The 72,089-nt window shown below is 39.0% G+C and overlaps 2 protein-coding genes across 2 annotated transcripts; one reads left to right on the top strand and one right to left on the bottom strand.

Annotated features, from left to right (window-relative positions):
- Positions 1-11,540: 11,540 nt before the first annotated feature.
- Positions 11,541-62,453, bottom strand: YES1 (YES proto-oncogene 1, Src family tyrosine kinase). Its single transcript, XM_085052653.1, has 12 exons — positions 62,321-62,453; positions 28,738-29,010; positions 24,375-24,474; positions 23,590-23,688; positions 20,538-20,641; positions 20,194-20,343; positions 19,822-19,977; positions 19,378-19,557; positions 17,057-17,133; positions 16,557-16,710; positions 15,913-16,044; positions 11,541-15,130 (listed from the first exon to the last, which is right to left on the bottom strand). The coding sequence occupies exons 2-12, from the start codon at positions 29,000-29,002 to the stop codon at positions 14,922-14,924; spliced, it is 1,626 nt and encodes a 541-aa protein (XP_084908779.1). The 5' UTR covers positions 29,003-29,010; positions 62,321-62,453; the 3' UTR covers positions 11,541-14,921.
- Positions 62,323-71,015, top strand: LOC146441885 (uncharacterized). The gene is made up of 2 exons (XM_085052654.1): positions 62,323-63,047; positions 70,789-71,015. Exons 1-2 carry the CDS (start codon positions 62,592-62,594, stop codon positions 70,888-70,890), a joined length of 558 nt encoding a protein of 185 aa, XP_084908780.1. The 5' UTR covers positions 62,323-62,591; the 3' UTR covers positions 70,891-71,015.
- The last annotated feature ends 1,074 nt before the right edge of the window (positions 71,016-72,089 follow it).

Below are 72,089 nucleotides of genomic sequence, written 5' to 3'. Positions count from 1 at the left end.
ATAAAATTCTTAGTAATACATATACTTTGGTCATATCCAATATTGCTCTTTGTTAAAATATATCAACATTTGTTGCCATCGTTATCCAGGTTTTGAAGAAGGAAGAAAACAGTATTTGTCAATAAATACATATGAGAGATATTTAATCTAATGGTTTTAAACAGAAAACAACATAGTATAAGAGAAAAAATTAGATTCACAGTTACTTTCTCTGGGCTAATAATTTCTTGTATAAATCTTGATCTGCAAATATCATCCTGTAGATAAGCACCCACTTTTACTTTGAACCTATATGCATACTTGGAACATAAAATAGATCACTTCCTGAATGATTAATGGGGCCATAAACTGGAATCCATAAACTAGAATTTACAATTTTAGCATCACTGTCTTACTGAAAGAACTTTCTTGTTACTTCTCCTCCCTTGTGAGTAAGCTCCATCCTACTCTGAAAATAAAACAGTGATGGTGTTTCATAAATCAACGGAAACACGTTTATCTTCACTTGTGATCAGCCCTCAGCTTTCCCACACCATTCCTGTTTTCCTGCAATGCAGCATTATGCAGTAGTGGAAGGGGGGAGTGTCTGGGAGAGATACAGAAGCAAAGTCATCACTGTCCGTATCACAGACCTACAAGAGTTAGACTGGGCCCAGTTTGTCCATTCAAACCATAAAACACAGAAGAGTAACACTCAATACATGTGTTTGTTACACATTATCCAGCCTTCTCTCAAGGCCTTGGTGTACAACTGCAAGCAAAGTTACATCAATTAATTATACATCTCCAAATAACTCCACCCGACTGCATCTACAATAATATTAATTTACACATAATTAGAATAAGCTTTTTATTTCTTCTCCACAAGTAGATAGAAAAAAAAAATCAGAAAATTAGATCAGCTGTATCAGTAACATGCAGCTGAACCAAACAAACAATAATTTTTTCTAATCCGTATATGAACATCCCATAACTCAGCAACATTCTTTCTAGGTATACCAAGGTGTATATTTTCTGAAAGATAAACCCCAGCTGTATTAAGTTTATCTGACACCAATGAACTGAGACAGAAAGTCAAGACCATTCAGCTCTCTCTAGCAATAGGGATGCTGCTTTATGAAGGAAGCCAAGGGCCTTCTGCCACTCACAGCTTCAGAGTATCCCTCAAAACGATGGCAACCACAAGTTCTAGAATAAACCAGCATTTATCAAATTTTGAGGTTCATGTTGACTCTGAAGAAGACATCCCCGTTTCTCATCCATGAAGTTACCACAGGCTATGGTTACTGTACTTCACTATGGGTCAAGGGTACTGTGCTTCTCAACATAGCTATCCAAGCACAGATTTTATGTATTTTCATTACCACCCTTAATGATCATACTTTTGGTTAATTCATATCACTCCCCTATGTGCATAAGCCCCTTGCTTGAACCAACACTGCTGTACCCATGCAAACTCACTGTTACAGACATAATGGCAACAAAGATGCTTCCACATCTACCTTATCTCCTTGGGTATATCCTCAATCATAAACAGGAGTGTAACACTCTGCCTTACTGGGAAAATCACTGAAATGATATTAGGCCCACTATTTTACCTCCACAAATGGACCTGCAATCATGCATTTTCAGTCAGTCCAGCAAAACTTATAAGTGTTTGGAAGCAAGCAGTGAGAACTGATCATCTGTTAGCATTTCCCACTTCACATCCCACTTAAAATTTACTGCTATAAAACTGAACATTCAAACCTCTTTTAACTGCTGGTCTGAGTAGCCCAGACAGGAATAGGATCCTGTAAAAGCCAGATATCCATACTTTAACATTTTCTGTTCTGAGGCAGATAAAAATGATTACAAGTCAGGCTGTGTTTTAGTCAACAGCATATCACTTTGCTAGATAGTGTAAGAAAGAATGTTGTTTGGGAAAACTGAAGCATTTGAGGTGTTTTGACTTTTTTATCCCCCCAAATCCATCATTGTTTTGATGTTTGATATTTTTAAATCTTTTTTGATATTTGGTATGAATCAAATAAGTCAATTTTGCCAAACAAACCTTTCCCTCTTCTCCCCATCTATTTCATTGCAAGGGAACTGCAAGGCAGATAAACTCCTGGAAGAAGTAGAGAACAGCACCATCTCCTTGCTAACCCAATGCAAAGAGCTACATGCCAAAAAGTCACCAATGTGTCACAAACCTAATGTCTGACACTGCACTTTTGGGACACACAAGAAGGTGCCAGCAAACAGGCTTCATTTCACACAGTCCCCTTCCTACTCTCTCGGAGATGCAAAGTAATGGTTTACATCCGGTACAGATGTATTTAAGCTCACATCTTCCTTTTTTCCCAAGCAGACCATTTTGGAATATTTCTGTAGGGGAACAAGAATAAGTATCAAATTACACTGAACTGGATCAAATTCTCCTCGCACTCCAGATTTCATCATTACAGTTTCCTCCAACCTGTCAGTCTCACAGGCTGGTGGTGTGTTCCTGACAGAGTTACTGCCATCAAAACTGGTGCAGCAACTCCAGGATTAGGAAAGTGGAGGGTACAAAAATCCCAGCTTTGAAGGAAAGAGGACTTACCATAAGCTTCCTCTTCTGCTAGCATACCAGTAATACATCTGTATTTCATGCAGACTAGCAAATACTTGGCAGCCTGCTTCAAGCACGACCTATAAAATAAAAAACAAACCAATGGCATAATAAAACAATATGATGAAAAAAAGAATAAGTAATGTTAATCAATTGAGGAATGGCTGTCAATCTTTTCCCTATTTTTTGAAGCAAGCAGGGAGTGGAAACAGCAGATATTCTAAACCTTCACATCCCCCTCCTTCATCAGCTTGTGTAGCATTGCCAAATGTAAGTTTGCCTAATTTCATGGCTGTGGGTAGTTGATAATAAGCCCTTTTCAGCTTCTTTTTTAAACTCTATCCAAGCAGGAGTAAAAGATTAAACAGGAAAGCCAAGTCACACTATTTTAGCTGTCAAATTAAAACAGAGAAGCACCCCTGTTCTCATACTTCCTGCACTCAGAAAAGGGAAAACCAAGCTATTTTAGAACAGGATCTTTTCAATTTTAATACTGAAAGGAGTTCCCCCCAGAATGACTGATCACTTCAGCAAACAGATCAACACATGAAGCCCAAGCATTTACTAGCAGACAATGTTGACAAAGGCAATTAAATTATCAAGTTTTTAGTTTTCAGTAAGGAGTTGTTTTTGTGAAAAAGCCCCCAGCCATTATAAAAAACTAGAACAAACTCCCAGTTATCCAGACCAAATGAAAAGCAGCTTCTTGTCCAAATCCTAAACAAAGACTTACAGATTAAAGCACGGTCTTTAGGTACACAGCTTCCTATAGCTGCAGACATCAGTTCTCACTGCCAGCTGTGATGCAAGAGCTGGACAAAAATAAGCTGTGCAGCTTCCCCAGAAGAGGCTCTAGTTTGCATCTCTGCTTGAGAGCAGACATGTGTAGAGGGTTTGTTGGGAGGGAAACAACACTGTCCGCCAGGGACACAGCTTCTGCCTGAAATCAGTTGTAAGACCATTTTAAGTTAGACATCAGCTAGAACATGTACTCTTCTAAGAGGGCCCAGTTGCCTTTAGCCTTTCTGACCATGTCAACCTGTAACTTTCACATAAACTAGAAAACAAAACAAATTAAATAACTAGAACCACAATGATGCTGTAGCACATAGATGCTTTCTTCTTTATGATGAAATGCCACAAAGTAAAAGTAACATTTACATTTGGCACACAAAAGTAATCACTGACACCAAAGAAAAGTGGTTCTTACGCCAAACAAGAACATTTGACACTTTCTCCTGAACATAATTAAGGATTGAGCATCCATTTTAGCCTGGTTTCATTATGGAAGCAGTATTGGTAGAGTGATTATTAAAAAAGATGTGGAGAGATAATGACTATGGGTTTGTGGGAGTCTATAATACAAAAGGACCTGAAAGCTTTGCCCTCTAAATTTCTCTCCTTTATTACAGATTACCACAAATACCACAAAAATTGCCACTAGAAAATATATCTACAGTTAATAAAATAAATATGAACAAATATATATCAAGTTATTACAAATTACTCTCTGCAATCAATAATATATATTATCAAACAACAGCATGGTTATCAATCAATAATAACATCAATCAGTACTTTGGTACAACCAATGACAGCAGGAGCCAAGTAGCTACATACTGTTTTAGATAACTACAATTTATCGTGAATTAAGCAAATTTTTCAATGATAAAACAGCAGATATTTTTATGATTATTTATGTTAATATTTATGCTATTGATATGAAGTGAATTAGACAGATTTCAAAAGCAACCAAACCACCTCATAAGGTGGGAACAACCTGGGGGACCAGCCCTTCCTAAAAGAGAGGAGGACAGACCTAGACAGTAAGACAGCTGGCAGAGCTCCATTTCCAAAATTATCCACATAACAACCTTTCTTTAGCCAGGTGTCCCTGGAGAGAGCCCAAATGCTCACAGAAAGGTTGTGTGGGATTTAACCAAGAAGTTCTAAGGCTAATTTTTGGATAAACATTAAGTCATTTTTATATCAAATACTCATAAGAGGGAGTAGAGCATTGAGCAGCCAATAGATCCTATTTAATTTCTATTTTCACAGCCAATTGGGGATGCTGTTTTCTGTTCCACCAGAGCTATTTTATTTTTTCAGACTGTTTTCCACCTTCACATGACAAATTGCTGCTACAGTCTCCTTGTTTGGTGTTTATCAGTAGTATCTGTGGATGTTTTTGGTTTCTAGGTATCTCGGGAGCACTTCAAAGAGGACAGCTGCACTTTTCAAGGATGTTTTTCACTAGTTCACAAAGCTGATCCCCAGGCTCACAGTTCCAGGCTGGCAGCCCTTTCTCTGTCAGTTTTTTTGAGCAGACAATAGATTTTGTTCACTAATTTTGTTTCTAACCAAGCCATCTTTATGTTTCCTCACATCACTGCCTAAAAAGGCTATTTTTAATAAATAATAACACGCTAAGTATGCAAGATTTGGCTCCCAGATCAACAGCATATTCAGTAGGGAAGTGGCTAAAAGGTCAAAATCTCAGATTAAAATATGTAAGAAAGATGAAATCAGGAGAAGGGTATATGAAGAAACAGCACCAGGCAAAAATATTTTCTTTCAGAAATGCCAGAGTTCCACAGAATTATTCTGTAATGTTCCGACCGATTCCACCACTAAGTCCTGTGCAGTGGCTACAATTTTCCATCCTGCAAAAATTAGGCATCAACAGAGTCTCCAAGAACTGAGCAATGCTTGAACTTTATTTGATATTTTAAAGCTAAACATATATACAAATTTCTTCAAAATCAAGACTACATGCAAATAAGCACAAACAGGAGCAGGGAATCTCTCTGAGTTAATGAGCATTCTTATATTGACATCCCATGGGTGTCACCCTTCCATCTTGCTTGGCCCACAGAGCTTTCAGGACACCAGCTATAGCCAAGTGGACAGTGCCTTTTTCTGGTCCAATCTGTTGAGCAAAAAATGTAGACCTCTCAGTGTCACCCACAGTGGTTTGATGCTCACTGATGTCTCAGTTTCTGTTAAATGGTATTTGGTTTTCCACAGCTTAAAAGACAGCACTGTTGATAACACAGCAAGGGGAAATGTCACTGATACTCGGGGGAAAAGAAAAAAGGAACAAGTCATATTGGTTAAAAATTACAAACAAAATTAAAAAAAAAGCTGACGTGTGACTTTCATCAAATACCACCCCCCTGGAATTCTGACTGGTCACTTTCACACTGGCTTGCCTGAGAACTGCATGTGCTCCCAATTTCCAAGAACGGAAATGGAACTGTTTTGTGAAAATTCATAACTTACATATTTGTTACTATCCTTTTCACAACAGCACCCTCAAATGTGTCTTACCCAGCAGAGCTGCCTGTTGCTGGTAAGCCCTCTGGAGAACCCTCCAAAGTTCTTGACAATTTCTCCCGTGTCTCTGTTGACCACATGAATAGAAGAAAGCCTTGACAGCCCATATGACTGCCAAGCATAGCCGAATTTACTGCCTCATTACATCCAAATGCCTATAACAGAAGTACTATGGGCCCTTTCCTCAGCTTTGAGAAAAGTACTTTGAGAATTAACCTTTTCAGACAGTCTGTGAATTTGAAGTACCAGCATAGAACCATTCATTTTGCACCCAGACCTGGGTGGCCACTGTCAGTTTAGTTGAGTGGACATGTTTAATCTTATACTTGCCTGTTTCCAGATGCTGATACCTTCCTCAAAAAAATTAATAATCACAAAGGGCTTTCAAGGTGAAAGTTATTCTGTATCATCTCCCACTCTGCAGAGGAAGAAAACAGCCACCCTAGACTGGCAGTCCAGAACACTGTTAAGGGGACAGGGGCAATCAAATCCCATTATCCTTTGAGGAAAACAGCATTTCTCCAAATTAGAGAGCCTTTACATACCATCCCTTTCAAGCAACTGCTGCATCTCCCTGACTTGTTTTGGTACTTGCAGTCACATTCAAGTTTTCATTTCCTCATAAGGCATTCTGTTTCAGGCAGTGAGATAATGGCAGTTGTGCTCCCGCTGTTTCAAGTCCCCGAGACTCAGGGCTGCAGCTGAATAATTTTTTCCCAGTCCCACATATCACTACTCAATGTCAACATATATTGCAAGCAAAGGCATTTGCCAGGGTAAACCACATGCCAATCTTCTTTTGCAAACTGCAGAATGTTGGAGGGACAGACAGAGCTTAAGCCTTGTGCCAACCATCATTTTCTTCAGCAGCGTGGAATAAAAAGTCTTGAGAGTTAAGAGATGGTGATTTCAGTTCTGTGAGTTCTGCCCTGCTCAGGGTGTTTGCTTGAGATATGAGTAACCAGTGGCTGAAACACAGTTTTGTAAGAACTCCTTTGCGTGACTCTGGCTAAGACGCTTTTCTTGCCTGTGTCTCAGTTCCTCTGCTATTCCCACCTGCACTGTGGGAACAACATCCCATTCCCTCTTTTTTTGGATGTGATGAATCATGTAGTACAGTGCCTGAGGTCATTTATGTATCTAGCAGGTTGTACTACGCACATTTCACCCACGACAACGGGGAAGGTTCTCAGCATCTTAAACCAGGTGATACACAGACTCCAGTCTTAGGCTGACTACAGATAATGGTTTACTCCTAATGAAGCTTAAAATAACTGAGTATGTACTTTGCCAGATTGCTAAGTGATTAAAAAAACCCAAACGAGACGTTTCTGTGAGAAACAGTTGCAAAGGTAGATTGAAGGAGGAAAAGACATATCATCAAGTCAGAGGTTTTGTGGGTGTTCAGCTGAGTGCTTAGAGGGTTTTGACATATTTGCAGTGTCAGTGAAACAGGCTGGAATGGCAAAGAAGGAACTCCTCATTCTATGGTCTAGGGCACAGCCTGGCTGAAAGGGCACTGCTGCAAACCAGTGATGTCTGGAAGTTACACCAAAGTCCAAGAAGGGAGCAATGAGAGCCATAGGGAAACTCATGAATGTGTTCACTGGGCAATGCTTGTAGAGCCATCACAGCTGTGTTCTGTCCAAACCATTTGCCTAGCAAAAGCCTCCTGTCCTCTTGGCCATGTGTCTGAGATGTGGCAGCTCAGTGACCTGGGAAGACAGATCCCACTGACAGTCACTGCCATTCTCAGGGGCCAAGGTCCAGCATTCACCCACACGTGGGCTGTCTGAAAGGTGGCTAGCTGCACCCCAGGCCCCCTGGGCAAGTGTCAGGCTAGAGATCAATGCTCCATGCTGTCTGCATGATGTAATTGGTACACTGGCTTTGTGGCAGACAAATTGCTGTGCAGGGCTCAGAGGCTTTACCCGAATTTTTCTCTCTGTTTTTTTTTCTTGAGTAGCTCAGGTGTCCATTGTAAGGAATAATGGGAAATTACTGCAGCTTTTATTCTCCAGGCTCAATGCTAGGGATCAAAATTGGTAGGTGGTGCTAAAAGCTGCTCATCTGAAAGGAAATGTTCAATAGACCAAATGCTAGATTCTGGCTGCTGCTTGGTCATGGTTTTCACCTTGACCCTGGATGACTCAAAACACCTCTTCTCCCCTTGACAGAGGATAATGACAGAGATTATGACACTGATCTCATATGTTTCAGTGTGTGAGAAATGCTACCTATTAGGCAAGAAAGGTTGCTGGGTAAGATGGTAAATGCCTTGGAAACCCCTAGGAGAGATGCTGCCTATCAGTAAATTTCTGCTTATTGCCTGGCATAACAGTGTCTGTCTTGGAACAATGAACAAATGAAGCCCAGGCTATTTTTTCAGTATCTCAAGAGCATTTCCACAAGGTAGGCTGGCCTGTCATAGTGGATGTGTATCCCACTATCCTCCTGGATGCTCTTTGTCATCCCCACGTTGCAGAAAGGGTCATTCTTCCCTACCTTAATGACCAATTGAATTCAGGGGCATATCTATTACCAAGTATATACACATTTGCTCCTCAGAACACTTAGTAGCAGACTGAAAAGGCTGGGGCCATTATAATGACAGTGGCGCCAGAGGTTATATTTAGCCTGCTTGTAATATACTCATTATAACCTTTAACTCATTGAAGCAATTGATTGAACTTCAGTTCCATGTGGAAAAAAAAATCTCCCCTTGAAAACAGCAGCTCTTTGACAAAAATGTCAAGAAAATGAAACGGACAGATTTTGACACAGTCACTTTAACAAGTAACGCTAGACTACAATGTAAAGATGGAAATTGTTTCTATTGTACTTCTTTTAGCACAATGGAAATAATATACATTTATGGTAGTCATAAGCCATTTTGAAAGACAAGTCATTCCAGAAGTGAAGAGGGTAATAATGAACAAAATCAGAACTCCAGTGGAAATGATACAGATCTGACCTTGCTCTAAAAAAGCTGCCTAATTTGCCAGGCACCTTCTACTTAAAAAGGAAAAAAACCCCCAACCTGTGAATTTTATGTGTTAATGTTATTATTGCACAGCCACATGATGGAGTAATAAAAGCTGATTGGTTGGAAGCACCTCTGCCAGAACTGAGAGGAGATGAAGGGGGGTAGAGGGATGTAAAGGACCCAAGTCATCTAGCCACCAGCTTTCACTCTTAGGAATGTGAGCCAACAGTCTTGCCTTTTCCTGGGAACTCTGCAGAAGGACAGAATGACTGACTTGGCCTCCTTAGCAGGACTGAACAGGGACTGCAGTCTGGCATGGTCATTCACTGTTTCACAGCACACCATGAGCATCTCCCTAAGTGGCATTTTCTACACTTGCTGAAGAAGCAGTGAGCATTCCTCACTGTTCTCATGATGAAGCAGTCAAATGATTAGATATTCTCTTCATGTGTGGCACTTTTATCATAGGAGTCATGCTGAACTGAGATTTACCATATTGTTTTTGAAAGAGCAGAAATGCTTTCTTACCCTTCCTTACTGCAGCAAATACACCCCTGGCACTTCCAAACTCTGAAGCCAAGAGAAGGATCAACAGCTATTTAGCCCCTGGAAGGCTGCCCCAAATGTGAATAAATGTGGGGGGTGGGTATTGAATGAATGATGAATCCAGCAGCTGGCACCTGTGGAGGTGCAGGAAAAAAAATGAATCGTTACCACGCCTGGGATGGATTTTCAGGGCCAAAGGTAAAATGCACAGATCTATCCATTTCCCAGTATGTACTTATCAGCAGTCTCAGCCAGAGATTCAATAACTTAGCAGCAGGGCACAAAGGAGAGGGGTGAAGTGCTCCTACTGGGAGCAGCTTTTTGATTAAAGAAAGGAATGCTTTCACAGCAGTCAGCTTTCCAGTTGGTACATGACTAATTCATCAAGACTCCTTGTATTCAGGTTTCCATTTAAACTTCGTCTGTTTCTCAGACCCTGCTGAGTTTAACTAGGTATCTGTCCTGTCTTCTTTATGAACAAAACAAAAACAGTATCATGGCCAACACATTTCTCCTTGCTTACAGTAAATTAAATACTAAGAGAAGATGTACAATGTTCTGTAAAAGTACACAGTGCTGTAAATACTTTGATCCTCCAACAATAGTGGTTGCTATAATTTGACAAAAACTATGCTTTTAAAGAGAACATGAAACAATATAATCAATGTGCTACCTACAAAAAGCACATGGTTGCATGCAGAACTAGCAAGGAAAATGAGCTCAAAGAGTAGGACCAGAGATAACATGGATCCCATGGGTAATGCCTGAACTCTGTGAAGTTCCTAGGCACACTGTACCCATACATGGCAAGCAGGGAAACCTGACGCAAAATCCTACATCCACACACGTTCACTAGGAAAGAAATGCTAAGCTACCTCCCAGGGTCTGATATGCTGCCTATTTGGAACGCAGGGGCCACTACTATCTCTCTGGTCAGGCTTTTTTTTTTTTTTTCCCACACATTTCGTAAGAGTTGATCAAGGTTCATTCTTAGAAATGAGAGCAAAACAATGTTTGGGACTCCCCAACTAATATGAAGGGGCTCTGCTAGAAACCAGTCAGGGTGAGCTGCCCAGAACCACCACAGAGAACAGAAGCAGCACTTGGCATTAGCCTTGCTCCATTTCCACTGTGCACAAGGGAACAGATGCTCCTCAGTTCCCCTGCATTTCTGCTTCTTTTTCAAAATATGACAGAGAGGAGAACATGACGTCTGCCATGCCACACCCCCAGCCTGCTTCCCTGTGCCCAGTGATGAAGTGTCGTACCTCAGCTGCTTGCCTCCATCCTTCCATCCTTCTCCCCCTTTTCCTCCCCTATGCTAAGGGAGAAGCAGGGAAGCTGTTGATATTTCTCCAGCTAACACTCTGTGTCAGCAGGAAAAAGTGCAGAGAAAATAATCTGGTCCTTGAGCACATGTTAAAGACTGCAGCTAAGGGTGAAGTGCAGCAGTGTGCTCTGCTTCCAACTCTCAACAGTCTTGTAACAGTCTCTCCCAGCTGACACCCAGCTAGCCAGGATTCTTGATCAGAACCCAGGTTTTACACTCAAGGCTGTTATATCAAAAATAGATACAACCACCTCATTTCCATCTCCTGAATCTTCCCACGCTGTCTTGGAAAGGTGTCTGTCAGAGATGTGTATCAGTGTGGGGGCTCGCAGCCCCACATTGACACTCATTCTCCTGCAGTGCTTGGAAGGTCAAAGGCAGTTTTGTTCCTGTACTAAAATGAAGCTGAAGTGGTAGCAAGATGCGTGGCTATGAAGGCACCTGCCCTTTGAGACATTTGTACAGAGCCCAAGTACCTACAGCACAGGAAAACAGTTATCAGGTGAACCACAGTTCTGGACTTTGGCAGTTATCCACCCAGACCTGCTTCTGGTGCCCAGATCAGTTGTTCCAATCCAGCCCTAAATTCCTTAGCCAGGTGTGGGAATTTGAGTCTCCTGCTTCCAATGTACTGCTTAGCTTATGCTAAGTGCTCCTGTGGTTTAAACCCAATGTGACTGCACAGTTCTAAGTGAAGTCTTGTGTGTCGGGAGAAAGTTGGCACAAACACAAACATCTACAGCATCTCCATGGAAAACTTAAAAACTGAGAAGTTTATTGAACAGATGAAAATAAATAACGAAAGTGGGGGCTCATTAAGTTTACTTCTTTATACTCATTTATAATCATTCCAGCTGTAGAGAATAGGTTTTAGAACAAACAGTATTGTAGATGACGGTGGGCAAGACAGAATTCTGCCTTGTTTCGGCCCATCAGCAAACTTTAGAAGCCTTTCTTTAAACAAAAAAACCAAAAAACCAAACCCAAGCAACCAAAATAACCAACCAAACCCAACAAAAACCCCTCCAAACCTTTCCAAGCTCTACTTGTAAGAGCTACTCACAAACCTGGTGAAATGACAATTCAGTGGTTGCAAGGATAAGAACACGTAAGGTTCTTTTCACAATGCTTTATGCTAAAGCAGGAATGTACTTTACCTAAATAGTAGGATCGTACACATGTTTATGTTTGGAAGTTACTCAAAAATACTATGAAAATATTTTTAAAATACTACAGCTTGAAACAATGCATGACAAACAGTCTGCAGGCCTAGCATGCAGAATGGGAATCACAAGGTTTGGATGGACAACAGGGAGGAGTACAGATTACCAGAAATTACATGACTGTTCTCATTAAAAATAGTAAAACATTAATTACATTACAGGAAATACTAAAAATACAGTAACCTTTGCAGTTTGTAAGTTCTGTAAGAAGAATGGTTTTAGTGCTGTATTAGTTATTATTGAAACTCAAACAGTACGAGCCTCCTTGATCTACAGTGGCACTGAATACACATGCCAGGATCTGCACTTTGAGTTGTACTGGTCATTGAGACAGGTAACATTCAATGAGGTTGAGATAAAACACTGACTATCAGACGAACAAATGTATAAAATTCCCTGAAAAACTGGACAGAAGTGAACAGTGGCTGCTAATCCCAGACAAAGCAAGAAGGAGGATATGTGCTTGCCTTACAGCAAGGCAGTGATCACCAGCTGAGAGTTTAAGTTGGACTTGCTCTCACAAGATTCCCAAGTCAGTCTGTCTGTCAACCATGGGGGTTTGTTTTAAGCCCAGGCAGAATTGTTCTAACCTGTTCCTGCCAAGGGCCTGTGAACCAGTCTAGAAAATGTCCCCCTTTAACACAATAATGCACTATGAACTCACAATCCGGTATGGAAGTACATTAAAACAATTTACAGAGGATAAAAAAACCTCATGAATGTTTTACTCCCGTCATTTTTCCCTCAATGTGAAGGCTAATCTGCTTTTGTCCCCCTCCCACCTTCTCCCCTCCCCCACCTCAAATAAGCAGATGCAATCAAGGTGAAATTTATTTTGAACCAATTCTGCAAAACAGTTCAACAATGCCATACTTTATAAAAATACTTAGTTACATAATTAAACTTATTACTATTTATATAAAAAGTGTGAATGTGAATTTTAAACTCTGTTAGGGTAAGAACCACATCAAGGTCTTCAGGTGAAACAAATAAATTTTCATAAACATACAAACTCTTTTGGAGAAGTTTTATAATACACAACCATTTACAATGAACACGTTCATTAAGTTAGTGTTTTATTCCTTTACTATACAAGTGTTATTACAATGAACTGTTCCATTCAGTAATTAAAAATCCATACGATGCCAGTGTAATTTTTGGCATTTTTTGTTATGACTGTATTAATACATAAACTCATGATTGTGTTATTAATTTTAAAATATTTAGAAAAATTAAAATTTCATTATATTTTTGGGGTTTTTGATTATTTTGTGTGTTTTTTTGTTTTGTTTTTGTTTTTCTTACAGAAAGCCCTTTTAAAATTTGATAACCACAGATGTATAGTTGATGAGCAATGATGAGGGAAAATGAAAAATGATGGCACTGTTCTTGCACAGATTTGTTTGGTAGTTGGATTCAATGTAGTGTAAACCCATAAATGTTAAGTTTAGTACCAGAACTATATTACCAGCTTTTCTGAATTCATTTGTTGGATAGGTTTACAATGATAATATGAATTCCAAGCTGGTAACTAAGTAAGAGTGTTTCAAAATTAAAGTACATAAACTTGATCAGAAATTCAAGAATCTCATGCAAATTGTTGAGTAAAAGACATGACATTATTGCTTGATATGTCAGTAGCCAAAGAAAATAAATCTAGATGTAGTGTCAGCTGGGCTGAATGCCAGCAAATTTCATTACTTGGACAATATTAAATATATTTCATCCCTTTAGTTTTTAAACTTTCACATTTTCTTTTGTTTATTTTTACTTAAATAATTCTGTAGGAAGGGCAGAAGTGGGAAGAGCAACTGTGTGTATGTGTGTCTTAATAGTCAAGAAAAGCAAAAGTGCAATCAAATCCCTGAACTAGTGACAGATAGCACTTGTGGCACCCACCCTCGTTAACACTAACAAGCCACATACAACAGTACCAGACCTGTCTCTGAAAAAGGGACGAAAAGGTGGCCATCTACCAGCTTCAGTCATGCTTTCCTGGTGAACTTTGTTCAGGCAGTCTTCCCATACAAAAGCTCACTGTTGCACTGGAGCTTAAAAGATTAAAGGCTTTCCCCCTGTGATTGTATTACATAGCTTCAAGTTCAAATATCATCATACCTTATCAACACATTTTTATAAAATATTACCTCATTTTCTAGTTACCTTCATTATTCTTAATTAGCTATGCAGAAAGAAAAAAGGAAAAATCTCTCATGCTACTTTCCAGTTATATTAATACAAGTATTAACACAGTGCATTATGCTCTCTAATCTCACTATTGAGGTCTACCATTTAGATCAAGTTTCTCATTCACTGTTCCAATTTCACTTTTTACCTGCCTACCCTAATTAACTCCATGAAAGCAGAAGCTTAAAGATCAAGTCTATAAATCAAATAGTTGTACCATCTTTTGTTTTGCGGGGGTGGGGGCACACACGGGTAGTTTTAAACACAGGGAGTTTTACAGAACTGGAATAGAATTGCTTGGTCCCACAAAGTTCTTCTGCCTTATAAATGCCTTACCCCAAGATCATTAATTCCACACAATTCCCTCATTAGTAGAACGATTAGCAAATATTGGGAGAAGAAAGGATTTGAAACATTGGTTTTTCTGCTATTGTTCACACCAACACTCATTTTTCTGCCCCGTATTTTCAGTAAGCTTCCTTTGGACCCTGAAAATAAGTTGGGAAAGAGGAAAAAAAAAAAAATCATGTCATTGGTAAATCAGAGTATAACACTTTAAAAGTGGTTTTGTGCAACTGCATTATGAAATTCCAGTTTGCCATTAAGAGCATGCAAAGTAGCAAAGATTTTCTTTCCTGTGATTCCTTAGAGACTTCAGGAATTCTTTGCAAGTCTTTTACATTTGGCAGATTTGTGCATGTTATATAGACTGTTGGCTTATAAATTGTCTCCAGGCTGGTACTGTGGTTCTGTAGCAGTAAAGTAGTCCTCCAAGAAAGACTGTATATACTCAAATGTTGGTCTCTCATCAGGGTCCTTCTTCCAACACAGTTTCATTAACTCGTGAAGAGACTCTGGGCAGCCTTGTGGACAAGGCATTCTATATCCACGTTCCACTTGTTCCAGAACTTCTCGATTCACCATTCCTAAAAGGAAAGCATTTTAGCTCTGAATGACATTATGCAAAGAACAGCTTCCCAAAGCTTTTCAAGAATCTCTCCAGCTGTGATGCACGTGGTTCTACCAGAACAGAACCTTTAATGAAAACGATTTATAGTGAATGAATTTTTTACATTTTGCATTGAATACATTTTCTGAAAATTATTTCAGTACATTGGTAAGTCCTCAATACCTGGTCTTTTTTCTGTCTGTATGCTTTCTCCCTTTCCAACTGCCTTGGACCTGTCCTTTTAGAAAGGAGACTCAAGCACAAATAGCTTCCCCCTGCCTTAGGTTCTACTCAAGGACCACTTAATTTGAAATCAGGCCAAGAAAAAGGCTTTATATATCTCTAAAAGAACTGCCTCACAAATTCCAGACCCAGCAAAATATCTGTTGAAATATGTTGAGCTTCAAAAATTAGTTTAGCAGGCTCAGTGTACTGATGCTCTCTGTAGCCTGGGAAAATGTCAAAAGTAGAGGTATCAGGAACAGACAGACAGGAAACATAAGGATACCCACTGATCTGAAATAAACTGTCAATCACATTTAGAAATGCTATTATCTTAAAACACTTTAAAATATGCAATATTTAATCTGACAATAAAATAAAGCAGCTTTGTGAACAGAAGAACCAGTGAGGTGTGATTAAGTTTTTGTCTCTGCTTGTCAACTATGGGCTCTGAATGAAGGCAAAAAGTACAAAAGGTAACTTCAGAGGCACAGAATACAACAAAGAAAAGAAAAATCTATTAAATTTTCCTGTTACCTGGATATGGCACTCTCCCCTTAGTTACCAGCTCTGTCAGTAAAATTCCAAATGACCACACATCCGACTTGATTGTAAACCGACCATACAACGCTGCCTCTGGAGCAGTCCATTTAATTGGAAATTTAGCTCCTACAAACATTGGAAAGACAGATTCTTAATTTTCCCTTGTTAATCCATAATTTGCTTACACTTCAAAATATTTTGAAAAGAGTACTGCACTAGAAAACATTTTAATACTTCACTTTGTTGATAAAATTCAAGGTGGTTTAGTATTTCAATATTTCTCAAACTACAGCGGAAACTACTGGCTACAATATCTGGAAGCACTAAAGACATCTGAGAGCCTTAATAAATATATTTCAAAAAGTGAACCTCATTCTGGAGCAACTTCTCCAGAATCTCAATCTGTGGGATATGTGTTTTTATGTGTTTCTGAGCACATAAACAAACTGCCAGATAATTTTGAATAAACGAAGTTTACTAGGATTGCACTTAGGAGAGGGGGTCACCTAAACATAGCTGTGAAAGCACACTTCCATGCAATGAATACAGAATACACAGACATGTTCTGCTAAATTTAACAGTTCCAAGAAATTAAAAGGTAACAGGTCTTATACATTCAGTAAATAAATTTGCCTTACCTTGTCTTGCAGTGTACTCATTGTCCTCTATTAACCTTGCTAAACCAAAGTCTGCTATTTTACACACAAGATTGTCTCCTACAAGGATGTTAGCTGCCCGGAGGTCCCTGTGGATGTAGTTCATTCTTTCAATGTAAGCCATGCCATCAGCAATCTTAAAAAGAAAGTGTTATGAAAGGTTATTTTTCATGACTATATGCATTTTATGACTACATACATTTCTACCAAGCATTGAGCTGCACCCCTTTATTTTAGCTCCATTCCCATTGTATAAGTATAGGAAGTATAGCATAGCAACCAAGAGCTTGGCACTGATTAGCGTGTCTGGCTACACAGTATCTGCTAATTCTGAACCAGACTCACTCTTTTCTGACAAATTACAAAACTACAACAGAAGGTGTAAGACAAAGTAGCACACAATAGCCAGAGCATTAGATATTTATGTTTAATTGATACCTGATATCTCTTCTCTAAGCACAAAATACAGTTTTTTTTGGTACCTGAGCAGCCATGTCGACCAGCTGTGGGAGTTTTAAGTATTTCCCTTCCCCTTCTTTAAGGAAGTCTAGCAAGCTGCCTGTAAAACATAACACATTTTGGGGGGAAAAAAAGGAAAAAAACAAAACATTAACTTGACCTGAAAACACAAATGAGATTTTTTTCCTAGACATTATGACTGACACATTTACCTCATGAAATCTGTATTTGAAAATCCATCATCTACCACAATATGTAACCCAATGACCATGCCCACAGCTACCTCTGTGCTGATAACTAATTAGCGCAATTCTATCAAAGTATTTTGGAATCCACTTCAATAAGATAGATAACTAAACACTAATAAAATAGACTGTTGCTTGATGATTATATGGCAATACATTAGAATTTTTCCAATGTTGCTGGTATCAGTGCTCCTCCTAGCTGGACTTCCACTGTGAGATTTATAGTAACAGAACAAAAAGACTATCTATCCCTTACTTACATTTTTCTACCAGCCCCAATCATATATTAGAGAAATTAGTCTAAAATTGTTGCTGTTATTTTGTTGCTTTTTCTTCCTTACAGGGAAAAACAAAACTGAGTTCCATTCCTTAGAACATCTTATTTTCTCCCATTTACATAATGCAATCATAACCAGATCATCAGTGTCTGAAATCAGTTCTAAGGACTTGTCCTTCTGTTAAGACATCAACCTTTATATGTGCAGTAGAGCTGTGTCTCTACGTAACAGCTTTCCCTACAGTTGGCATTATGTCGTACAATGTAAGAACATGACCTCTTTCCTAAGAAACTGGTGAAGACTGGCAACTAATCACTCTTGTCACAGTCAAAATTACAGCAACAAAATTACAAGTGTGGTGATGGTGGGGAAAGAAACCACTTGATTGCATATTCTGAAGTGGATTCAGAGCAGTAACTCTGGATTATATTCCTCCAATATGACTTTAGTGACTTGCTGTGTTTTTTCAGTGAAAGTAAAAATGCGGCAGGCCAGACTCCCACTGCTGCCGCTGTTTGCTGTGTGTGTTTGCACAGACTTTTTCTGACCGTGGTTCATGAGATCAAAGGACTGAAGAGGAGCAAAGATTTCATACTGATCTCTAGTAACCTGTCCACACTGGAAAAAAAAAGTTGGATGCTTTGCAGTTTTTACCTGCTTCTCTTCCTTGTAAAAGGGGAAATAAAAATAAAAATAAATTGTTCTACTAGCTAAGAAGAAAAAATTTCTATGAGTTTTTTGTAAAATGTGATTAGCTTGTCAAAGGAAAGAAATAAAAAGAAACTTCCAATGGCATTTTGAATCCATAATTTAGACAAAATACAATTTCTGCTTTTGCAAAGCAACCAGATCTGGTAGTAAACTTTGCTTTTCTTTAGACAGACAGGTATAAATACTGTTTTTCCTTACTGCCTTCCTGAAATCTGATTTATGAACAATGAAAACTGATTTTGCATGGCAGGTTTGATCTGAGAGACTGTCTAGTGTTATTTAGGAAGAACAATACAGAAGAACTTTTTAGATTTTCTGTTGCTCTTTACCTTTTTAAACTTACACAACCCTTTAAAAAACCGCCAAAAGCAAACCCACATATTTGTGGTGCAGTACTGAACACAACTAACCGCTCCCTTGGACTTTAACGTTGCTTCTGTATCTTAGGAGGATAGCAAAATTTCTCTGAATTGAACAGAAGTCAGCATTTTATAAAAAATGGAATAATTGACTTGAAAATCTGCTGCTTCTTAACACTAATATGCTTATGATGTTTGTTTCTACATTCTGCCTAAATCTCTAAATCTCTGTTTCAGAAGCAGGGGGAGGGGGAAATGATATAGAGCAAAGGAAGAATGATGAAAGACTGAAAACAAGGGGACAAAGGAGCAAGTCGGGCAAAAGAAAACCTTTTTAAAATTTCCTATCACACTGCTGGGAAAGAAACACTAAAAAACCCAAAGCCCAACAGGTTTTGCTGTTAGCATGACCTGTCAACAGGCAGGCCTAATCTCATAATGACATTCCAAGCTATACAGCTCCATTTAAACGTGATGAACAGCACACACTAAAAATGAGGAGAAAAAAACCCCAGTCTTGTACTTGGAAGATTAGCAAGGGTGACACAGATGTGCAAAAAAAATCATGCCTCCGCCCACGATCTAAATCAGAACGGCTCCAAGTAGGTCAAGCGTTGCTCATCTTATTTTAATCAAAATTAACACTTATACTCCAGTTCTCGTATACCTAACATTAATTAAACATTTGATTTATTGCTGAGGTCTTAAATAACCGTTTAAATGTAGTATTTCTAACTATTCTGTCACACACCTTTTGTCATGAATTCAGTGACGATGTAGATTGGTTCCTCAGACACGACTGCATACAGTGGAACAAGCTTGTCATGCCGTAATTTCTTCATGATCTGAGCCTCCTGCAGGAAAGCTTCTGGCATCATTGTACCAGGTTTTAGTGTCTTGATTGCTACTTTTGTGGTTCCATTCCATGTTCCTAGAGAAACAGATCAGGTTTTTATTCCCCACTGTTATTCTGAGGAGATTTTCTGCTGAAGCTTTTTTGCTTCTGTTTTCTGAGCTAACAGAATAATCATAGAGCTACACTGAATATTAATTTTACCTTTACATGCATGATTATAACTGGTATTTTTGCCCTTCATTTCTTTATATTATCTTTTCATACCCTGATACTGATTTAATTAAAATACTATTAAAACATTCACAGGAAAAACTGAAATGTGTCACATTAGGTTCTTACCCATCCATACTTCACCAAAACATCCTTGGCCCAACTTAACTTCCAGCCTCAAAGATTCTCTAGGAATCTCCCAGGCATCCTTTGCTAGTCCCTGTGTTTGTGGTTTCACAGTGGGACACACTGTTGTTAGCTTATGACAAAGCCCATCGGCATGTTCTGGAAAACAGAAAAAATAAGCTTCATAGTTAAGCAGGGGTTAAGACTGTAACAAAAGTAACATCCTAAAAAGATAAAAAGAACTAATACATTTACTTTTTGTTGAAGTCAAAAAGAAATTTTATAGTTGTGAATTTTAAAAATAAGCTGTGTACACAGTCCTTCTTCCTCACAGTAGGCACATGGTTACATTGGGACACTGGAACTTGGGCTTACCTCTGTAGTGTTTTACCAACTTCTGGAGAGATTCAAATTGTGCTCTGGTTGTGATATAGTATCCACCATTGTCAAGTTTTCTGATTTTGTAGTGTTTTACATTATCACCTCTGACCTCATCCCAGTCACGTATAGAAAGGGAATAAGCACCTAGGAAACAAGTCACATATTCACCAAGAATTTAAAATCTTATTTAATGTATCTCCCCAACTGTCATTATACACATACATGGTGTGCACACGTATCTGTATCAGGGGATAGCATAAAAATGTTCATTATGTCCACCTTGGTGTTGGGGAGAGGGGGGAATGGGAGAGAGAAGAGATATACAGACACATACATACCTTTAGTGGTTTCACTCTCTCTTACTAAGAAAATACCACGCTGGTTCCCAGGATTTAGAAGTAGCCTTTCTGCATCTTTCCTGCCCATCTTACCGAAATACCACCTAGAAAATTTTAAAGGAGATGTGTAAGTAAAAGCTTCCTATGCTTTGGTACTCATGTAAGCAAAAGATTTAGAAATGTCAAGCACTGACTGGGCTACTAATATCTCAAAACAGATACAGATCAACAAAAGCAATAACATCCATATAATCAAAAGATTAAGATGACCTACTTCTATATGACTCTCATTTCTATTATTTACAAAATGCATGTAAAGAGGCCTGTACCTGCAAATACTATGATTTTCTGCTGGTTTAACAATGGACATCACCTGTACTTAACATTGAAAGGAACACCCTCCTCAGGCTATGTTTACAGGCCAGGTTGAATCAGATGACACATTTTGGCAGCACATTTAACACTGCAGCAGCTGAAACTCCCTTCTTTAAGAAGTTTTGGCTTTATGTTAGAAAACAGTATTTAATGCAAAGTGGGTGTGCATAAATACCACCAGATGACAGGTTCATTCAAGTTGGAAGGGACCCTTGGAGTTCTCTGGTCCAGCCTCCTGCTGCAGGCAGGGTCAGAAGTGGGATTCGACCTAGCTGCTCAGGATATTGTCCACGTGAGGCTTGAAAACCTTGAAGGACAGACTGCCAGCCTGGACAACCTGTACCCCTTCCTGGCTGAGCTCAGGATAAAAAAGGTTTCTTATATTCAGCTGGAATCTCTCCTGTTTTGATTTCTGTTGCCTCCCATCTTTCTCTACCTCAGCAGAGTGAGCAACTTTAGGAACAACCCTATGGTAGGTGTCATTTACTTCTCTGTGAGTGACATTCCAAATTGTTGAATCATTTTGATACCAAAAAGAAAACAGAGGTTTTTAAAGACCTGCATTTTTTTCTTGCTTTAAGTTCCTTCACAAAAGGAGCTCTTTCTTCTATACTCCCAAAGGATGCACATCCTGATGAACAGCCTGTGCACAGCGCTGTTCTGAGCCAGTGATAATTTTAAGGTCCATCTTCATATGAATTCCCAGACTTTGGAATAACACTTATTTCTAACTGCATTTTGATTAGGTGCCTCAGAAGTTACAAAGTGATGTAAAGTGTAAGTTTCAAACATTTTTGTCTGTCACTGTCTTATCTTCAAGTGAATTTGGCTTCATGAGCAATGAGGAAAGAAGCACTGGAAACTGCTACAAATGGCTTTGTGGGTGAAATATTTTCTGGGGAAAATTGTCAGTAAGGAGGGATCACTTTGTTGGCCATAAACAGAATGGCCTGTGCAATCACATAGGAATTTGAAACTTATTCCTACATTTTGTTGAATTTGCAGTTTGACTGTTGAAGGAGATGTGCAATGCTAGAAATGGACATGAAAGTGTACACACTGGAGACAATTTGGATGTAACCCTGAAGCAAACTTGAATCCTAGCTCATAACTTCATATGAAAATGCCTCTTCCCCAGACTACAACAACAATTTACAATCTATATTGTAAAGAGCTGTTTTATTTCACTACCTATATAATAATAGCAGGATTTAATTGCCTTTATTTTTAGAGACAATTAAACATTTATATTATGATGTCATTAAAGGAGCACACAACTAATATGGATCCTGTCACAAGCAGTTTCTGCTATAAATGCCTTCAGGCTTGGAAAAGGCCACACACAAAATCCTAGCAACTTGGGGCTCCGTACTGCTTTTGCACTTGTAACTCTAACTGCAATCACAACACAAAATCCACAAACACCATCAAAGCACAGGGCTAAGAAACTCCAAAGCAAATGAACTATATTCCAAATGCTGTTTTATATAATAATTTATAATACTTAATAAAACTAGCATTGGCTCTTTAAAATAAACAATTTTTAAAAGCTCCCTCTTTCATCACCCTTCACTCTCACCTCTAGTTAATCACAAAAAATTATGAAAAATCCCATCACTCTGTTCTGCCAGTCTATAGGAGCCATCCTTTCTTTGCAAAGGGCTATCATTTCCATTTTACTACCACTGTAGTTGTAATGACATAAGTTTTTATTGCATAGTTTTTAAAAAAAGAAACCTTGAAACCTTTGATTTTTTTCCAAAAAATAAACAAAAGTTAATAGTTTTAAAACCAGACGAAACTCAAGGGTGTACAATAACAGAGCATCTTTGATGCAATAATTTTTAATAGCAAAGGATCAAGTGAGAGCAGACAAGTGAAAATCAAGTGAAAATCAGGCACTTTTCCCAGATGTGCAGTAGCTAACAGAGAAGTGCACAGATCACGTATCAGGGAACTGTCATTGGCAGTATCACCCCTGTATATTGAAGCAAGATCTGTGCAACTTTGTATTTCTAGCACAACAAATAAAATCCCTTGGGACAAGCATAACCTAAAACTGTACTCCAGCAACAGTCCCACGGTCATTTTATGCGATTGTCTAAATGCCCTGGGATGTTAGTATATAAATGTAGGAAGTATTGGTACACAAAGCAATATAACTTACCAAATTCATAACAGTCCTTATATCAAACAATTTTGTCACCAAACAGTTATTATAGATTAATAGATTAGCAAAAATTGTGCGCACAAATGCTTTTTTTAGAACGTAAGGTTAGGTCATACCAAGGATATAGCTGATCTTGACTTGGGGTTTGGCAGGCAAAAATAAAGATAAAAACCTAGAGTTGATGGTGTGCAAAGTCTTTAGCTAAAAACCATCCATTTTTCTTTTATATGATACACAAGGTGTGTCCTCCAATTTTTATCATTATTGAATTCTCCCATCCTTTCTCCTTTAGCCCCACATATAACAAGCAGGCATAAAACATCTGCATGAGTGCCCACCTCATGCTTACTAATAATTATACCTTTGACATAATCCAAGTAGCATGGCTATCCTTTAATTACTCCTACTTTACCCTTAAACATTAAACACAATGAATTAAAAAAATAGTACCACCACAGGGTACAAAGTATGGAACAACAGTAAGATTGACAGGATACAATGTCTTACTCTTCTGCTTGAATGGAGTCTGCAGGAGCTACATAATTGCTTGGGATGTAGCCTGTCTTTCCAGTAGCAATGGATCTTGCTTCCCACCAGTCTCCTTCCCTGCAAAGAAACATTGATTACCTCTTCCACATATAACCAACACATAATTCCCTAGCACCTGCCATGTACTCACATTTGAACGGCAGGTAAATTTAGGTAACGTGTTGTAATTAATAAGGCATCTACAACAGTTTGTGCTGCACCTACATAAATCTTGTGTTCTGAGCAACACAAATGCTACTCAGTGGAATTTCATATTTTAAAGATTTGGGTATTTGTTTTTTTTTTTTTTTTAATGTAAAACCAAAATGTTTTATGGCTGAGAAGTGTAAATAAACTTCTCAGTTGTCTAGTCCTCATCTGCCTCTCCAGTTCAGAGACCAACTCCAGGTGCAGAGTCTGGGATGGAGCAGTATGTGTCCCCACCTTTGCTGCCCCAAAGTGGGTAGCTGTGCCTTGCTGTGGCAGGGAGGGGAAGAAAGCCACCTAACTGAGAAGAGGCTTGGGGCTGCCACATCTACCTATATCTGCACCCAAACCCTGATCTCAGCCTGGAATGTTATTGTCTTAGCAGTGTTATATATTTTAACCTCATTCATACTTGTTGAATACTGCATGCATTTAAAAAAAAAAAAAAAAAAAAATCAATCTACTCTTCACTGAAATAGGATACACAGATTTCCAAAAGAACTGAGGATCTAATTATTCCCAACAACCCAGTGAAGTCTGTGAATGAGAACACTTACGTGTTATTTATTATCTGGAACCGTTCACCTTTCTTAAATGAAAGGTCATCTGTGGTTCTAGCTTCATAATCATATAAGGCCACAAATACAGTAACACCACCTTGGGAAAAAGGAAAAAAAATCCCATATGATATAGCAGTAATGTTGCAACAGTTAAGGACTTGTCTGTGAAACAATTAATCAATTTTAATTTGGAAGCAAGTAAACACTGAGTTGTATCTCATTTTGGAAGCCAGATCAATAATCTGCTCATTTCTTAAGACAGAGCAATGCCTATAAACAGACATTCTGGAAATGTGCTTCCACACCACAAAAGGCCATCAGACACATCACTAGAACTACATTAATAATTACAGAGCTTATGTACAGAAACCTGCATGACACATCATCAGTAAAAAAAACCCAAAAAACCATAGCTTCTTTATTAAGCTTGCTTCTTGTTAAGAAATGCAATTCTGGAAGAACCTACAACACCACAATGGTGAACCATCAGCCACTAATTTTTATAAAAGTAAAAGTTCCTATTGAACTTAGCTACAAATAACTGATGCATTCCCAACTCTCTGAGGTTAAGCATCAATATTTACTCAAGGAACTGAACCAGAAATAAAAGTATTCTCTTGGGGACAAGGACATTTCTGTGCTTTAGCACTAATGATTTTTTGATTCCACCAAGTCTCCCCACCAGTGAAGCAGACCCTTGCTGAGGATGATCCATCAGCACATTAGTCCAGAGAAGAAGGACCAAGACAGGTCACATGAGCTGCACTCCACCAACCCTAAGGAATCTGCTTTCCCACCCCACTTCTGGTATGGGGCACGCTGTTGAGCATGTCCCCCAAACAGGACAGATGTGAGAGGTGGCTGGTAGGAAGGCTTCTAAGCTTACCACCAGGAAACCTTTTGCTATACTTCGAAGAACTTATCTATAAAACTGAACTAAAAGAGGAAGAGGAAATGGAGAACAGGCTGAGATGTACAATCTACTAGCAAAAATAAAGAAATATGTACCATAACTAGGAGAACGTTAAAATAGAAAACCACAAATAGACAATTCAGAAAGACTTTTTAAGCCTTAGAAATGCTATTTCTCAGTGTAATGAACATTTAAGAAGCCTAATGCTCATCCAAGCAGTAACATATTTTTAACTGTATAATACTACATCTCTAATATGTACATATATGTACCAGAATATACATTAAAGTCCACCAAGAGAAACATGTTGCATCTAATCTACAATTAGCAATTGTAAATTAGTAAGTAGATAGTAAGTAAATGAGCAGATCTTACAATTAACATGACAGTGATTAGAAAGGAAGAATACATAATGCAACGAGTATAGTCTCTATGCAATACCCTTTTGCAATGCACACTTGATGACATAAGAGCTCCTAATCACCTAACTATTTTCACTTTATCTGGAGTCTTCCTCCAGATTACAGTCTGTGATTACAGTCTCTCAGCAGGCCTCAGCTGGAAATGAATTTACAGTTCCACTAGGAAAAACAGAACAAAATCCCCACAGGAGGTTACAGTAATTGAGGTGGTTTTTTTAAGTGTGATTTATGAACTGAAAATGAATTAAAATATTCCTTAGAAGTTAGCAGCTCCTAATTTAAGTTAAAAATCAAAACAGCTCTACCAGTTTTTCTCTTCATTACTACATTATTTTGATGACTCAAACAAATATGTGGAGCAAGAAAATCTTGAGGATACAACCATATTCACACAAACAGAAAGCAAGTGTTCTGGAAATAAACCAACCACAGAGAGTTCTTAAGCAGATGAAAACAATCCATACGCACAAGTCACAATATCACAAAAGTTTTTAACTGCACATAAAGAAACTAGGAGACTCCAGAAGCCTCGAAAAACTTCAGCTATCACAAAACCTCTTTTTATTCTCACAAGTGTTACTTTTTCACAGCAAAGAGTAATATAATACATAAGGAGAACAGTATTAGCATAGAATGATTTAAACAAAGACACTGTCAAATGATTTTTCAAGTCTTGCAGCTGTTTTCTTCGTGAAACACTGTGAGGTGATATAGTTTAGCTGCTCAAGCTATCTGTAGCCACAAAAAGATTTCCCTTAAAGATTCCCTTAAAGATTCCCTTAAAGATTTTCCTTTCCTTAGGTCGGTACTCCCATCCTCTAATCTATGACTGGTTTTGGAGAGAAGACTTCATCTTCTTGTCCAGTATGGCGATTGCAGAGCACTAGTACCTGCACAGCCTCATGGAAGGCAAGAAAACAGCAGTCCATTTTTCCGTTTTGATTTTCAGCAATATTTTATGAATTCAAAGTATCTGATGACCGACAATGTGTAATACAGGAGCAGTGTTACTAACTCAGATTTCTTATTTTCTACTCTAAAGGAATAAAAGATGGCTCAACTCTTTTCAGCCTCACTACAGGCCATGATGACAACCATATCATCCTCTTGTCACACATCACTGATCAACTGGGTAAGTACTATTGACACTTACATCCTGTCTGACAAACCCATCTATTCTCCTCTCTTGTGAAGCAAAGGGCTACAGAATGTGATCCAGTGTTTTATTGGTCACAAATACAAAAATCTTACAGACGAAGGTTGTCATCTCGTTCACTCACAAAAACACCCAATTTTGACTGATCTGAAAAGCAGTACTGAATGAACCAAATAATTGTCAGTACAATTTCATGTATGTATGTATTTATTTATTCATTTTAAATGTGTGGTTTTTTTGTGGATGGGCTGGTTTTACAGAACAAGGAGGAATAATTTCATATGCAGTATCATTTTACCTAATTGCAAATCAATGGGAGCATTCACACAAATCAGCCTGCCTGCTGATAACTGATTTCACACTGATGAGATATTAGACTCTCTTTTCATGAGAAATCGCTCTGGTTGACTATTGCTCAAGATATAATGTGCTTAACTACCAGCAGGAACAGAAACAGGCAAGAGAACATCTCCTCTGGTCTCTGCAGGAAAGGATTTGCGGTACCTGGCAGGGGGCTACATCGCTGATGTCTGGTTATGCCCAGGAATGCCTACAAGCACTGCTGGAGATTCCTACACAAATGAAGAACCAGATCTAGCAAGAAGAGGTTCTTGGAGGAGATGAAATACAATAAACTTTCCTCAGCAGAGCTAATGAATATAAAGAAGTGATGCTCTTTTTTCATTTTTGCACATCTTCATCCAAACGGGGATTCAGAGCTGATTCATAAATGAGACAGGCTAGATGTTAATTTTAATTATTTGGTTTTTTATGTATTCCCAAGAAAAGGACTACGAGGTGATCATTACCTGACAATTCATATTTGGTTTCCTGAATTGCTTAATGTCAAGGTCAGAATGGCTTTTCATGGATCTCAAATTTCTTGTGTTTAAAGGACTTTAAATGCTACTGTAACAACACAAACATATGGACCAAGTGCAAGCAATTATGCCAACATTAGAGGTTTGTGGGAAAACTAGAAACAGACTAGTAAGAAATTATTTACTCTGTTTTGTGAAGTGTCTGTGCAGAGCTTCTAGAATAAATGTCTTTCTTTCTTGAATCTTTCAAAAAAACCCAATAAATCACAGCTTCCTCTCAAAAATGTTTATCAAAACTATGATATTAGCTATGTAGACAAAATCAGTATTTTTGTAAGTTTTAAGATTTTCATATAAAGGTGGTTTTATAACATCAAATGTGCATGTTGTTTTAAAATGCTGTATCTTCTACAGCTCAGCCAAGAAGGTCTCTGTGTGTTGCAAATTCTATTTTTACATTTTCCACTTTGGTTTTAATATGACCACCAATATTGGGAATTCTACTCTTTCATTTCACATACATTGTTCCCATAGTAAAGTGCACAGAATATAATGCAAATCCTGTTAAACTTTATAAATTGATTCAATGTTGTATTAATATAACTTAAAAGTAACCAGACTTGAAACCAGTTTAAAGTACCAATTTCCTGAATCTGAAGTGTTTTTCATTTTGTACATCACTCCAAGTTTAAAGCCATTATCCCATATACATCCCTTCAACAGCTTAGAACTTAGAGTGTAATTTCATCAACTATTCCCGTTATTGTCTTTAGGAAGTCTTAAGTTTCTCTGTGCTGTGATCCTAATTGTCTCTACAGAAATAAAAGCCAAAACACCCAACCTCCATGCCCCAGTCAGTAGTGAATACAGGCTGAATTATTATTTGAGCAGTAAAGATATTGAAAACCAGGAATCTCTAAAAGGCAATTTATTTTAAATTTACAATTTATTTCTGTGCTGCAAGGTGTCATAGTATTTTTTTGACTGTGACTATCAAGCAGCTATATTAATAAATAATAATAATAGCATTATTTTATGTAACACTCACCTGTTAAAGTACTAGGATATGAACTTGGCACAGCTGAAAATGAAGATGATGCTCCTCCAAAGGGTGTCATTCCTGAAGGCCCTCCAAAAGGAGTCATGGAATGACTATTAAAATTAACTGCTGATCCCTTTATTGACGGTGACTGTGTTGCTTGGCTGGAGTCTGATCCATAATGACTGACATGGGAAATAACAGGTTCTGGAGCATTTTCAGTTCTGTATTTCATGGCTGGGCCTTTACCTTCTTTGCTTTTAATGCACCCCATGGTTGCTTCTGTGAGAATGAGGCAGGAAAAAAAAAAAAAAAAAGAGTTCACCTTCACGATGTGTCTTTTGATAGCAAACACATAATATTCCCAAAAAGTTAATCTAAATACTAATTTATCACCATTAAATCCCATGAAGAGTGTGAAGTCTGGTGAAATAGCGTTCTGGAATAAAATCTACACCATTACCAGACCAGGGAAGCCCTAATTATTTTCCCTTACAACTTCACATACTAACAGCACATTTGGATTATCCTCCATTCCAGTCACTCAATGGACTGTAAATGGCAGCAAAGAAAAAAAAAGGGGGAAAGACAAAAGAGGGAATCAGGCAACAGATGAGGAAAAGACACTGGAGTCTTCTACAGCAGGGTGGAGGGGGAAACAGATGTGACTTATCCAGAGTCAATTATAGGAAGCAAATCCAAAGCAATTATACAAAGGAAACTAATGGGGCATTTTTGCTTTCTTTTTAACATCTGTGCAATGAAGTCTTGACCAGATGGTGACATTGCAACTAACACCTGTAAAGATATAGAGAAGTTTTCATCCATTGCCAGCCTTGCAAATATATTTCACAAACAGACCTCAGATATTCACAGCCACAGGACAGGGTTAAACTCTTAGTTAACTAAAATTGCAAAAAATAAAAATAAAAAAGGAAGAAATTACATTAACCTTAGGGGTTTAGAAACAGAACTGTGCCCAGACAGGTGACAATTTATATCCCTGATGGCCCAGGATTGCCACCAGCTCCCACTACAGGCAGACAGTGCCAGAGCTGTTTACTGTGGGGACACCTATTACCTGAAGGGAATCAGACAGGAGACCTGTCACCAGCAATTAACACTGATGGAACCTTAAGAAGTCACCACCTGCCATTTATCAGGTGGTGACAAGTGGCAGCAGGCATTTTCTGGCTTACCTTAGCTGAGAAACAAATCAGGAAGAAAACAGTAGTGTCTAATAGATGCAGTGCTAGTCTGGCATTAGAATTCCTGCATTATTCACAGGAGGGGGTTTAAAAATGTACTCTAACTTCAAAAGTAAAACCTCTACAGAAATAGGAAATGAACTGCTCCACATTCTGTAATGAATCAATTAAAAAAAATAAACAGCAGGAGTCTGAAAGCATGAAAACCACATATTTTGATAAGTACAACAACAATTTCATGGACTCTAACTAACAATTAGGGAAACACAGTATTTCCCAATGTGTGTCTAATTATTCAAGTCCTTCTTTCCTTGTTAACTATTAGACACAGAAATATGGAACAAAGTGAATTTTACAAAACAAATACTGCCTTCATGTAGTCTCACTGAGAGAAACTAATACCCTCCATATAACTAACTGTTACAATAATAAAGATACTGTAATTTCCTTAAGAACCACGAATCAGAGTTCCTGGAGAGAACAAGGTCCACAGACAGTGAAAGACTACAAAACTTACTGCTCAAAAAGATTAAGTATATTCACCCTGTCATTTCAGCCCCTAATACTGCAATGTAATACAATTACTGATGCAGGAACAAGTAGCAACAAATAACTGCCCTTTTACAAATCACATTTAAGGTTTTCCCACAGAATAATGAATCATCACAAAGCACACCTCTTCAATTATTTTTACTCCTCATACTATTGCCAACTTATTAACTATGAAAAAATGCTAACAGAAAAGGCTCAAATATGTGCACAAGAATGCAATGTGCCTAAATATGTTACAAAAAACCTTACCATCTACAGTAGAAAAGCCAGTTATTAATTCCCAATAGAAGTCAAACATCCAGAATCACATCCTTTTCATTTCTATACTACTGAGAATAAAGACTGTAATCCAAAACACTTTCTTTTGGCCATGTGGCTGCCTAATGTGAATTCTTGTCTTCCTCTGAGGCCTACTTGATTCTTTTTAAAAACCTTAAATCAATGTTCTCTGCTAGCATTGAATAAAAATCCAATCACCATTACAAAAATTTCTTTTCTAATAGCACTGATTCCTTGCCTTTGGCTAGAAGTTAAACACACAATTCAAAAGTCCATCACCCTACTAATGTTAATCAAGTAGATTAAAAGGGAAGTATACAGACATCTGTCCAAGTGTACATCCCAAATATTTTTCCTTCCTTCTGGCATTTGCCTAACTTGTAACAGACTGATAAGACCTCAAGATTAAAAAGAAAAAAAAAAAAGAGTAAACAATTTACCGAGTCCAGTAAAACTGCTGGATTCTGCCCAAGGAATTGCTGATTTGATCAAATGGCTGGTAAGTACTATCACCCATCCGTGCTCACCCGCTTAGGCTGTGTTAGCAGCAAGAATTTACTATTGGTACATTTGAGTGTCACAAAGAAAAGCCCCTACTGAAGACCTGAATTCATTCTAGAAAAACAGAATCAACCTCTCCCTTGCTTCTCCCCTCCCCAGCCACTTCACTGTTAAGGTAATCTTCTTTCAGGGGTTAAAGAGATTAACAACAGAGATTCAATCAGCACTTCAAAGAGAAAGACATTCAGAAATAAGCAGACAAAAATGTAAACACTCTACTTTTATAACTGCATAGCCACAAAACAAAATTGAGCAGGCAAATTCTTAGTATTCGAAAGCAAAAAACACAGGTATGAACTGCAGTAAAATACTGTGTATGCATTTGTGAGGAGGAATTAGAGGCATGAGGGGAGGGAAGATGACATAAACCAAGAGCCAGCAGTTAAAAAACCCTGACTGCCCATCCTGTGGGGCAAAACCCCCAACGACTTAGTATTGTTTAGTCTTGTAATAAATTACTGGATAAAGAGCAAAAAATCCCTAAGCAGCTGGTGTGCAATGTTGGATTTGATTATTCTGGTACTGCATTTGTTATAAAAAAATGTATGTAACTGAAATAACTTCACAACTATTTTTATCAACCTTTGCCTGGCCAGCAACAAAATATCAAGGAATACCTTTTTGTCATAAAAAACTCACAGCTCTCCTACTGATGAGGAGACAACTCTTTAGAAATAGATTCAGATGGGAAATTCCTGTTTGTATTGCAGGCCCAAGGTATGTTATTCACCAGCTACTGATTTCCCATTAAGTTAGATCATTATTTTAGACCAGATCAGTGTCTGAGGCAATCTACTTGAGTAACTTCAGCATCTTGTTCTTTCTTTGAAACAAACATTCACCTATTGGTTCTGATCACTGTGCCCACATGTTTTCAGTGGGGGAGGGTGGCAGTCAGCTTGCTGGAGGTATATCACGAAACCATGTTCAGAAAGCATGGACTTATACAAGCCCAGCTGTCTTGTTCTGCCTTCTAGATGAAAACAAATCTATGTTAGAATGTTTTCAAGTAGAAAGAGAAGCTAAAATAATCACTGTTAAGGACTGTTGAAGGTTAACAGGATGGCCACAAAATTCAACAGAAGAATGACAGTACTCCAGGAAGTAGGAATCAAATGAGATTTTAGTAGCATCTCACTGGATTTGCATTTTTTGGAGAAGTCATATAAAGGGCAACAGTTAACTGTCATTCTATACTCTACAAACATCTCAGACAATGAAGACCCTTAATAAACACTCTGACAAGATGAGAGCTCCAAGAAAGTCAATGCTGCCCTCTTATCTTCCCAGCTCCTTTTTATAGTGGAGGTGGAGTGCCAGATCACGAGGAAAGCTTTGTTCAACAGCAACTGATAAGTGTGGCCAGTAAAAGTATTTGTGTTGGCTTTTTTTTTTTTTGCTTTCCTTAAAGGATGAGCCACCAGACCAAGAAAAACAAGTTTTTCTTCTAAAGCCAGTGTATCTTAGGATACTGACAAATTCCCTCAGGGTGTCTGCAGCATTGTCCATCCAGCCCAGAGAAGTGGATGTCACACTCATTTATCTAACGTGTCTTTGCTCCTTCCAGTTGGTAGTTCCAGAAGTTCCTCCTGGTTCCTTGAGATGTGAGATTTTCAGAAGCGCTTCAAGGAAGGTCTTCTACTGGCATGAAGGAAGATTAGATAGAGTTTTCTTTGAAAGAGGTGATTTCAACTTGGGTGGATAAACTGACAGTCTGTTCCAGCTAGGTGCCTTAGAGCGAAGCCATCAGCAAATGCCTCTAAACACTGAATTCCCTTTTCCCCATTCTCTACCCAACAGCACCAAGATTTTGAGGGCTAGGTATTAGCATCTGAAACGCTGAAGACCAGGGGCTGAGTGAGCCTCAAGTTTGTTTCACTTGCTGTAACGGATTTGATAACAAAACCCATTCACTATAGAAAAACCCCAACAAAACAACCAACCAACCAAAACAAAAAAAACCCAAAACCAAACAAACAAAAAAAAAAACCCCCAAAAGAAACACCCCCAAAAAATTGGGGAGTTTCCTTTTGGGGCCAACTGAATACTCTTCTGATCTTGCACTTTGTTACAATGCAGCATGTCCCAGATGCTTTCTGGAGACTTCATCATGAGGTAAGGCCAGGAGTGACAGTCACACCTAGCACTTTCAATGTGCCACAAAGAGAAGGATGCTCTAGGGACTTCCTCTCTTTTCAACCTCTCTCATAAACTGGGTACTGTACCATAACTAAGAGGTAGAGCAAAGAAAAATCACTAAGGGAATGGCAGTTTGCAACATTTTGATTGCATTCCTTTTGACTAATAAAATTGTTCATACAGTTAGAAAAGAGTACATAGTGATTTTTCACTACAAAGAATGAGTAGAGTTACAAGAACAAGCAAATCAAATCTCTTTCCAGAAGGATAAAGCAAGACTGCAAATACTTTCCCACTTAAACAAAAAATTATCCAACTAAAACATACCTACCCCTGTTACCTAGCACAGAAAAGTAAGTTAATTTGAGGCTCACAAATAGCTAATAAAAAGATTAGAAAAACATTGAAGATTTCCACTGCTACTCTACCTTCACTTCTCAGTGCTAGCATAAAAAAATAAATTGTTTCTGTCAGGACAAGACATGCCTTCACTTCTGTGAAACAAATGTCTTACAAAAAGGTCTTAACTTTCAACTAAAGTAATGATTTAAGTTATTAAAATTTCATGCAATGATAAAGACAGGATATTCTGTGGGAAGTTTGCTAATGGATCCATTAGCTGGCAGCTGTCTATTTCCTCAAACAAGTGTAGAGCTGATTCCACATGTCACTGGAGACTCAGATCCTATACTGCCTTTTTGTATACTGGGCAAACAACACAGAGCATCTGCCAAACAGCTGGTTTCAGCTGGTGGTATTGAAAAATCATTTATTAGATGTGACATAGACTGAAAAAAATGAAAACCACTAGTAAAGATGCTAACAAGCTCTTTGGCCAATACTATAACATCCAGCTAATTCAGTCCATCTTTAACAGGTCACTGCTTTGGTATGAAAACAGAAATGGGCTTTCTTGTCTACAAAAAAACCCTGCCTTGTTTGTAAAGGACAATAAACTAAAGAACTGCCCTGTGTTCTTTGCAGAGTATATGCAATTTTTAAAAATTATGCAGTTTTTATCACGGGATATAATTTATCTTTTATGAGCTGCCATAAATTGCAGGGTTTGCTTATTTTACCATGAACAATCCATGACATTTCAAAGACTGATGTTCTACTGTATTCAGTTTTATAATTAGCAGTAACATTAGTGTAATGAGACCTTAGAGAGTCTGCATCATTATGCATTTAAAGTGCAACTGACATGACCTTGCAATTAACGAACTAATAAGGAGCAAAATGTGAAGATAAAAGAAGCATTTAAAAAAACTCCACTGAAGGAAGGACTTACGTTACTTGAATTTCAATGTTTAGCACACATCTTTGTGCAGTTCTATCCTAAAAAAATAACTATAAACCAGTATTATTAGAACTCAGCTTGCCCATATATTAAAATATATATTTGAAATAATTCTCTTTATTACTGAGGCAATCTGAACTGTTGAATCCTAATGGTTGTACAGACCTAGTCCTTCTCTGATCGTGACAATACAAACATACTAAACAAAAAATTCTGGGGCTGATGACTTTGATTTCATAGCAGCAGAACAAACCCCAGATTATTTTCTAATAAAGCTACGGCTAGCAAACTCAGGGTAGCAAACAGAAGATTCTGTACACAGAAAAAACAGTGAGTATAAAAATTCTTTTTGGGTGGATATTTTGTATTTCAGAGCCAAAACTACTGGAAATATTACGTATTTCTATTCTGGTTCATGTTTTTTACAGCACTCAGAATTTTAAATTTGCTTTAAATTAATGATTGATACTGATCCTTCTACTGGAGGAGCCAGTTAACTGGCTTACAAGGTCACAACAACCATGCTCTGAAGGAACACTAGATTCTACATTGTTACCTGAGAAATTAGGATAAGCAGAAATTGCTAAAAGAATAAGGTCTTTCAATCTCTCATGTCCTTCTCTGAGCTCCTGACTTTTTTTTGGAATGGAAGAAGTCCAATGGAAGCGTGCTTCCTCTGAGGTCTGAATGGCTTGGACATGGGAGATTTGATCAGACTTTGAACATCATACCTATGCAGGAGTCAGGATCTACAGTCCTCCAATTCAGATCGTCCCAGGCAAAGGCTTGTCTCCTGAGGAAACATCTACTGTCCTAGTTGGAACTAACAGGTAGATGGAACTGCCCTAGCAGGTGGTACAACCCTCATAGCAATGCACAACAGGCCCTAGCAATCCAACTGCAAAGTCCCATTGGATGACAAAGTTGAAGGAAAAATTGACTATGGCAGAACAGAACAGAGTGGAATTAAGGATTATCAGCGAAGCAAAGTTCAGAGATGTGAATACTCTGTTTTCCCTCTCAGTTACATTCTTCCTTTTATCTGGGCCAGACATGTAGGACCTTCTCCCACTCACTCTGTACCTGGACAGCTAGATCTGTAGAGGTATAGATTTGGGTACCTTTAAAGTATCTTTCACTTTAAAGACAGGCACAGGCTCCAGGAGCATACTGGGGACAATAACAACATCATGGATGGTATCTGCAAAACACAGTCATAAATTTGTGCTTATTTATAGTGAGAGTTTCACCTACACTAACTAGGGTAGTAGGTTTTCTTTGACCAGATGTTATATGCAAGAAAAGGCAGTATTTCAATCAGACTAGGAAGTGGACAAGCTAGATTAGAAGCGGAAGAAAGCAAGCCTACTGTAATTTTAAACACACTTCTAGGTAAAGAACACCTAGTTCATTATTCTGTCTTCAACAGTGACCTCTGCCTCTAACCAGGCCATGCCTTGGAAGATGAAATAAGCAGGATGAGTGCAGACTGCTCTGACGTCCCCCAGTCTATAGCTCAGAAAGCTCAGTCATATAAGCTGGGTCCTTAGTCGCAGCTACCTGAAGAAAACTCCAACAGGTATGCCCCAGCTTATAAATTTAAACTAATGTACTTATGTTGATGCAACATCTGCACAGGATTTGCATTCCAGTATATCTTCACTTGAAATGTTTTATGCTTACTAGTTTAAGTAAGAATAATCTTATCCAAGAAAATAAAAGTAGTTATTAGTATAATGGCACTGATTTAAACATCACAAACCTTCTGATCTAGACAAGGCTCAGGAAAATCCACAGGGGGCGAGTATCACAGCCAAGACCAGGACTAAAAGTTCTTGCAAGTGCTACTGTAGCAGCTTGACTTTAAGTCTGACATACCAGTGCAAGGCTTCCTCATCCAAACTGTTCAAGTATCTGAAAAAGCACACTCCCACCATCAAACTCATCTTCCAGTTGCTCACACGAGCAATCTCCACTTCAGCTGGAAGCTGCCTACCTTGTGTGCAAGACAAAGAAAGCACAAAGGGAAGAAGTTGCTGGGTGGAAAAAGCCCCAAGCAAACAAATAAATACCTACCACCCCAAACCCACCCACAGCAGGCACAGAGCCTAGCAGGGTACCTGACTGACATCCAGAGGGAGCTGCTTCTAACTTCCAAAGCAGAGCAGAGCAAAGATGTCAAATTTAAGTAGTTAATTTTTAAAACCCCTGCCAGCTGCTTCTATATAAAGAAAGTTTGTTTTCAGGTTGTATTCTGAATTTTGAATGAAGTCAACATATTGCTCACATTCTGAAAGGGTGAAAAATAATTTGTGCTTTTGTACACACAACAAAAAACCTGCCAACAAACCTAAAGCAGACAATGCAAAATATACATCACTGATGGATTAATTTTCTTTATTCCAGCAGTCAAGACCACAAGGGAGAGATTAACTAAAACATCAGAACTGCAAAAGCAGTTTTATGTGATGAAATATACAATACATATACATGAGACCATTTTTAAAATTTAGAGTTACAATGTCGAGCCATACAATTTCAAGCCTTACCACACAAAGACATTTTCTCTGACAACAGATGATACCCACAGACAAAACAACCAATATATTGTCTAGACAATATTACTGCTGCTCCATTGTCTTGAACATTTAAGTACATAGTCAATAAATAAATGCAGAGAAGGACAATTCTGCTGGTTTTTTTTTATAGTGCAATGGCTATTTTTGCTAATTTGTAAATAATTACAGGTATCTTAAAAGCTAAAAGTCTGCTATGTTTAATAAGTCTGGCCAAAAGATTATTTCAAATACTATGGCATGTCATACCTTGTCAAAGATACATAGGATATTTCAGACAGGATGTAGGAATCAATTTATAAATAGAAATACTTTGTTTTCATTGAATTCTATTTGGAAAACACCAAAAATCATGCCTAGTATCATAGACCACTTTCATATACTCAGTTTTCAGCCATTCTATTTAAGTATATGAAAAATTACAAAATTATCTAGAAGTTATTTCAAAAGTCAGTTTTAAATTTTGTTTACTAAAGTAAACTAACATTGCTTTCTGGGTCTCACAGCATGAAGCATGCAAAACACCTTCCCGAGGGGCATTTGCCTTACAAAAAAAAGCGACATAAAACTGACATGGTAAAAGAACAAATAGCAGCATTTTTGTTCTGAAAAGATAATTTAAGAAGCAATTTCTTTCAATGTTCAACTATGAACTACATATGAAAAATGGACTACAATTTGCAAGCTCCCAGAAACTCAGAGATACTGAAATTCTTATGAATCATTTTCATCTTCTCAGCTGGGCATATTTTAAGATGACAGAGGAAATCAATATCAGCAAGAATCCTCTTGCAACTTCATTAGTCAACTTAGAAATATAAAGGAAAGGAAAAGTTGCAGGAACTTAGGAGATGAATCAATGAAAAATCCTATAATAAATGACTATTATTTCCACCCAAATTATAATGCAGGGTCACCGATAAGGAATCTCTTGGAACTTAAAACATCATTTATTTGCTGTTTGCTAACACTGTTACTTTACATTTGCACATTCCTACTTTGCAGACACAAATTTCCCATCTACTCTTTGCCAAACATCGCCCTAAGCTGAAAGTAAATTCTCCTTTATTCTCAATGCTGTTTTATCCTAATATACTTGACATGATTACCATGTTAAGAAAAATCAGTAATTAAAGTATTTAAGTCCAATTGCTGACAAAATGTTGCAGCTCATTTATTCAAGGACCATATACCCAGACCTCCTTCAACAACTAGCTCTTTGCTGAACAACAGGATTTCAAGAAGACTACTGGAAAATATCAATCTTTGGACTAAAACAAGACGTGAAAGTATGTATAAACAATTACAAACACACATGTACATTGTTCTCCATGAATCAATAGCTTGTGTTTTTCCTTCGTACACAGAAAGTGAAAACTACAATTAAATTGTAAAGTAATTCCAAATTAAAAAAAGAAAAAAAGCTGACACCTGCTAAATAACACCCTTATGAAAAGGAAAGAGCTGGACTATGTTTTAACTAAACAAGAGTTATTACCCTAATAGCTATCATTAGTGCTGTTCTATTGTTTCTCTACTGACAGATATAATAGTGTTCATAGGCAAGAAGACCAGGAAAAATTATCTTAATTAGCTTGTCAGGCATCTTGCACAATAGAGGCCATAGGGCTGCCCTAAATTAATTTTTCCTTTTATGGTCTTGAATGCACACACATGCTCAAACTCATTCAAAGTGACTTATGGAAAGTTCACCCACAGTTTGGACAAGTCCTAAATTCTGAACACAGGAACTACCAAAAGTAGGTGCCTCACATCCCATCTGAATTTAATGCCGACATCCAGAAAGCACCTTTGCCTTGGAGCCTTACCACTACCCTGTTCCTGTTTTCTGTGTAAGAAAGATCATAGCTTTCTCAAGCCTTCCCTTTGACAAGACTCACGCAGTCCCACTGGACTCCAGTCTATCAAGTGGCTCTTCAGTCACTCAACCACCTCATTTTCTCCAATATCCCTCAATTTATTTAGCACCTTCCATTAACAGTGATCCCTACAGACAGACATGGCATTCAAGGTAGGGGCTATTCCTTAATGCTTCTTTCATAGCAGAATGTTTTGGATTGGAAAGGATCTTCAAAGATCATCTAGTTCCGGCCCACATGACCTTGAGCAGGGATATCTTCCAGGTTCCGCAGGGCCCCACGCAACCAGGCCATGAACACTTCCAGGGATGGCACATCCACAACTCTGAGCAATTTGTCACAGTGTCTCACCACCCTCATGGTGAATACTTCTTACTTGTATCTGATACCAAGGTCTTTCAGTTTAAAACTGCTACCCCTTGAGCTGTCACTACAGGCCCTGATAAAAGTCTTGCTCCTTGCTTCTTACATGCTCCATTTATAGACTGAAAGTCCACAATAACTCTTCCTGGAGCAATTTCTTCTCAAGACTGAACAATGTGAATGCTGTCTCAGCCTGTCCTCATAGGAGAGGTGCCCCAGCCCTCTGATCATCTTTGTGGTCTCTGGGCCTGCTCCAACACTTCTACACTGTTCTTACATTTGGGACCCCAGAGCTGGATGCAGCACTCCAGGCAGGGTCTCACCAGAGGAGAGCAGAGTGGCAGAATCACCTCCCCTGACCTGCTGTCCACACTTTTTCCGATACTGCCCAGGCGATGGTCATCTCATGTCCAATTTTTCATCCACCAATATCTATATTCTTCTTTACAGGGCTTAATTCCTCCTCCAGTCTGTATTGCTGCTGGGGATTTCCCTGATCCAGAAGCAGAACCTCACACTTGACCTTGTGGAAGGAAAATCATGATGTTCCCTGGGCCCACTTGAGATCTTTAGTATTTATTTTGACAGCAGCCTTATGATTCTCAGGTCTTTTTCAGTACTGCTCTTGAACAGAAATTTCCACATCCTGAAAGCATGGCACGTATTCTTCCTGCTAAAAGTACAATAATAATTTTTCTGTACTGAACAGGCATGACTCTCAGTTAATCCAGAAAACTCCAATCCTGGAGCTGTGAGACAAATTCGGAAAAAAAAAAATTTCCCAAGTCTACCACTCATCTGAAAGCAGAGACAACAGGACATAGTAAGAGTCTCACCATTACTCTATTCAGGGTTTCTTACAATTATCTCCAATACTTCACTGCCCTGTTCATCATCTGCCCTGCAGGCACCCGGCACTGCGTTTTGCTACGCGCATGGATCTTAGCCATGTGGCAGTTCTACCTTCCAAGTTCATCTGCTTCTGCAGGATGAAGACATTTCTGCTGCACCTCAGTAAGCACATCACCACAGGAAAGCACTCACATTCTTCCTGTCTTTGTAAGCAGGACTGGCTTATTTGTAGGTTACAGCCACTTCTCCTAGACAAAGGTTAGTTCCTGTAAAGTAGGTGTATCCTGTCTCCAACAGAAAAGTTTTGCTCCAAATGTGGGCATTTCACTACTGATTTCACAAACTTGCTACTGAAAAAAAACCAAGTCATGCTTTGCTTTCTAAAACCAGAGTACTACCTTCCCTTACATTTATGCTTAAGGGATCAAAATATTCAACCCTTTCCAGCTCCAGACTAGCAATTAGAGCGACTTGTACCAAGAGTAACAAGCTTGCAATGATGGCAATGTGAAACCACATAGTGTTTGCTTCCTGTTCCATGTTTGCTTTCGTTTCCACTCACCTTCTGCTGATTTTTACGCTACCACTTAAAACCGCTGCAAGGCCTTTAAACACAGTTCATAAAAGCATTTCTGCAAAAGATGTCAAAGACATACTTTTCCTGAGGATGTTATTTGATGCAGTGAAACAAAGGGAAACTATCTTTGTATCTCCTGTGATGGGGAGCATTATCAACATACAGCTCAAAAAAAATGAAGTCTTCAAGCATCTCCAAAGGATATTTTAGAGATGACATCAGTTTTCTGTTTCCCTTTTTAAAAGATTTTTTGTATTAGTATTCCATCTCATTTAGCATGTTCCAAGCACGAACTAGCCAGCAACGTGTAAAACACATCATCAGTCACTACTCCCTGAACATGAGCAAAGTGAACACAACAGGTAACTTTGGTAAGTTTTAGCTATGGTACAGGATACCAAATAAAACAGTAATAGACGAGAGAAGGGTGAGTAAAGGAGAGCGAAGAGATGCTGAAAGAACAACTACAGAGGGCTGTAAGTTATCTTTAAAAGAGAAACAGACTACTAATAATCAAAGAGCAATAGAAAATAATAGTTTTGACACGTTTCACGTAGGTAGATACTGTTAACTTCCAAAAGGTTGTACCACAGCCAAAGACACCCTTCGGTTTTTGACCAGTTCAGGCAATGCCCTTCTAAATAGGTAGGTAAAAGCCTTGGCCATTTTGTGTTCTCAATCACTCTGGTACCTTGTTTTCAGGAGTATACAATGTATGTTTAAAGATTCTCTTAAGGCTAAGTAACTGCTGTTCAGTAACAAATTTTCTTGTTCCTAACCAGTAAGCAGGGCTTTTGACTCGAAGTATTGCCAGAAGGAAGGACAATTTCCATTTCAATTAAATGTTAAATTGACGGGTGGAGGGAAGATGTTAAGGATTTAGCAGAAGCATGCACATCAAACAACTCACTCCTCAGTAACATGCATGAGTTTTTGAAATTTTGGTTACAGTTCAGAAGGATTTCAGTCATGTGTAATAATGAAGGAAACAACAAATTTACACTGTTCAAAAAGAACTAATGTTTCCTGATAGAAATATTTCAATGACAGAACTGCTCATCTTCAAAAATAAGCAGCATGATTAAAACAGCTTAAATAAAAACCACCTTGCTGCAGATTTGACAGTCACTGACTGAAAATTTCAATAAACCCAAGTATTTATTGAAAACAAAATAAAAAATACAAGCATTTAAAATAATGCCATTTTATCATGTCACCATAAAACAAGAAAAACGAAGAAGTGATGTTCTATGTCTCTCCTGAAAGCTAAGGGAGACTCATTATAAGTCCTTTTAGGCAGTTTTCTTACTCATTTCAGTGTTTTGGTTCTTCTTATACTGATGGTTTACATATATGTAAAAACTTGTGTTTCTCACTTCTCAGAAGTTCTAGTAGGAAGCTGCATTTGAGACAAAGTTACACGTCATCCCTAGCCAGCAGAAATAGGATTTCTTTGCTAAGCTCCTAAAGTTCCAAAATTCCTTAAGTCCTTACCAGCTTTATAAACTTAATACTTCTAAATGTCATCTTTCCAGCAGGAAGAAATGCCATACTATCATTCCACAGGCTAGCTTTAAGAATCACTTTTGCATATTTTTGAAACACTGTCTCCTGGACACTGTCTCCTGGACTAAACACAAAATACATCTGCTGGAAAACAGGTTTTGGTGTTTGGAGTGATCTGTGGACTGCTTGCTGGAATCTACTGCTATTCACAAAGAGTACTACTAAGAGTGGTAACTCTGCGTGGTAATTCTAAGCAGAATTAGAGGTAAACATCTCTACCTGCAGCCACCAAAGGAATGGCACAGTCGACTGGTTACCAGCCTAAGGTAAGATCTGCACAATGCAGCACTAAACCCCAAATACACAGTAAGAATGGAGAAATACACAGAAGGAAGTAACTCCTTTGGAACTGTCTACAAGGAAGCAGTAGATAGCACTTCGTATTTCCACCAAGTACTGGCTATAACTCAACAGGAAGAAGGGACATTGTCCCCAAGCAAAGTCCTATTCGGCATCAGATGGAGAGCTCAGCAATTGCTCCTTATCACACAAACTGGCAGGTTTGCATTTTTTGCTCATACAACACCCAGCATTAAACTGCCAAGCTAAGAATGGGGGGAATTATTCAGCAACTCCTAACTGGTAGAGACTAATGGGATTTTTAATGTTCCGTCTTTGAGGGAAGATATTTTTTCCTCAAAAGCCTGGCAATTTCTATTTGATAAATTCTCTGCTAGTGCTAAGGGCTGGTGATGTCTTTTACATGCCCTCATAGCTTCACACAGCTATTATTCCTGACTTTTGCTATTTTTGTTTAGAGAACTGCGAACTGCTTTATAGCCTTGTCAGTGCAAGTAAGGAGCCCATACAATATCTGTACAACATCCAGTTCTCCCTGTTAGGAACCCCAACACCCCTCCAGTTTCAAGTTTCCAACCACTGATTTCCCATAAGCTCCTAGTGAGGAACCCCTCTCCTCACCATAGTTCTATCTAGTGGAGTAAAATGTTCAAAGGATACAGGTTGTGTGTCTACTATACACATAACCTCAAATGTTGTTGTGAGTTACTCTGTAATCCCAAACTACTTTTCTAGAATGCTCAGGCTGATGTAGGAACTAAAAAATACACGTTTCAATGCAAAAGAAACCCCAAGGAAACCCAGCAAACTTGACAGAACTCTACCATCCCTGATAGACAACTGAACATAAGTATAATATATGGTATAGAAAACCGGAAGTGGTACAACAGCAATGGGATTGTAATAATTTCTTATTTTGGATTCAAGTATTAAGATAGAATCTGATGGCAGGACTTGATCAGTGTAATCATGAGGAAAATACTGCCACAAATCATGACACAAAAAGCAGAGTTTCCAAAAGGAAAAAAAAAAAAAGAATAGGAGATTGCCAGTGACAAGAATCAAGACTTATAAACAGGAAAAAAGAAGGAGTGGGGGGTGGGGGGTTTGTGTGCATGGGAGCATGGCACAGCATGAAAAGTACTTTAAAAGGATAGCAGTCATTCCATGCGTCCGTTCCAGACAAACAGAAACAAAAAAGGTATCTGCAGTGCCTGCCTTTTGTACCTGAAAATTTGAAGGTTGGATCACCTCACACAGACTTTATGTATAACCATTGGAGAGACACAGGCTCCTGTAGAGGAGCAATGCTTTTAAGGACACTGAAACGTTGCTGGTTTTTTTTTTTAACAATTCCTAACATTTAACAGAAAGTTTAGAGCAGAAAGACCTCTTTCTGACAACAGGGACTAGCATAATGAGAAGAGCAGGGCACATAACCCTGTTGCCATCCCCTCAACCCAGCAATCAAATTGGTTGTCAGGAAGAGCCAGATAGCCTTGCAGAGTTAGATACTCAGAAATGTGAATATATCAATGTGAATATATCCTACTTGTTAAGTTTCAAACCTGCTGTAAAGGCAGAGCAGCTCCAAACAACACAAAATGTGAAACAGGCTACCAGAGTGCTGATCTTAAATCTCTGAAATGCAATTAATGGAAGAAAACAAAAGACTTCTACTCAATTGCTGTGCCAGTCAAGCTAGTGTCCTTTTAAAATAATTCCCTAGTTTAAACTAATGACATTTATATTCAGTAATGGACTTCAGGTGGAATTCATCTTCCAAATTTAGACATCCATCTGGGGGTGAGATGAATCATGCAGTGAAAGTGCTTATTTCTCTCCAATGACTATAAAGGGAGCCTACAGAATCAGCTCATATATAGGCAGCCAAAGCTGGCATTCACCAACCTGCCTCCTGACAGCTAATGCACAAGTTTAAGTGGCATGGCATGCCTAATGGTCATCATCTTCCACTGACTCAAAAAATCAGGCCAGAAAAGTTGTCTTTCAACAGGGTGAGAAGCACTACCACAAATTAGCAACTGGAATTAACTTAAATTGTACGTAAATATTAGCACTCACTATTTTCCCCCTGCACAACAGAAAGATGTCTGTTCATGGAAAAACAAGCACACCTTTCAAATAAAACCGCACACACTTCTGACATCTTTGTACAAATCCTGTCATCTGTTGAATATGAAATTATTATTTTAAAACAATACAACCATATAAGGAAAGCTATTGAGAAGTCCATATCTTCATAAAATGATGTGTAACTGGATGAAAATATTTTACAAAGTCTACTAATTCCTTAAGCTCAGCCTAAATTTCAGAAATGTTTTTAAAGAAAGCAGAGACTAAGGATTCAGTTATCAGTGACACAGTAAAGTACACTACTAGATCAAAATAATCTATTATGATTGAACCAAACAGTTAAAACCTGTTATTTGCAGAGCTGCCACCTTCACAAAAGGAACACGGCAGCTATACTAAATATCAGTCTCTTGTTTCAAATAATGTGAAGATTCTCAAATGGAATACTGCTGTCCAACACAATATTACTTCTTTATTTACAGGTAGAGAGGTCTCTTGATTATTTCAAGTCATTAGAGACACAGAGAAGTATATTTTTATCAATAAGCATGTCTGGAGGAGGAAGTGCAGTACGAAATCACTGCAAAGGAGTCAGAAGGGAGAGCAGAAATAATCTGCCTACAGTCAGCCCAGGCCATGCATTTGTTCGACCTATACACACTCAAAACCACCTCTTCCACAGAACATCCATTACATGACCAAAATGTACTATGCACCAGTAAGAGGATAAAGTCTTATGAAATTAAGCCATTGACTGACATGTACCTGCAGTCCTATCTCTAGTCTAACATGATCGGATTTTATATTTTGGAGATTTTATATTTTGGTGGCACGCACAAGGTCTCACAAAAAAAGGAATATACAACCAGTGGCCCTAAAACACCCCTTAAATATCTTAGCACCCCAGTGTGGGCCAAAGTTTGGGTGCTACTGCTATAATGGATTCTGGAAAACTAGTAATAGGGAAATAAAAATACAAAAGGAGCAGGCTTTGAAACAAAGTAATGGCCGTACTAAGCAAGATTCAGAGGTCCAGTGTCCATTCAAATATCCTCTCATTAACAGCAGTCAAGAGTGAAGCATGTAAGAATACAATAAATACATAGCAATCCTTCCCCAGAATATTCCTTGATCCCCCAACAGTTTGCAGTAGCAGGATTTCCTGAACAAGAATAGGTAGGTATTTGATGATTCTTCCACGAAACAGCAGTTTCCCTCTACACTGATGTAATGTTTAGACTCCTTAAATTCCCGAGGCAAGAAATTCTATAGCTTAATTACATGTTCTGTTGGGAACCACCTCCTTTTGTCTGTTTTCAATTCATCAGCTGCTATTTTCATTAGATACCTCTTAGTGTGTGTGCGCTAAAAAAAGACCGTGAATAAACACTCCCTGGTTTTGTCCCATTGGTTCCTGAACATTTAACAGGATTCTGTCACACCACTTTTTGGTCACCTTTCCTATCTTAGCAAATTCATGCTGCTTCTCTTACAGAAAATGTTCCATATTTCAGATTTTCTCTTCCTCAAAACTTCAACTACATTCTCGCTGCGATGATAGCGGGGATAGGGGTAAGCAGGGAAAAACTGTGTAAGATGATTAAATTTCTTAAAAGTTATAATCATTATTCTTTATTTCTTTCCTAACCATTTCTAGTGGCAACAGTCAGCTTTGAGCTCATCCTTTTAGATGAGAAGGGAAGCTTGTTCCTCCCCACTTCCAAATAGAACACATGAAGCAATTTACGAGAAATTTCATCTGCCATTTTATCGTCTGGTTGCTGAGCAATGTCAAGTCCCTGTGTAATGCTAGGGTCTGCCTTTGCATCTGCTACCCATCAGTGAAGTCTGTGAGCTCACTTTTCTTCTATACACCACATTAACTTGAACATGCTCCCTTAACATAACCCTGGAGAATTGTTACCTGGAGCCCCCGTCCATTCTATTTACTCCAACTCTTCCTCCTATATTTTAGTCATTAATTTAACCACATAAAATCCTTTCCCCCTATCCTGCTGCTTGGCTTCTTCAAAATTCTTTGGTGGGGGTCCTTGTCAAATGCTTGTTGGACATCCAAGGAAACTGCTTCTGTCAGATCTTACTTATTCATGTACTTGCCTTCCAAAAACCTCCAGTGAGTTTGCAAAACATGACATCCCTTCACAACAGGCTCAACTCTTCCTCAATACATCATGTTTATCCACATTATTTTCGTTATAATTATTTTGACTGACTTACTTGGAACAGATGTCAGGCTTAGTAATCTGTAGTACCCCAGATCTGTCCTGAAGCCTTTTTTTTAAATAGTGTCACACACAGATTAAGACATTATAGATCACATATACGTGATTTTTTATCTTGGCTAGCTGTTGTATTTGTTGCTTACTGTCTACAGTACAATGATCCCTGCTTGCCTGCAGTTTGGAAAGCAGTACTTAAAAGTACAAAGCAGGCCTCTCTACAGACATGGAAGTGGTTTTCACTTTTTCCACAGAAGGTTTAAGCATTATCTTTAGGAAGATCAGAACATGATAAAGATTTACTGTAACAGTAATATTACAAACATTTAATTGCATCAAAAAGCCTCCCTTATCTTCCCAGTCTGTAAATAATAGTTCCATAAATATATGCTCCTGTGCAGCAGTAGCCATTCAACTATGTAATAGCTGTCCTAATTACCAGAAAACACAAATGAGCTTGTGAAGACACAGTTATTCATTTGCAAATGAGACAGCATTCAAAGAGAAGTAAATCTTAACATCTTTCTAGAATTGAGAACTTCTGTGGAAATTACAACCAATAAGCAGGCAACTTGAGATACGGACTAAAACAATGTACACAAGTGTTTTTAGCTGACCAATTGTGTGAAGTTGCAGTTTTATAACACAAAGTTTCTAAGTGCCATCTAAGTTTCAGGTTTAAACTCACACAATTTTTCTTCAACATAGTGCAGACTTCCATCTCTTTTAACTCACAAGTCCAAAGACAGAGTCCAAAATTAGTCTTTTGACTTGATCAGGACAAACTGATCAAGTGCTTTTCTGTGGTGCAAGCTCAAATGCTAGATGCACTGTGACTATTTCTACTGGCAGCATGCTAAGGTTAAACATAACTGTGTTTAAATCCATATGCAACTGTTTCAGCTCCTTTTTCGTCTCTGTGTTTTGTCAGTCTAATAGAAGGTTGTAGTTCTAATACCAACAGCAGAGCAGCACAGATTCATCAATTCAGTGTGTTGAAGTCACATGCTGGGAGGAAATAAAACATTATCCAGATTGGTAAAAAGACCACTGGAGGAAGCATAGTGTTCACATCCTACATCTTTGCAGCATTAAGAAGGAAAAAATTACCCTGACTACAGGTGGTGAGAAAACACCTTTCCAAATATGAGATGAAAACATTTCTTTCTCTTAAAAGTCACCGGTGCTGCTCAGTCTTCTGGGCAGCAGGAAAGTTGACAGTAACCTCACTTCTGCTGCTATGGGAGTGAGAGGACATGGCTGACAATAAAGCCATGCGCAGCCTTGGTATTAATAGCAGAAAGCTAAGACACTCAAGAGAACAATGCAGTTGCAAATAGTCCTCTCCCCTCTTCCCAAGCTGTCGTAAGAAAGCTGGGAGGAACAAACAAACAAACTTGTCTGTGAAAATAAACAAAAATATTCTGTCTTTCAACACCTGTATTTTGTTTCATTTCAACTGCCACACTTAACTGTGAAACACTGGTTTCACCCTCTTAAATCATTTAATGAAAATCCCAGAACAGCTGAAACTGGAAGGGACATCTGGAGGATGCCTACCCCAACCCCCCTGCTCAAAGCATGTCAATGACAGCAAGTTGCTCAGGGCTGTGTCCAGCTGGGTTTTGAATTATTGCCAAAGATGGAGACTCCACAACATTTTTTGGACCACCTGTTCCAGCAATCTATCACCCTTACCACAAAAAAACCCCTCTTTTTTTCTGATGTTTAAATGGAACTTCCTGTATTACAATTTGTGTCCATTACTTGGTCCTGCCAGTGGAAACTACTGAGAGCAGACTGGCTCTGTCCTCTTTATTTCACCCCATTAGGTTATTTACACACATAGGGTACCCCTGAGCATTCTCTTCTCCAGGCTGAGCAATCCCAGCTTTCTCAGCTTCTCCTCATAAGAGAAATTCTCCAGACCCTTAGTCATCTTAGTAGCCCTTTGTTGGACTCTCTCCAGCATGTCACGTCTCCCTCGCACTGGGAAGCCCAGAAGCACACAGCACTCCTTATAAGTGTGGCCTTACCAGTGCTGAGTAGGGGGAAAGGATCACTACCTTGATCTGTTGGTACCTTTTCTTAATGCACCCAGAACACTTCTAGCCTTCTTTGTTACAAGTGCACATACACCTTTCCCACCAGGACCCCTGGGTCCTTTCTTCACTTTCTTTTCAGCTGATTGGACCCTACCACGCACTGGAGCCTGGAGTTGTTCCTCCCCAGGATCACTGGAATTTCCCTTTACTGAACTTCAGGAAGTTCCCATCAGACAATTCCTCTGTCAATGTCCCTCTGGATGTCTGCACATCCTCTTTCGTCTACCAGCTCCTCCTGGAAGCTTGCTGAGGGTGTACCTCTGTGTGACCCCCAGATCAGTAACGAAGGTGTTAAACAGGACTGGCTCTGGTACTGAGCCCTGGGGTAAACCACTAGTGACAGGCCACCAGCTTTTGAGCCACTTGTGATGTTGTGCCACTGAACCCAACCCTGTGAGCCCGTCAGGTCAGACAGTTTCCAGTAGCTTTCACTGTTCACTCACCTGGCATGCACTTCATCCATTTGTTTATAAGGATGCTGTGAGAGTCTGCACTGAAAGCCTCACTGAAGTCAAGACAAACAATGTTCACTGCTCTGCTCTTGTCTACCCAGCCAGTCATCTCCTCACACAAGGTGGTTAAACATAATTTCTTCTCCGTGACAGATTCAAATCAACTTCTTGTCTTTCATATTTGAAAGCTATTCTAGCTCCTGTTCTTCATCTTCTTCAATCTAAGCTTTTGTTTTGGTTTTTTCCTTTTGATTTCTACAATACACTTACTAATAGTTGCACATCTACTAATGGAGATGTCCCTAAAACAACTAACAATCTCACTCATAGCAGCACTGCTTAGCAAACTACTTATTCCAGCCAGGCACTGAAATAACAATGCTTCTTTTTTCCTCCACAAATGTATGTAAGCTAGTAGCAATGCTGTTGCAGCTGTAATGGCCTAATGACCTCAGAGAAGCAAGGAAAACACCCTCCTCCCTGCCCCCAAAGATACTCACTACTTACCACCATGACTGAAAGAAATTTTCTCTCCTTTAAACTGAGTATTTTGTTAACAGCATCCTTTCTACACATTTAGGATAATACCCATATTTTGTCAGGCTCTTGACAGAAATAGCTTCTTTTCTCAGATTTCCTGGCCTCCCTGAAACAGAAACATCAGCAATTTCAGGGAGCATCTTCTCCACATTTTCTTTTTTCGCTTTCTTTCTTCCCTATCAGGCCCCAAACTATGCTTAGAAAAAATCCATCCTTACACTATCACGGACGAAAGAAAGCACAGCACTAAATCCTCTGCACTCAAGTGAAGGTGTACCTAGAAGGTAAGCATGCTTTCAAACTCCACTAAAACTAAATATGCATCAGAAAAATTTTGGCCAGCAAAAACGCGATGCAATTTTCATAAATTCTGTCCACTTTTAAACATTTCCAGATAATGGATAATCCAGTAGCTGGCCTGGCTAAATGGTAGCTCAGCTCTGTAAGCACAACAGTAATGACAGGCTAGAGTTGTGGTTTTACACTGTATTATACATCCAAGTGTTTCAAACACACGCTGTGGCATTAAGTGGAACTGGAAGAGCAGATTACAACATGAATCCTATATTCTTTCACCAATTTAGTGATGTACTGCCAAAAAGGAGTCCATTTTAAAAGCCGTGTTGTACATTTGGCCAGGACACGTCTGCTATAGTTCCGACAGACCACAGATGATTGTCTGACAACCACTTCTGGGGTACTAATGCTCTCTGCAGCCCAGTGATTGACTAAACTTTTTTAAACAAATTTTGACATAATCCCAATCAGATTATACCAATTTTCAAGCAGTTGATGCTCTGGGCCAATGCTAGTTGACAGCACTCATTTAAAAACTCTTTCACACCCATACAAAGTTAAATCAACTTGGCACTCTCTCTGGTAGGCAATTGTCTCCTTAAAGTATGAGCACTATTCATCCAAGTGAATTGCTGCATTAAGGGGGCAGTTGGCTGGCATGGGGAGGACCAGACTGATTGACAATGCGCCTTAGTCACAAAGAAGTTGCAGCAAGAGTTTCTAAAAACCAAAAAGCAGTTAGGACCGTGAATAGATGAAGCAGGCTGAAGACACAAAAAGTACAGGATGTGTCCAGGAAGATGCCGGTCTTCAATAAGCTTCCTAACTATGACTAATCTTAAAACAGTTCTCGTGTCTTGTTTTGTAAATTTAGCATCTCAAATGTTGCAGAGAATTTCAGTTTACTGCTTAACCCCTTAACACCAGCTAAATATTGCAGCAACAGTTATTTGTGGAGGATTTTTTTCCAGAGCTATGTATGCTAAACAGCTAAGAGCTCTGTGAAGCTTCCTAGGGAGGAGATTTTATTTCACCTCTGAAATGTTAATAAAGAAATGTGGGGCAGCATTTAAGGGCTCATTCTCAAATTATTCTAAGGAGATTACAATATTCCCATCCCCCTTCCCCTTGTGAAATTTCAAAGGGAGAGTACAAGAATGCCATATAGAAAGTGCTTAGGTCAAAATAATCACACAAGACAGTTGAATCAATTCATGATTCCAACAGTTACCAGAAGCACTGGAAGAAAAACTTGATATGCAAGAGTGCAAATGATACATTTTACAAGAAGTATAGCAGAGTGTTACATAAGTAATCACTACATTTGAGTTCATTTGTCAAATATTATTTCTTCATAATTTGTGTACACAATACAGATACCACTCTGTAAAGCATTAGCGAAAGATGCCAAAGGCACTACTGTCTACTGTGGAACTCAATGGGATTACTCCAGACACCATGAGCAAATATATGGGATAAAACTCAGTCCAATTTTTGGTGTAAATGAATTACCCTCTTCTCACCTCAGCAAGACTACATAAAACCACTCAGGATGCCAGCCTGAGGCTCAAAATACAAACACGGCTCCTCAAACCTCACATAACTTGTCATATAAAGCCTACTAGATTTAAACAGCAATTTAAACAGATTCCTTTCATCTACTTAAGGATAAACTGCTCAAAAGTTTGCCAACAGTTTAGCAAGTGTTTGTTTTCTTACGATAATTCTTACATCACACAGACAAAGGAGTTCATAAAGAGATTCTAGTTCCTGTAAAATATTTGTAATCAAGCTTAAGTGACAAGTTATTCACTGCTCAATGCAATGAACTAATATAACTGTACCGTCTAATTGAAAAAGGGAAAAGATCTTTGATTCATCTGCTAAATTAACCTAGCTGTTTGAGCTAACAGATCCAATTTCACTGCCTGTTAAGGCAGGCAATACTTTTTTTGTCTTCATTTTATACTCTAATGAAGTCTACTTCAATAGAGTTGCCTCCACTTATCCCAGAGGACAATTTGGTCCTTTTGTGTAAAGCTAATCCGGCTCTCCCTGAAGTCAAGGGGAATTTTGCACTTGACTTCAGTGTGAAAAAGGATCACATCCTAGAATAGCAATGCTAAAATATCTGTGAATAAAAATGAGTTCAAATTTTCTAGTTCCTAATTAGCCAAAAAAAAAAAAAAGCGCCAAACAAACCACTCTGAAACAAACCTTTAAAAAAGGAGAAAAGTCTAATTTCCACTTCAGTTTAAAGCATGTGAGAAGCTATTTTGCATGGCAATGTTTTTTATGAGAATTATCCCATTCAGATATTCCGACTGCAAAACTGTACTATCTTGCATCTGCTTTGGTTTTCAGTTTCAGGGGAACTCGAGGGAAAAGTAAAATCCATCAAATCTAGGAAATACTTTAAGAGAAGCAAGTTTAATGGCACGATTTCCAAGCTGCAGAAGTCCTGCAGCAGTAACACTTGCAAACTTTTCCGTTTTCTATCAGAGTGGTCAGGGTTTCCTCAAGAACACCTTGGGCTGTGGTCAGTCCACTGGCTTTTGCAGGTTACTGTGTTGGCCTAAACATGATTTGATTCCATCACATAAATTACTCGGTTACCTCACTACACTGTACTACACATAATGCAGTAAACAATGTTTACTTCTAACTATTTGTATGACAGCAAAAATAGAGTACAACTGACCTACAAAGCTGAATTAAGTCATGTGCTGACTAACCAGATGTCATATACAGTTATAATAGTAAGGTACCCTTCTGATAGCATTTTTTAACATTTAAAATAGAGAAAAGTTGTGGTGTTTTTTTTTAATTGCAATTTCTTTTAAGACACAGATTTACTTTTAGGATAATCTATACTGAATTAAAAAAAATATTCAAACAACATTCATTGTTAACCACCAAAATTTTACACAAATTTAAATCAAACTGGCAGAGCTCATTCATAATCACCTGAAATCAGAATTTAAATACCCAAATATCTAAAGTAACATAAGCTGTTGCAAGTGTAAAGAATATTCCCCCTGACCAATGTTATTTAGATACTGGTTCACCAGAATCTTAGAAACGTTTAGGGAAGACAAGGTTAAATGACAGAGTAGAGATTTTTTTGTTTCTATTTTCAAAGAAAACAAAAACTTGGATCTGTGAGATCTATCCATTCTAATGCCTTAGAGGCTGTGGTGACCAAAAATTATTCACCAACTAAAGCTTTTGTAAAAAATTCCCTTTTGTAAATAAAAGGTCTATCAGACCTAAAACAAAATGTGGTTTGTACTCGAATTATTGCCTTCTATAGCCTTATCTAAGAAGCAACACATTAAACTGTACTTTAAAATGTAACACTGGTTATTTATATGAATTTCAATCAGAATTTCCATTCACAGGCCACTGAACACAAACTAGGAAGGAAAGAAAATGTCTTGCATAGAAATTGCATTTTCATTGTTTAAATAAGTATATATATAGCTTAAAAGAATTATTAAGACAATTTATTATTACATTAAATATACTCACAGAAAATCCATGCCCCTGGCAAAAAGCTAACAGGATTAGTGTAAACTTAATATGTAGTTAGAGTCAATATATTTTACCGACTAGTATGGCTCAACCTCTTTCTTCGGGAAAAGAACGAAGAGGCCCAGGTGTAAATCTGAGGTAAAATAGTAATTTAAAATACCCATATAAAATCAAGGTGTCATGCTCTTTAATGTAAGTCACGTTGTATTAACTTGGCTATGATTTCACCATGTATGCACCAGAATTAAATAGTATTCTAATGGTATGTCAGACCTAAGCGAAAGGGAAGGAGAGGTAATCAAAGAGCTCTAGATTTAATAACCAATGCAAATGAATTCCAGAATATTTAAATACACCTACTATGCATGAACAAGTCAAACGTTTCCAGGGAAATAATTTTTCATCTATAAACTAACACTTGTCTCATTTTACGTACATCATGATAGCCTGAATCGATCAGTTCTACGGTTTCTACAGTGTACAAGCTAAGAAATATTTCCTAAAATGAAAAAGATTGATATCTTTAGCAAATTACATAATGTGCAATTATTCAGCAAGATATTTTGAAAGCTTATCACTTTAAATAGCCTCAATCACTATGATTTATGAATTATGTTTTAAGTGTATAACTCTACTTAAAATACAGTACAGAATTGTATTTGAAAGTAAAAAAAAAAGTACCCACATTACTATTGCATCTTAGCCTCTAAAGCCATATACAGTTAGCATTTAATTTTTTTGCGTTCTGAAGTTGAGAATTTTGTATTTGCATTTTGCTCACTCACTTTAAACAACCACCACAACAAAAACAACAACAACAAAAAAACTACTAAAACCCCACCAAACAAAAACACATAACCCTTTTTTCCCACCAACTACAGAATGTTAACACAATGGCTGCTTCTCAGGCTTGAGAAAACAAATGTTACTCAAGAAAATTTCCCCAACTGACTAGTAGTAACATCTCAGGAATCATCCTTGGTTTTGCTTCTCTTTTCTTCATGGGTAATTGTTTTCAAGAATAGTATTTTGCTCTATGCTGTAAGTGCTCCTGAATAGAATATTCAACTTTACTATGAAAACAGAATTAAACATGGCTGTCTGCAGCGAGACTAACACGCTCTTTTTCTCTCCCAATGAATGTTTTTCAGATAGGTATGGATGAGCTGATCTGGCCAATATTATTATAACCTTTAATCATCCTTTAAACAAATATTTAACATCAGTATCAGCTAAACAAACCCATCCCTCTCTTTGCTTTCAGGACTTTGTCATTCTATTAATGCAACTTCTATCTTAAATATATGGCAGGGGGAATCCCAAAAAAACCAAAACCAAAGAACACAGGCAAAAATCCCACATCTCAGAAGCCAGAGAGCTTCTGAGTATCAGTATCAGAGCCAGTATTACATCTCAGAAGCCAGAGAGCACACTTACAATTTAAGATATTACTGCTGGAAGAAAACCTGAATACTTTTTATTTAGAACAGGCAGAATCAGCAGTGCCATCTGTTGCTTAAAGAATCCATCCTGAAAATTTCCCTCTTACCAAACTTACAAGAACTTTTACTTGAGACATTAAGAATTCATCCTGAATGGAGTGAATAGCTGAAAAAAAAAAAAAACAAAAACAAAACGAAAAAAAAAAGTCAAGACAACAGATTATCGGCCTAGATGGACTTCTGGTCTGATTTATAACTACTACTCTTTTAGTAGGCTTTAGTTAAAGAACATGTGCCTCAAAGAGAACCACTGTTCAGATTTCAGATAAAAAACCCCAACCAATCAAGAAAAATACAAGTCTTCTATCCCCACTCAGTAAGGGACAGCCTTCTTATTAGAATGATACACAACTCACTTGGGCTAGTCATCACACAAAGTAGAGAATGGTCTTTGCCTTGTGGAACTTATTTCAGCTTTTCATAAATCTGCATTAGGAAAAAGAAAACAAAAATCCATGTTTTCAAGTTCTCCTGTCACTGAAGTATTGCAGGGCTTTCCATTAGGAGAAATCACCTACAAGTACATAAGGTGCATTATTAAGTATGTTTGTGGCTTTGTCAGAGCATCACTACAAGTTCACAGCTTTAAGGAAATGTGTACTGTTTCAACTGAACTACCACAATCAGAGCTAATCACAAATACTAAATACTAGGTATTGACAAAACAGCAGAAATCATGAAGTATTCTGCTGGCACACTCTGTTTTCAGCTCAAGAAGGTACAGGAAGAAGGACACAAACCACTTGCTTTTATCACCATAAGCTTTCCTCCCATTTCTTCTCACCCTTGCTTAGTCCTCACACAAATATAAATGCCGTGTTTTTACAGATTTTTAAAATGTGAATTTTGCTACTAGGTTTGTTGCAGATCTGTAATTTTTAAGATGCTTGGAGACCACTGTTTTATGTAAATTTCAGACCTGTATATCACACCTCATTCTGTGTTTTTCACAGACTAATTCTGTTCAACTTCTAACTGAAGCACTACATATTTTCTGTTAAAATCCTTCTGAAGACCTCAGTTTGGGAATAACTAAGGTAAGGTTTTAATCTCAAACTGCAGACCTCCATAAAAACAGATCAAAATCAAGGCAAAGAAAGGAAATACAGGAGAACTAAAAAGATGCATGATGAATCTTGGTAATTTGTTTTAAACACTTTACAAACAGCAGAACTTTCATATTTATTTTCAAATTTTCTCCCTCAACCTCAGCTTTGATAATGTTTTCTTCCCTAAGTTTGGCAAACATATACTATTTTCAGATAAATGTACACTTTGAAAACAAGAGTATTTTCTAGATGTTAATTCTATATCCATTTTTCAGTGAGCATACTTTGACCAAAACCTTAAAAGCGTTCATCTGTGAGGCACACGTTAAGTCTATTGAAAAGCCAGTTTTTATGAATCAGACCAGAAGTCCATCAAGCCCCAACACCTCTGAATCAGACCAGAGGTTCACCATGGGCCCCCATTATCTGAAATGCTGGGCAATACTGGATGCTCACAAAGGGAGCCTAAGAACCAGGAATGCCTGTGGCTATGCTATCCTTGATGTAGTCTTTTAGCTTCTGGACCTTGGGGTACTATTACTGGCAAAATATTTATGTTGAATAATCTGAGCTGGTAAAAATCAACCAGAAACAGTAAGAGTATGTAAAGAAAGAGAAGGACTTTGGAGGGTTTATCTTCTACTTTTCTGTGGTTACAAGTGTCACTCACGATTTTAGTTTCCAATAAAATGTTCTTGAAAAACAAGATACACATAACAACAGAGACCTGGTTTTTCTTTGTCACGTTTTAAGCATAAACATTAATGTTGTTATCTAACCATACTTAAAATAACTTATTACAACTGGATTGCTCACTATTAATTTGTTTTAAGTCTCCCTTTCCTGGCTGAGTGCCAAAACAGTTATAATGCTACAATTTCAATACACAAGAGATCCATAGCACCCTCTAATTACTCTTTAAATATCTCGCACAAGCACTGCCTTTTCTTACAACTGTGAGGCCATTAGGTAGGGTTGAAAATTTCAAAACCTTTAGCCCAGACACTGTGGGCAAACATTTGGAACATCAACACCACCCTCCACTCCAACCCTTTGCTACAAGACTATCAGTCCTGAGAAGCATACCTGAGACCTGACTGCATTTATACTCCATAATTCACACTGTGAATGAAACACTATTACTGCCTCAGTTTTGCAATATTAGAAAGTGCTTTGGGCACGTTCTAAGGAACTTAATCCCACTAAATCAAACTCTTCCAATATGAAGACTGAGTTTAAGTATCTGATTAACATGACAAAATTCTCCTGAAAGTTTCTCCAAAACAAAGTTAAAGGCCCTGATCTACAAAGATTTACTTACGTGGGTGTGTTTACTCAACTTCACTGTCAATGGAAGTAAATAAAGTTATTCACTGTTGTAAGCCTGGTCTAGCTAATCCTAAAATTTGAACTAAAAGGATTCAACACTTCCAAAAAATAATTTCTTTTGCCCAGACTTCTCTAGACTTCTGGTGTGAAGAAAGCCATAGAAACATTAACAGAAACATCTTAAGCCATAAAAGTTTTTCAGCTCCCTGAAGTGACAACTCAAGACAAATTACTTGATGTTCAGTAGTACCATCAGAATTCAAAATTTACGTAAACGTTTAAGATATAGGTGCAGCCAACATTGATACCTATTAAAGTCTCATATAACATTACTATAAAAGCATTTGCCTTCCAAAAATACAAAGATAAAACACAGCCAGACTAGCAAGAAAAGTCATCCAATTTCCTACACAACAACTAAGAGTATTTAAGAAGCTAAAATACAAATTATTCCAGTCTGAGGTTTTACTTTCTCAGCATTCTCCAACCATGGCCTGTAACATTACCTAATACTAAAGTCAAGAAAAATCGAAACAAAACCCCAGTCTTGGCCACAACAGTCAACACAGCCTTAAATGCAGTTAGTGATGATCTGTGCAACAGAATTCCACTGAGCTGTGGGGCTCAGATACAAGGCACAGCTAGCTAGAAGTCCAGCTCGAAGGCTTGATTGTAGCTGTGCATGGCTTTGGTCAACTGACTTACGGGACACAATATCAAACCCAGTGCTCTATGCGGCGCCAACCCAAAGTGACAGAGTGCATTTCCCATCCTATTTCCAGCTATCCATTTACAAAGAATATGTGTTTAAATCTAAAGGGAACAAAACTCATGCATAAATAATAGTGTTTACTTACTCAATTCCTAGCATTAACGTTACTATCATCTTGATCTCTGATCCTGCAATCAGCCATGCATGTTAACTTTACCTAAGGGTGCAGTCCCACTCATTTCAGTGACTTACCTTGGTGCCAGTTTCTGTTTCAATACAATGGCACCATCAAGGATAAGCCCCCATAAGTGGAAAAGACTGTAAGAACAACCTTTTATAACCTAAAATTAGACTTATCCTACAATTAGTTGACAGCATCTTTTCAATATGACTTTCCCCCTCCTAAATTTAGCTTACACATGGAAGTTGTTCGGGTTTACCTTTGAAACCTGGCAATTGATGATACAATCTGGAACACTAAAGCTCTAATCATTGGTGTGAAGCAGCCAGGGACTGTAGTGATTGAAAGAAGTTCCCATATGGCAACCATAAAGCAGTTTGTATTTAAAAAAATCATAAAAATTAGTGGTTGCCACATCATAAACTCCATCACTATAAAACAGCCTCCTACTGACACCCTAAAGGAGAACAGAAATGAAGTAAATCCTGAGACTGAGTTATCTCCTTGTGCTTGGAGGTGGTTCCTCCAGGACAAAAACTAACCCATTCTGTGACAGAGAAACTGCAGATCTCTCTCGCGGATCAATCTGTTCCACCAACAGGCAGAGGACTTTTCAGTACTGGAGGCCTGAAACCTTTCAGGAGGACTTCACAGAAACCACAGGCTGTGTACGTACGCACAGAAGGTGTCCTACCTGAAAAAGGCTGCTTGATGCAACACAGCAGAATAAGGACACATTCCTAAAGTCGTTTTTGTGTTAGTACTGACACATATTTTTAAATTAACATCAAGGTATCTTACTCAAACTGTGATCAAAGTATGTGGCAAAACAGTTGGATACAAGTAGGGAATACGGATGAAAGAATGTATTTCTTTTAACTAACGTTTTGAACACAAAGAATTATCTATTGAAAATATACAGCTTTTGTCCGCAGGCAGTGCATATGGAAAAGTAAAACCATGCAGCCCGTTTGTTCATAAAGTAAACTTTGACCACATAATCTGACATGTGCCACACTGCAGACTTTCGCATCGCTGTCACATGATGGCCATGATTTAACAGACAGAACAGAGGGACAATTTCATTCTTCAGGAGCTGCAGAAGTGTGCATAGCTCAAAATGAAGAGCATTCCTTTAGTGCAGAAGCATAGTTCTCTGCTCTGCTGCCATGAGTATTGATAAAACCCCCTAAATTGTGAAGTTTTTCAATAATTCTGTTACATAGTATGCAGCACACCGAAGATGTATTAAATATTTTTCCAGCTACTTCAAAATAATGCAGCAATTTAAGTATACTTTCAATTCCATTCATTTGTTTTGTAGCCCAAGAACTGTTGTTGCGTAACAAATATTTCCTTGAAAATCTCTCTTTATAATACAAAATATAGATTAAAGCTGCCTTGGGCTCACTACCCTCATTCCAGATGGAATGGTACAGGGGTCCAGGTATTAAATAACTATTGAAAACTGGACAAGTAGCTCTGCAAGTAGCAAAACCAGGGAGGCCCCATTTCCTGCATCAATTTCCAGCTTGAGGTAAGCGCTGCCGTGAACTCTCTGGTGTGCAGGTTAAGAGTTTGGTTCTACCTGGCTTCCTTACTCACAAATTTTGCAGAAACTGCTCACCTGGGAAACCTCTGCTGCCAAATTTATTTGAAATTGGCTAAGAGCCAGAAGAGTTAGTAGAGGGACTGAAGGCACACAGAGATTATAGTTCCAACTTGAGCTTCACCTGCTAATGAAATAAAGCTAACAAAGCACGTGGAATAATTGATTACTGGCAATTGCTGCTACTAACTACTGTCACACCTGATATCACTGGATCTTCTTTGAAATTCAGCACAAGCACAGTGCCCATGCTGCTGTCTCTGTTCCCATCACAGATGTTACCTAGTCCCAAAATTAACCACAACACCCTGGCTGGGCAAAACACACATAATCTCCTTTCTATGCCTATGCTCAACAGGAACCTCCTATAGCTAAATTTACAGACACACATCAGAAACAAGGGAGGAAGTGCAAGGTTTTGTTGTTTGGAAAGGAATGGTTCTTACTTCTATGATGCCTACAAAAACATGGTTATGGCTGAACTGTACTACCTATCAACAGAGACAAGGCAAAGGTAACCGACAAGGCAATTTCATCCCTCTTCAAGGTTTTACTTTCCAAAAAGGCAAGAAAAAGACTTGGCAGTAAACTTGTGTATCTGGCTCCCCTGACTAAAGATCCATTTCACTTCCAAAATTTGCCTGAAATATCATTCACCTACCTATGAATTCTAAGTGAAAGCAAATACACTTACTTTATCAACACACTCCTTTATGACTGATTTTGAAACATTCTGCCACTTCAAGAAAATATAGACATCTAATTTTTAATTAATAACTGGCCTCTGCCTAGGGTTAAATCCAGCAGGTACATCTGAATACACCTTAACAATATGAGCATTAGAAATGTTTCTGCCCTAGTTTTCCCAGTGCAAAGTGGACCATACCCACATGCACACAAGACACCTAGAACCCCAAATATTAATATAATCGATAACCGTATCATAAACTTCACATATTTGTAATATTGAATATTAGAGAAGAAGTCACGTTAGCCCTTGGCCTGAGGGATAAAACACAACTTTATGCACATCAAGCCTGCGGATGCAGAAAGTTACGTGCAGACTCCACAGGAACAGGGGCCTGTGTGTGTCCAACACATTTTTTCTTAAACTGTAAGGAAGACAAGGAGGCTTGATGAAGTGTGATGATTGAACGTTTAAATTAATGACTCACAAATGTAAAGCAGTCGTGTCCCAGGCTCGATAAAGGGACATAAACCAGAACGGGGGTGGGGGGGTGGGGGGGGTGGCGCGGGTAAGAAAAATTTACAGAAAATAAATCCACGCAGGCCAAGTTACAGGCGAATCCTGAATTTGGCCCTTTTACATCCTCCGGCCCCGCGGCGGGAGCACAGCCGGGAGCGGCTCAGCCGAGCAGCAGCCCGGGCGCTGAACGCCGCCGCCGCCGGGGGACGAGCAGCCGCCCCGCAGCGCCCGCGGCAGCCCGGCAGGAAGGCGCCGCGGGGGGAACCGGGCCAAGGGGGTCACGGGGGTCTCCCCCCGCAAACTTACTCCCCGCAGCCCGCCCCACGCAGCCCGCCCAGCCCAGCCCGGCACCCGCCCGCCCGACCCCTCGGCCCCGCGGGCAGGGGCTCGGGCCCGAGAGAAAGTTGTCGAGAAAGTTTCTGCAGAGGAGAAGGGGCCGCGGGTGCGGGACGCCCCCCGCCCCCGGGGCGCGGCGGCGGGGCGAGGCCGGGGACGGGCGGCCGGGGCCTAGCACCTCCATCGCCGCCGCCATCGCGGCCGCCGCTCCCGTGGGGCGGCAGAGCAGGGACGCGGCCGGGGCCTCACCTGCTTCTCCTCGGCGTGGCGGGTGGGAGAAGGAGGGGGGGAGGGAAGGAAGCGGGGGCCCCCCCGCTCCTCCCGGAGCCGCGGCGACCCGGGGAGGGAAGCGGGGAGGAGGGGAAGGGAGGAGGGACGAGGAGGAGGGAGCCGAGCGCTCCGGTGCGTGCGGGGAGCTGGAGCCTCGCTGCGGGAGGAGGAGGAGGAGGAGACTCCCCGCCCCTACGGCCGGGATCTCCGGCGGGCACCGCGGCCCCTCCTCCGCACCGTGCTTCCCTCCATGCGCTCCGGGCCGGGATCGCCGCGCCTCCCGACCGGGGTAGCGCCTCCACGCCCGAGCCGGAGGCCGCGGGGAGGAGCCGGGCGGACCCCGCGGAGCCGGGCTGGCGGCGGCGGTCCCTCCTCCGCGCCGCTGCGCACCGAGACAACATGGTGGAGGCGTGAGGGGCGGTGCGGGGGCGGCGGGGAGGGAGCGGGGCTTGCCCTGCCCTGCGGCTCGCCCTGCCCCGCGGCTCGCCCGAGGGCGGCCGCCTACTGCCTGCCTTGGGTCGCGGGGACCCTGCGCAGGGTAGATCCCGGGGAGCTGCTCCTCCCGCCGTGCCGGGCGGGTGAGCTCGGTGAGCCCCTCTTGGCAGAGGAGCTGAACCTGAAAGATTCCGGCAGTGGAGCCCTTCGGCGTGGTGCGCGAAAGGCGAACAAAAATAACTTTCAAAACTCCTCGCCTAGGCATCTTCAGGTGGGCCACGGCTTAGGCTCGGTGTGTTTAATTTCTCGTGGGTGAAGCAGAAGCCAAGCGGCGCTCCGGCAGTGCGGGTGCTGCAGCGGCGGCAGCTCGGGAATGCCCAGCGCGGCACCGCGGGACGGACCTGCCGCCCAAACACCGAGCGAACAAAAAAGGAGCCTGTGAATTACGCACCAGTAACTCAGGGTGGTTTTATGTTGTGGGTTGCCCACTCATCGCGGTTCTCTAAGTCGGTGTTTTGTATTTTAAGAAATAAAAAATCGGATTTGTGTCTAGGTGGGCTTCATGGAAAAAGGGGTTCAAATACATCTAGCCCTCAGAACTGCAGACTGCAGGAAGAAAAGAACAGGAAAAATATCAACCTAAAGAGCCAAATTTACTGACGTGTACATGGGCAAATCGGCACGAATCATTCAGCATTGTCTTCTATTGATTTCTGTTCTCTAGTAGTCAAATTTACATCTCTCCCCACTTTATTTTCTTTAAAGGCTGATCATAAAACAGTAATTGTATTGATCGCTAATGAGAACCTAATATAGTTTAGTCTTAAAGAATTGAGACATGGTGTCCAATTTATTTTGCAGGCAGTTCTGCAGAGTAAAGCTGTTAGTATTTTTGAATTTCAGATAAAGCAAACACATGTATTTGCTTTTAGAGGACCACAAATACACTTAAGCAGTTAACAAAATACAAAAAAACCCCGAACGTGTTTTAGATTTGGATACTCAATACCATAAATTGTTCTCATGTAACCCTGTTAAGAGTGGTGGAGTTGATAATTTCCTGTTCAGTCAGGAGTCTAACTCACATTACACAGAATTGATTTTTAATTTAGAAAGCAACAGTGAGTTTTACAAATTGACCTGGGCAATGAATTACTTAACAGTTTGCAGACTGGTTGAAATTGTGGATCTGCCATGGCGTCACAACACCAACAGGGCTTATGGAAGTCTTGAGTGAGAGCAAGATTTGAACTCCAGTATCATTTATGAGGTTTTGTATGCACAGGCAAGCATTGCTGAGTGGGTAATTTTACATCACAATGGTAAAACTTGCATATCTGAAAAACACGAGACCTTGTGTTATCATCTTCATTATGTTTCACAATGAATTGCTGGTGAAATTTTGCAGCATCGGGCTAAAGCTTCATAGAGACATACTGGCTCTTACCAGCTGTCCCTGTAACTTGACTTCTGGGTTTCAGGTTTGGTGTTGATGAATGGGATTACATAGTAGTCCTTTCTCACGGCTCCTGGTGATGCCTGTGTGGCACCAAAAGGTCTGTTGGGATTCTCAGTTCATCACACCTCTCCTGTTGCTTTCTCTCCTAAAGACCGATGTAAGCAATGATTTGGTGGGTTTCAAAAGGGCTGAGCTACTAACTGTGTCCTCTACTTGCTGTCTTACACGTATGTGTGTTATTAGCTGCCACAGATAGTACTGGGGCTGCACCAGTGATTGACTCAGTTAGTAGTGGAGAGACTGTCACGCTTAATTTCAAGCACAGTGTGATTAAAATAGCAGAGCAGTTGGGGAAAAGACGAGCTGACCAGTCCCATAGCTGACAGCAAGCTCAGACTCACACCATATGGGCGTGAAAGAATAGATGAGGGTTTGAGTCGGGAGTCTTGGAGGCTAGACATGCTTTCATTGCAGTGGAAAAATTGGCTGCTTCTTAAATTGTCATGCACTTGTCACTGATGGTCTAAATGTTCCTCAGGGTGTTCCTTTTATAGGGAAATGTTGAACAGGTGACTTAAAATGATCAAACTGTTAGCGGTTCAGCCTGATTAATCCTGCACAGGGTGGGACTCGAGGTGTCATTGCCACCTTTAGCCTGCCAGCCAGGCAGCCTGCAACCTGTCTGCCACATGTTACCTGGGTCAAGCTCCCTTACCACTACCATTCTTGAGTGGGCTCTCAAAGGTGTTGCTGTGCAGGTCGACTGATGCTGCTTCCTATTCACTCAGGAAACATCAGCCGAAACCAGCACAAGCTGCAAACCAGGCAAGGCCAGTGCCTGCTTTTAGGATTTTCCCCTCCCTTTTATTCTTTTGCTTTAAATTAGTGTTTTCGATCTTGCTCAGGAAGGAGCGGTGAGGAGCTGCCCTTGAATACTTTAGCATGGCTGGAATAGAGTGTAAGAAGCTACTGATGCAGGGCTTCATTGCTGCTATTTGATGGATACAGTTTCCCAAACAGCCCTTCTGACAGGCTCAGCATTCACTAAGTCCTCATCTGTGTTGCATGGTTAGTTGGCATTAACTTAATCTTGAAGATTTGTGCAAGTAGCCTACATTTAGGAAGGCATTCTCCAAATACTATCTTTGAAAATTCTCATATATTTGAATTAGTTTCTAAAGTAAGTGATCATTTATATTTGTACAATCCTTAATGTGTGCGAGTAACTTGGAAAAACCCAAAAATGTGTGGTAGAATCGAATACATACTATGCCAAATAAAGTATTTTTAGGGTGATATGGGGGAATACAGGTGTAAGAGCAGAAAGAAAGAAGGAGGAGCAGAGGAATAGAGATGGAGAAAGGCAGAGTAGGATATTTCAAGCACTGATGTGTCGCTGTTGAGCCGCTAGCAGAGAAAAAAAACCCCGGATTCTCAGCGTGGCAAGAAAAAACCTTTATTGTTTTGATTCCAACTTATATAGACTTTTCAGAGGTCACCCAGATTGGTCAGTCAGAAACCTCCCCCTCGGTCTGATTGGCCAGGCCTGAACTGTCCAAATCTCGAGACACTGTTTTTAATAACATCCAAACTTTATCTTTGTTTATAAAACACAGGAGAAAAATTCTCATGGGAAAGACCTGTGCTAGCCACACTGATGTGGGTTCAGTTGTTTATAATTGGAGAATACAGGACTTGCATCCTGAGATATTGAAGGACCTGGACAGATTGATTCTCTGAAGAGCTTTAACAGTACATGCCAGAAGTTAATCTGTGGTACACATGGTAGTAACGTGGAAATATTGAGACATTCTTGAAAACACTTGGTGGGATTGCTTTCTAACATTTTGGAATAAATAGAAAAACACTATAGTGGTTCATGGACAAAAAAATTCTTCAAGTTTTGCTGGACCTAAATTAATTCCCTCCTTTTGAGAAATAACTGAGGTAGTCAAGGCCTCATCCAATTATTCTTTAAAATTGTGGAAAACAATGGTGTTTTATAGCAGCACCTCCTAAAATTCACATGCAAAGTTCCCATGGCTCATTGTACTGTATGATCATATTGCAAAAAAGCAGTTAATCTAAGAATTAGTATTAGTCACTTTCTTACTTTTTAGCGCTTGGATCAATATTTTAAGAACAGGGTGGTTAGCAAAACATAGATAATTCTTTCTAATCTCAAATATATTGCTTTTGAATCTGAATATTCTAAGCATTAGTCGAATAAGTGGGTAGTTTTTGTCATGTTAATTTCTATTTAATATTCCAGAAGCTATTAATAAAATAATTGATGTTTAAAAGTGAAACATCTTCCTTGGATATAATGCAAATTACATACCAGTATAGTAGTTCAGTAAGGAAATGGAGTGCTAAGTCACTGTGTGTCGGATCTGTAATTGTTTCCTATTCTGAAGCAAGTATCCTATTTAAGCCTCACGTTAAACTTCAAAATTTTAAGTGTCCCATTTTGCCTTAAAATCTGTCTGCATCTCCAAATGGACAGGATCTTTGTGTTTGGTTCCTGCATCTATTTGCAGGATTAAATATTCAGTTTTTTCTCAAATATCACTTCTCTTTGATCTTGCTTAACATGTCTAATTACTTATGCATATTATACTTCTAAGCAAGTACGTGGAGGGTTCTTTTTGAAAAGCATTGTTTCAAAGATTGTTTTTGAACTTACTAAAAGTTATGCTTGAAAGGGTGTTAGACTTGGAAAACCCTGTATTCCCAAACCTGTTGCTATTTACATTTGTGTCACATCCAGTTACATCAGACACGCTGGATTACATTGTATAATGAAAGCCGTATTGCTGTACTCTAATCTTTATCTCTTTATATCCGATCTCCTTTGAATTGCACATGAGTATTGCTTATGGTTACTTAAAATAACTAATGCTTTTGTTTCAAGGGCAGTGCTATATATGATGAACACTTAACACTCAACCCTGCTTTGGCAGCAACTACACATCCTGTTATCTTTGGTCCTTGCATGGTTTAATTGGGAAGCTTGCACGCATTCTTTTTTTATTTTTAATTTAAATTTCATATTTGGAAAATCCGAAGCCTGTGAAATCATACATGTTCAGAAAAAAATAATACATTTATTTGTGCTACTGTGCTCTTCTGAGAGATTTGGAATGTGTGCCTTCCTCCTCACAAAGCGGGTCACGTACTCTTAGGCAGAATGGAAAGGGACAAAGAGTAGGAGGAAAAGAAGTTTGTGCAGTAAAGCTGACCTGAACTGGGGTTGGTTTTGACATCACTGCTAGGGTAATTCATAGCCTTTAAGAGACTTACAACCTCATTTGATAGCCAGGACAAAGAAGCAATTTCTGCTGACTTTGGGAGACTTGCACATGTACATAGTGGTTATATATTATTTGTTTTTCTTGTACTGACTACCTAACACATTTCTATGGGAGTGATGCTTAATAATGTTATTAGCTGCAGAATCCAAGTTAATATGGCATGTAGGGAGCACTGGAAGGGGATTCTGCATCAAAATGTCCCCTTTTCCAGGGCACCCTGAATTTTTACTCTGGAACACACATGCTGTTATGGTGCTTTTATACATGACTTCATAAAACAAAGCCAAGTGAAATAGAATTAAACAAAAATTTAAACAAAAAAAAAGGAAATATTATTTTACTATCATCAGTAGTTAAACCTTGCTTGAGACTCTGTATGGCCCTTTTCTCTGAGCTACCACCCTGATTAAAGATGAAAAAATTCCTCAGGCCTGTGTGAGTTCCCCTTAATTAAACTTTTGAATTTTCTGTGACAGGTTGTTATTCCTGCCCTATTGTTTTGAGGATAATTGTTAGTCACAACCCTGAAGACCAGAGAGCCTTCCTTCTTAATTTAGAGATGAATGTGATAAAATTTATTACTTTGGGAATAGTTCCAGGAGAAAAAATCATCCCCTCCATCTGTGATGTCAAACAAATCCTTAGAGTGGAGCTTTGATCAGGATGAGGCTGTTTACTCTCGCAGTGTTCACCATTACAGGTGGACATAGATGTTGTGCACCATTTAGAGAAAACTGGACTTTTGTCAGATATGTGGGCTTGTTTTCTCAGCATGCCCTCTATTTCTGTTGTTTTCCTCATGCTTTTAATTTTTTCATCACCATTCCTTCAGGTGGAGGTTACAGTTCCCTCAGGTTTGCTGGCATAACCACAACTCATTTTTTTCCTACAGTTTTTCAGTTCTGCCAACATGATCTTAGTTTACATCTCCTAAGAGTTTTTTATAAACCAAGAACATGTTGATGCAATTTTCCTAGGGAATTTTATATATATATATATAACTGTGCTCACTGGAATGAGGAAAGAGGTAATAAAATAGGCAGACCAGTGACTTCTTATCCCACCTACAGCCAGGACAGTCTGAATTTTCTGAAATTTCAGAATTTAGGAAAATCCAATGTAGTTGCATTAATAGATGAGGACAGAGCGGTGGTGGTGGGGAATAGGAAAGACTAGATGACTCTGTTTCCTAATGTTTAACTGTTACATGGTTCTGCATGGATGTTTTTCAGTTCCCACTCCAGATAAGTACCCTTTGGTTTCCTTGTCACTATCTGCTTTGTTCCTGTGAAGCAGCCACAGTCTCTTCCATTCTTCCCTGAGAATCTGTGTTGGGGCTGAATGAGGGAGTCATGGAGCCAGCTGAGGTAACAACTATTCAAGAGGCAGCACTTGTAGAACACTTGATTCTTAACATCTGAAAAAGACACGAAGAGATAGAAGAAGCCTGGATTTATTAAAAGCAGAGCTTGTATAATTTTCTGTTGTTAATGATGGTTATAACTGTGTGAGAGTTTTCAGTTGCCTATAACTGCACAGCTTCCACTTTTTCTAGGCAAAGATTGCTCTTGGCAATTGCCTGTCAGTGCTCTGACACTTGCAATGTGAAAATCTGCTGCTTTCTCATGTTAGAAGGAAGCAGCTTTGTCAGCTGAGTAGTAGAGCAGTACCTCTGCTTCCAAACTGGACACAGCCATTTGAAATGTCTCAACTCTCTCATGCAGATGTCAGGGATATGCTTTTTGCAAGAGATGTTAGTAGTACACCCATACCTGACCCGACAGCAAGTAAACCTCTGCACAATCTCACTTCTCATGTAGAGACTGAGTAGATCTAAGGTGAGTTCTCCAAAACCTCTATCTGCATTTCCTCTCACAAGCCAACAAGGTTGGAGATGCTCCGTTCCAAGGCTTCAAAGGCTAAGCCAGCATGACTTTGCAATTAGATAGGAACACAGAGCTGGAACAGACCTCCCACCATGCAGCAGCTATTGTGGGAAAATGTTAGCAGCTCTAACCTTCTCCACCCCTTGCTTAAAAAGAAAAAAATACACAGGAATGAATAAAGAAGGAAAACTACTTTTGAGCTGCTCTTCTCTTTGTTCTGTGGGCTCCTGATTTGTCCTGACATTTTATCACTGTGCTTCTTGGGAATCTGGCTTTCAGGAGAAAAATGGTGCAGAACAGAACCAAACCTGAACCCCACTTCATGAGTGCTCAGACTGGTGATGGTACACCGCAGCTGCCCAGAACCTTTTTGTTCATATTCTTCAAAAGGAAAAAAGAAAGACTGCTATAAATATTCAGAAGTCCTAAGTACATGCTATGAATTCAGAGCTGCAAGCTATAAAAATGATAAGTTTATTTAGAAAGGAGAGGTTTTACCAACATATATTTATACAAATTTTGAGTTAACCTAAGAAAGGCAGCTGGCAAATAGTCACTTTCCCTTCTTTGAATATGCACGTAATCGATCCTGTTGTTTCAGATAACTGCAAAACTTTGGAGGGAATATAAAAACATTTGCACTTTTTTTTTAAGCAACATCATATTTCACTATTTTCTTTTGGTTTGTACATTTTATTAAACAGTTTATTGAAGCCAGTTAGCATTGCATGTTGATATTTCATTTCTCATGGAATAAATTGTAAATGATGGGATAAAAAGATACATTTATAATTCTCATAGTGGGCAATGCTAGTTAATAATATGCAGAAAAATGTAGCTAAATGAAAGAAGAAAAATACCAGCTAAAGAAAAATACATGACATTAAGGATTACATTAGTGTGGCTCACATGCTGCTTTCTTCTGCTTATTTTTCCTTTCATTTTTTGTTAAAGTGAGATTGTCCAAAGCACAAGAATTTCCTTTTCCTACTCCTCTTTCCTTCAAAAGGCAGCCTATTGAAAATCAGACCTTGTGTTCAAAATTGTCCCACATTTGTGCTTTTGTTTTCTAATTGGGAAGGAAAACAAGACACAGAAAGTTCCAAAGTATTTTGGTTTTAAAATGTGCGCTTGGGACCTCTTTGATGCATCATCGTAACAGCTAGAAGGGACACTATTGTTCTTGATGGAAAATGCAATCCATTCAGGAACCCCAGATCATGGTGGGAAATGAGGGACCTAAACCATGACAAACTCATGATGAGTAATGACAAACCATCCTGAAGCAAAACATTTAGATTTGTTTGGACAGTTCAAAACATTTTGGATTCTTTTTTTTTTATTTTCCCAAAGGCACATTACATTGTTCTGGCACAACCAACTTTTTCCTGTGGAAAAAATATTACAGAAACTACTATTAAAAACTGTGAACAGAAAATTCTGGAGCAGCAATAGAGGGAAGTAGTCAAGCCAAAATTATGTGTATTTGAAAATGTCCTCTCAGGAGAATATTATGACTGCTCCAACCTAGCAATAAGAATTTTATTTGAAGGTAAGTGTATTTCTGAGACACCAAACATAACCTGATGAAATCCATGTAGCATAACTTGGTGTGTTTCAACTCATTTGAAATATGATATTTCACAGAGTCACTTAAAATCTCTGTAAAAATGTGAAAGAGCGCTGGTGGAAGGCTTGGGCCTTTGACATGAAAAATTGGGCATTTCTAAAAAAATGAACACTGTTTTTTTTTTTAAAAAAGTCTCAGTCCATCAAGCAAAAGTTTATGTATTTAGAAACATACTTTTTAAAAACACATAGCTAAATTCCTTATTATTTAATATTTAGAGGCATACTCCTAAATTTGTTTTTTAAAAACAGGCACAAACCTCTTTTTAATGACAGTGAAGTATTTTCAGGAAAGATAAGGGCTGCCATACTCTTACTGAATTTTTAGGATACATGTAGCTAGGATAACCTTTTATATCCTTGTAAAAGTTGCCATGAGTCGCTCATTTTCTAGAACCAATGGCTATCTTGGTGCCAGTTTGTCAAGGCAACCTGTGCTTTAAATGTGACAAACTTTGTGCTGGCTTCTTCTGCATCAGGGCAAGCTTCGTCTTGTCAACAGTGGGTAGGAGATAGAGCCTGTTATTCCCTATTACCCAAGTTAATCACATGTTTTTCTGAGTATAATGAACAGGTGATTCACCAAGTTGAAGAGCAGAAGTGACCAGCAGACCAGTCAGTGTCAAGCACTCTGGATATCTATCACCACTTCTCAGATTTCACCCACACTTGGACCCTATTTCTTGTGCCAGGCTGAAGTGTCCCATATGGATAGAAACCTTTTAGAGATGGGGATTGCAGAGCTTTGGGCAGAACAGGCTTAAGGGACTAACAAGCAAGGGGAGCAGAGCAACAAGCAGAAGCTTGATGGGCATTTGAAGATGACTGTTGGTATCATGCTTGTTGGCACATGGATCATTTGGTCAGCTAAGTTATGTGAACTTTCACCTGGTTCTTGCAGGAATGTGTTATTTTTTATGTTCTTTGTGTGTGTAGTTTTCACCATGAGATGCTGGTCCTTACAGCAGGTCTGTTTGGGGCTTTCATAGTAAAAAGTACAGTAAAATAAACAACCTTTGCTAGTC

This window comes from Lichenostomus cassidix, chromosome 2 (genome assembly GCF_008360975.1).
Source record: "Lichenostomus cassidix isolate B80296 chromosome 2, HeHo_3.0, whole genome shotgun sequence".
Taxonomy (NCBI): domain Eukaryota; kingdom Metazoa; phylum Chordata; class Aves; order Passeriformes; family Meliphagidae; genus Lichenostomus; species Lichenostomus cassidix.
The sequence above is the reverse complement of the archived record's forward strand: the minus strand, read 5'-3'. Positions and strand labels throughout refer to the sequence as shown.

What these genes read in the sequence shown, in the direction of transcription:
- YES1 (XM_085052653.1), bottom strand. Translation starts at nt 29,002, where the DNA reads ATGGGGTGCATTAAAAGCAAAGAAGGTAAAGGCCCAGCCATGAAATAC. An exon ending in TTCCAGATAATAAATAACAC is followed by an intron (nt 23,689 to 24,374) that starts GTAAGTGTTCTC and finishes GTTTCTTTGCAG; the next exon opens with GGAAGGAGACTGGTGGGAAG. An exon ending in GGGGAGAGTGCCATATCCAG is followed by an intron (nt 15,131 to 15,912) that starts GTAACAGGAAAA and finishes CTTTCCTTTTAG; the next exon opens with GAATGGTGAATCGAGAAGTT.
- LOC146441885 (XM_085052654.1), top strand. Translation starts at nt 62,592, where the DNA reads ATGCGCTCCGGGCCGGGATCGCCGCGCCTCCCGACCGGGGTAGCGCCT. An exon ending in CCTCGCCTAGGCATCTTCAG is followed by an intron (nt 63,048 to 70,788) that starts GTGGGCCACGGC and finishes ATTTTCCCAAAG; the next exon opens with GCACATTACATTGTTCTGGC.